Here is a 72089-nt window from a genome sequence, read left to right as displayed (position 1 = left end):
CTTATTCACATAATGGGTCTACAGTCAGACTGCCTGCAGTTTAGTTCTTGCACTGTTACTTATTGACTGTAATCTTGGTCTCAGTTTTCTCATCCATGAAACAGAAATAGTGATAGGTATTCCCTTATAGGGGTTTTGTGAGCATTATATGAGATAACACATGCAAAATGCTTAGAATAGTATCTGGAACATGGTAAGCACCCATTAAACGTTAACTGTTATTACTCATCGATTGTACCCTGATCTTTAACTATACTTATTCAATATTGAATGGAATTCAGCTGAGTCAATTGTGGGACACAAGAGGTAGGCTGTGTGGGCCCTGTATTGGTGGAGTGGGGGAATTTCTTAGCAACCCTAAATTCATGCCATAGTTGCTATCACTTATTGCCATCAACCAGCCAGCCTCTTTCTAAGTCCCTGCTAAGTCCCTTGTAGATGTTAAGATCAAGGATCTCCAGTTCTGCTCCAGAGATTTCTGAGGGTTTGGTCCAGCGTACAGGGTTTGCTTTTCCAGCCTCTATCTTTCCCACCAATAAAATCTGACCCGGCTGCAGAGAGCAGTTTACCAGTCTTCCAAAGGGTCTTCAAGGTGGTACTAAAAATATGGACCAGAGAAGCCAGTCTACTTGACTTCAATTTTATGTAATAGGCTCCAAGACTGCCTACCAGAGTGGAAAACAGGCTCAGTAAGACACTCTCCTTTCATCTCAAGGGCAGTCAGGATGCCCATAGGCACCAGCCAGCAGGATACGCTCAGCTGGGACCCCATCATCAATAGATGCTGGCCAGAGAGGTGGAGATATCTGTGCTGCTCAACTGAACCATAAAGGCATATTTTTGGTAGTGAAAATTAACCTAGAAATTATAAAGTCTGGGCCCCAACAAGCATCATAAATATCACTACCATTAAGTTGTCCAAGCCCATTAAACAGATGCACGCTCAAACCACACATTCCCTATTGAAAACAATTCAGAGCGCAAAAAATAATTCTATTAAAGGTGAAAAATGTGATCAAAGGCATGAACCGTAGTCCAGTGAAACAAATAGGTGCTTTGGATGCAACAGATCTGGATCCTTCACATTCAAGCTGTGTAATTGCAGGTAAATTTTAACCTCTATTTTCTGATGGATAAAAGGGATTATAATACCCAGCTCACATGGCTGCGGTGACAATTAAATGGGATAGTACATTTAAAGCAGGCTACCTGGTCCGTGGAACATGGTAGGGACACAATCCATTAAGCGTCCTTCCCTCTCGCTCCAGAAGCAGACGTGTCCTGCCCAAGGCTAGGCGTGAGCCACGCGGTAATCCTTCCACAGGCAGGCGAATAAGGTGATTTGAACATTTCCGAAATGTTGAGTTAGATTGTGCTGGGTGTTGTACAATTCACAGAAGTAGAAAGGCTCTCTGCTCTTGGTGCTTTTCACACTTGGCACTCAGGCGCCCACGTCAGTGTAGAGCGCGGTTTCTCACAATCTCCTGAAAGAAGTCTGGATTTATCCTGGGTTTAACCTTGATTTTGTCATGATTGCCATTTCCAACAAGGCCAGTTTCCTTGCTGAAAGAAGTCCTTCTGGGTTAAATCCCAACAGCTTCATTTGTTTAAATTCTCTTATTGGTCTTGCTAATGCAGGGTGTGGTTTTTCCTTATTACGGAATATTGATAATAAGTAAGCAACCACGGGAAACCTGCCCTAAGAAGGCGGCCCGTCGATAACCTTGACTGCCCAGGGCACCGTCCGTGTTACTGCTGGGTGGAGAAGGTGTTGCTGAGCTGAGAGGCGCCCTCCGGGACAGGGGTGGGGAGCGGCGAGGGGAGGTCGGGACCCCAGGGTTGGGCAGGGGAAGGGAATGGGCGCGAAGGGAGGAGGCGCGGGAACCTCGGGCAGCCCCAGCGGCTGGGTCGAGCCCGTCAGGTTCCAGCAGCTCCCCTCACCCCTCTCCACGCCTCCCGGGTTTTCCCCTTGGCTCGGGGTTTCCTGTTTCAGTTCTCGGCGATCTCCAGCAGCAGGTGCTGGTTTGCCAACCTCGGCTCCAGAGGCGGCGAAGGAGGAGAAGGAAAAGAGGGAAGGGGAGGAGGCAGCGGCGCGGCGGCGGCTGCAGCGGCTGCGGCGGGCGGGCGAGGAGCGAGGCGGCAGGCGGCAGAGCCGGGTTCGCTCTCGCCCGCGAAGCAGCGGCGCGCCCGGCCGGGCGGGCGGGCGGCCGGCATGGGGGAGCCTCCCGCTCGCCCCGCGCCCTAGCGGCGGCCGCGGTGGCCCAGGGCTGAGGCGAGAGGCGGCCGCCTGCCGGAGGGCCCCGGGGCTGCCCCGGCGTCCAGGGCATGTTGTGATGGCTGCTGAGAAGAGAATGCAAGTAGGTTGAGCAACAGATCCGTGTGCGCGCGCGTGTGGGGTGTGAGTTGTGCAAGCCGGGGGAGGGGGCTCCGGGCCGCGGCCCGCGGGGAGGGCGCGCGGGCGGGCGCGGCTCGATGCGGGGAGGGCCGAAGTGGCCGCTGTCGCCGCGGGCCCCGCCGCCCGCTCGCCCCTTCCTCGCGGGGTTGGCCATGCCGGGTAGCGGCCCCCAGGTTTGTCCTCGGGAAGTGGGTGGGGGGCGCCGACGGCGGCGACAGTGGTCTTGAGGGAGCGGGGCGTGAGGGGGGGGGGGGCCGCGGGGCCGCGCCGAGCGCCAGGCTGAGGGGCCGCGGCCGGGGCGGCCGCGCCGGGGGATCTCCAGGCCCAGGCGGGTCGGGCTCCGGAGGTCGAGTCGCCGAGCTCCCGCCACTCAGGTGGGGCCGAGCGGAGAGCCCAGCGCATCCTCCCCGCGGAGATATCGGGCGAGGTGAGGCCGGTCTCCCCGGCCCCGCGGCCTAGGGCACCGGTCCACTCCCGCCCGCCCGGGGGCACGGCCGCTGAACATGGAGGCGGGCTCGGGCGCCCGCGATGGAAACCGACCCACAGCTCTGCTCCTGCGACGCAGACCCTCGCGCGCTCGTGGGTAAGGCAGCATCGGACATCTCGGACCCAGCCCCAGCCATTCGCTTTTATTATCCATCCACCACCCCCCAGGGCGGTCTTAACGAAAGCCCCTCACCCCTTCCTCGTCCCTCCTTCACCCCTCACCCTCAGGCTCCATCCAGCCCAATTCCCTATTACACGCTGGGTTCATTTTAGCTCAGCTAGTTCACATTTTTAACTCCCTACAAAGAGCAGTTACAAATACAACTTGGAGAAATAAATCCCGCTTTTCTTTACTAAACTGTCTCATTTTCACCCCTTAAAGTCCTTCAAAACAGCCTCAGCATCCAAGTACTGATCACTCTAACTGGGTTTCTTGCCATCTAGTTATCAATCCCGGTTTGTGCTCTGTGTTTTGTGATAAAGAGATGCAATACGAATCCAAATCTAAGGAAAGTTTTCCTATTGGTTGCAAGACTGTGCTGGAGTATCCCAGGCCCATGAGGCACTTATTGATTCAGATTTTTTTTTTTAAATCATCTTAGAATAGCTCCAGAAATACTTGTACATTTGGAAAGTATTGTATATTTGGAAATTTGGGAAAGTTCTGTTCTTCACCTATTTCCTCATTGAGTTTTTCATTTTTTGATGCATATTATAAACAGAAAGCAGGGAATATGCCATAAACACATTTTTTTTTTTTTTTTACTTTCCAAGAACCACAAGAAGTCACCAATACAATTTGTTATATATTTTTGTCTTAATATATTTAGGATTTAGAGGGTATGACCTCTGTTCATTTAATCACATACATACATAATTAATTTTAGTAGCAATTTCTTAATTTTAGTGTTCTCTGGTATTTGCATATATGATAGTTGCACCAAACATTTGTAAAATTAATCTTACCGTGACAAGCCCAGGAATATGCCTATTTTAGATTTGCCCTTTGTTCACCTGTTTTCTTCCAACTTAGCATGCTTATTTTGTTACTTATATCTGTCTACTTGAAGGTACCATTAAAATATCAGAATAGTCTATTGATATGTAACCATAACTCAAAACATTCAAATATTTTTATTTGAAAGGATGGGTTTTGCTTTCAAAGTAAAAAATTACAATTCAACTTCTAGCATCTGGTCATCATAAAAGCACTGAAACATAACCAAAGTAAAATGAACTTTTAAATAAAACAACAACAAAGTGACCAGTATTATTTAACCTCTGTTTAATAAGGAAGTCTAATGGAACTATTTTAGTATAATGGGAAATATTAAAGGATAGGAAACACACACTTGGAATGTTTCTGTGCTGATGGGAGTTTTTATTAGTCACTTCCTTTTACTAAATTCTTGTTTTAATTACCAGACTAATAAAAATATCCTTTTATATTACAGGCTTCTCTGGAGCTATGTTTTCATGGGTTACATCTGCAAAATTGGACCCCAAGTGGTTAATAGAAATTGTGGCTTTAAACATTTTTCTTATTCTACAAGTGGGTTACCTTGCCTTCATTCTAGCAGACCGCCATGGTTTCTACATTAATTTTATTTACTCTAACAAATATAAAAGTGTTGTTGTCATTTTATACCTTTTTAGTGTTTTTCATTGCTTTTTTACGTAAACTCTGAAGAATCCTTTCATTCTGATTTGTTACCATTTTTAAACAACAAAGTATTAGGGAATTTTTTATCTTTTTAATGTTGGAATGTAGAATTATAAACTAATCTGCAGTTGTTGCTCATTTGAAACTTGTATGCTTCTATTCCCTCAGCAAATAATGATTAGTATCAATCTAGGTGCTTTGTAAGGCCCCTGATCTCTAAAAGTATAGATTAAGAACAGATAGAACTTAATGCCAAGTGGAATGTACTAAGTGCAGTGATCAAAGTAAGAACTTAAGGTACTTGGGGAAGGCCTCCAAGGTACGATTTAAGTCAGTAGACCTGGTTGGGAGTCATTTCCAAATGAGTACAATGAATCAAGGAACTGTGGCAGAAAAGCAGGGAGTGGGTGGTCCAGTCTCTGGAGCATGCAGCAGATGATAGTAGTGGGTGATTAAGGTGGCAAGTACAATTTTGGAGTATAGTTTTTATTAGAAAAAGAAATATTAAATAAATAAGATGGTCTTAAGTGCTAATATGCCTCATGGGCCTGCAACATAAAAATTCTCATGCCTTTACAAAGTTAAAAAGTTAAGATTCACCAAAACATATTATAATCGTTACCACTGTTTCACAAGTAACACTTCAGGAAAATGGTGAGCAGTTGAAAAAAAAAACAACTTCATAGGATTATTATGCATATTAAATGGCTGGCACTTAGTAATTTTTGGCATCTGGTAACATAAAGATAACTTTCAGATCTGTGATGTAGAGAGATCAATTGTCTACCATTGCTTTGGTTTTTATTGATGACATAATATAGCTATTATGTGTGGACACTGATGTGCCAGACACCGTGCAAAGCCCATTACAAGCATTATCTCATTTAACCCTTGAACACCTTTATGCATTGCTTCTATTATCCTCATTCTATAGATGTGGAAACTGACACACAGAGAGTTAAGTAACTCTGTGTGCCCAGAGTCACACAGCTAATAAGTTGCAGAAGGGAGTTGGGCCCAGGCAGCCTGACTTTACAACCCACGCGCTTAACCACTGAGCAGTTCTGCCTCCCTGTGATTCTATTTTTAGTTTGTTCTCTAAAAAGTATGTTATCATGTGTGGTGGTATGTTGACACAACATTTTTTTTCAGTCACTAGCTCAATGGCTTTGACATATGTCATTTGAATATTGAGATGCTAGATAATTAGCATCATGGGTATGTAAGATGATAAGTATATTGGCCTTTTCTCTACAGAGTACCCCACTAATAGAACAACACAGAAGTCTAGCCTGCCAGATAAATTGAAGGCAAGGACCTTGTCTTTTCACCAGATTGCTTAGGTCTAGTAAGGAGACAAAGGAAAAGACAGTTTCAGTCCAGCATGATAAATGATGTAACAGCAGTGTAGTTCATAAAAAGGAGCACTTTTCAGTGAAAACCTCAAAGTTTTTTATTGATTTTACAACTCTTTTATCTGACTATAGAAATGTAATGTATTTATTATGGGAAAACTTAGAAAATGTAAGGAAGTATAAAGAATTTTTAAAACACCTATGTTCCTATAACCCAGATATAACTAATTTAACATTATGGCAGATTTCTCTGTTTAATTTTTCTTTGCATCATCAGAAGATTGTTTGACTTTCTTTTAAAAATAGAGATTAGTAGCCCCTACAGTATAGTATGCATGGTTTTATATAACACTGACTGTCATTCTTATGCCCAGTGAACTTGTCTAAAGCAAAGACCATCAGGAAATGTGTGAACATTCAAAGTATTCTGCTTTTAAGATAACTATCAAATCCCTAGGGGTGGATATGGAATAAGTAGAAAACTCACAAGGTGTTCCTGCTTGCCTGAAACATTTCACCCTGTCCTCCCTCACCTTTTACCTGGCTCACACCTCTTTATTCAGGCCTCTGGTTAGATAACATTTTGTTTACTCCATTATGGTTTGAGAACAAGTGCTCTACGTGCATTAATGCCTTTAATGCTGAGTACATGCTTGTGAAGAAGTATTTCAGTACCTCTTTTTTTGAATGAGGAAACTAAACCATAATGTGGTTAAATAACTTGCTTGAGGTCCCACAATTAATAACGGCAGAGTGAGGGTTCCAATTTAGCCAGGCCAAGACCCTGTTAAAACAAATACAGTCCTGAGCCTAATAACAAAGTTTTGGTCATAAGTGGTCCCTTAATATTATAATGGAGCTGAAAAATTCCTATTGCCTAGTGACCTCATAGCTGTTAAAATGTTATAGAGCAATGTGTTACATGTTCTTGGGGATGCTAGTGTAAACAAACCGACTGTGCTGCTAGTCGTATAAAGATGTTTATATATTACTATACTAGACTTTTTATTGTTATTTTAGAGTATATTCCTTCTACTTATTAAAAAAATAAAGTTAACTAAAATAGCTTAAGCCAGGTCCTTCAGGAGGTATTCCAGAAGAAGGCATTATTGTTACCATAGGAGATGACAGCTCCATGCCTGTTATTGCCCCTGAAGACCTTCCAGTGGGACAAGATGTGGAGGTGGAAGACAGTGATATGGATGATCCTGACCTTGTATAGGCCTAGACTAATGTGTGTTTGTGTCTTCATTTTTAACCAAGAAAGCTTGAAAAGTAAAGAAAAACATTTAAAAATAGAAAAAAGCTTACAGAATAAGGATGTGAAGAAAGAAAATATTTGTGTATAGCTATACAATGTGTTTATACTTTAAGTGTTATTCAAAAGCGTCAAGAAGTTTTTAAAAAGTAAAAAGTTCATAAGGTAAAAAGGTTACAGTAAGCTAAGGTTAATTTATTGAAGAAAGAAAAAATTTTTTTTATAAATTCATTGGAGCCTAAGTGTATGGTGTTTATTAAGTCTACAGTAGTGTACAGTGATGTCCTAGGCCTTCACATTCATTCACCACTAACTCACTGATTAACGCAGAGCAGCTAGCAGTCCTACACGCTCCATTCATGGTAAGTGCCCTATACAGGTGTACCATTTTTTACCTTTATACCACATTTTTACTGTACCTTTTGTATGTTTAGATAAGTTTCGATCATAACACAAATGCAAATACTTAAACACAAATGCTTACCATTGTTTTATAATTGCCCGCAGTATTCAGTACAGTAACATGCTGTACAGTTGGTAGCCTAAGAGCAATATGCTATACCATATAGCCTAGGTATGTAGTAGGCTATACCGTCTAGGTTTGTGTAAGTATACTCTATGATGTTTGAACAAAGACTAAATTGCCTAAGGGCACGTTTCTCAGAACATATCTCTGTTGTTAAGTGATGCTTGACTGTATTAAGGTCTCTGTAACCTATTACATGTTAATAGATTCATCAGTTGTGGGGTTTAAACAATATAATGAAATCATCTTTTGGGGGAGTTTCCTTCTAAAATCCAGAGCAAGACCTTAACTCTCTGCAATTCTGTGAAGGCTGAGAGAGGTGATAAGGCTACAGGAGAAAGGTTTGAAATTAGCAGAAGCTGGCTAATGAGGTTTAAGGAAAGAAGCCATCTTCATAACATAAAAGTGCAAAGTGAAACAGCAAGCTATCCAGAAGATCTAGCTAAGATAATTGATGAATGTGGCTACGCTAAACAACAGAGTTTCAGTGTAGACATAACAGCCTTAATATTGGACGAAGATGTCATAGCCAGAGCACAGAGAACAGTGCCTGGCTTTAGTGCTTCAAAGGACAGGCTGACTCTCTTAAGGGCTAATGCAGCTGGTGACTTTAAGTTAAAGCTCATGTACCATTCCCAAAATCCTAAGGCCCTTAAGAATTATGTTAAATCTACTCTGCCTATGTTCTATAAATGGAACAACAAAGCCTGGATGATAGCACATGTGTTTACAGCATGTTTTACTGAATATTTTAAGCCCATTATTAAAACCCACTGCTCAGAAAAAAAGATTCCTTTCAAAATATTACTACTCAATGACCATGCACCACTAAGAGCTCTGATGGAGATGTACAAGATTAATGTGATTTTTCTTGCCTGCTAACACAGGTAAGACGTTCTGCAGCCCATGGTTCAAGAAGTAATTTTGACTTTCAGGTCTTCTTATAATATTTAAGAAATACAATGGATCTCAGCAAAGTGTATTGAAAACCTTCTGGAAAGCATTCACCATTCTGGATGTCATTAAGAACATTTTTGTTCATGGGAGAAGATAAAAATATCAACATTACAGGCGTTTGGAAGAAGTTGATTCTAGTCTTCATGGATGATTTGGAGGACTTCAAGACATCAGTTGAAGAAAGTCACTGTAGATGTATCAGACATAACCAGAGAACTAGAATTAGAAGTGGAGCCTGAAGATGTAACTGAATTGCTACAATCTCATGATAAAACTTGAAGGGATGAGGAGTTGCTTTTTATGGATGAGCAAAGAGAGTGGTTTCTTGAGATGAAATCTACTGCTGCTAAAGATGCTGTGCTCTTTGAAATATCAACGAAGGATTTAGAATATTCCATAAACTTAGTTGTTAAAGCAACAGCAGGGTTTGAGAGGATTGACTCCAATTTTGAAAGTTTTGTGGGCAAAAATGCTATCAAACAGCATCCCGTGTTACAGAGACACCATTCATGAAGGAAGAGTCAATCAATGTGGCAAACTTCATTGTCTTATTTTAAGAAATTGCCACAGGCACCCCAACATTCAGCAACCACCACCCTGATGAGTCTTTAAAGAATATAATTAACCTCTTTTACCTCTCTTAGCAGAGGATATTATAAAAGTGAATTTTCCAAAAAGTCTTTCAAGAGAAAAACATTTTAACCATTTTAAATGGAAGAATTTATGTATGTGTATATTTTTCTTCCTTCAAATATGTAGCCTATGATTTCACTTATTTTGAATGTTAATAGCACCTAATATTTATTGGGCAAGCTCTGTGCCGCGTACAGTATTAAGAACTTTACTTACATTTAATTTAGTTTTACAACTCTGTAAAGTATATATTGTTTTGCCTGTCTTCCAGGTGATGTAACTGATGCCTAGAGATGTTATGTAACTTGGCCCAGGTTACTGAGATTTCTAATTTATCCTAAACTCAGTAACAATACTTGTTATGCAGTTTGTTTGTTTTAGATGGGGTGGGCAGCAGGAATCAATTATTTATTTTGATTCATAACAGTGATTTAGAGTCTTATCTCCTTTGTGTTAACTGTTCCTTACTGACATTGTCACTCCCTCCTTCTAATTTACTGGAGATACCTGCCATGGACTGGATGACAGCATGCTAACATTATATCTGAAAATAAAAGTTTTTAGACAGTGATTAAAAGCCCATAGGATGCTCAGATAGTCTAGATTGAATAACTGAAACGTTGCACAGTGTGGCAAGAGCAGGTTGGGCCTCTGCAATCAGGTAGCCCCGGGTTTGAATCCCAGCTCTACCATTTCCTTGCTGTGACCCTAGGCAAGACTCTCAATTTCTCATCCATCAAACAACTGTCTAGTTTGCAGAGCTGTTTTTACTGTTTCAAGATAATGAATGTAAAAGTGCTTGACACATAGAACAAATTCAGTATTAGAAAATTATTAGCAGTATGCATTGATGATTTGATTTGACTGAGGTTTTATCTATTTGTCTCCTTATTCTCTGGCTCTTGGTTGTGTTCTGAGTAATTAGAATTGCTGGATATAAAATTTCAACAAAATCTAGTGTAATTGCTTTTAATATGTCAAGGTTATATCTTAGGGGGGTTTTTTAAGGGTTTTCAAATCTATTACTTCATGTCTTTTAGGGTGAAGCTAAAATTAGTTTTTGTTCTTTGTTCTTAGTCATCTGTACTCATTTCTTATTCAAAATTATGTGGGCTTAATTTTATCCCTATTCTGTGATTTAATCTATTTCAAACCTTGGCTTTTACTTTGTAATTTATTTTTATTGTATACTTACAGAGGACAGTTTTCCCAAATAATTGAGACTGCCTCCTCATTGTTGACTCACACTTTTAAAAACAATCTTTATGTCATCATTTTCTTTGATGACCCCATTGAGTTGGTGATCTTACATATTACTTCTAGAATTTTGCTGTAATTTTAAATGACTAGTATAGATCTAAAAGGCTTAAAATGTTCAATAAATGATCTATTTTCTGTTTTTGCTAAGATAGAAGAGTACCTTAAGTAAATTAAAAATAATGGGCATAAAATATGTGAAAATAAAATTAGCAATGTCATGCATACAAAATAGTTTTAAATAAAAATAGTCTGTTACTTTAACTACTTCAATTTATCTTTAAAATTAAATTTTGACTTTAATATTTTAACATTTTATCACACATTTGTAAAATACAGAAAAAGTATAAAATGATAGTGAAAATCATCTATAATTCTCACCTAGAGATAATTTAAAATATTTGTATCCTTGTTTTCATTTTAAAAATCTTTTAATAAATATAAATACATCCTTTTAAAAAAGTAGATGCATGTGTAGTTTTGTTTCTTGCTTTTTATTCCATGTAGCATAAGAGTTTTCCTATGTCATTAAATACCCTAAGAGATTATTTTTGTTAGCTGAATGGCATTCAACATATTCAAGTACTACAGTTTAATTAAGTTTATATTATTGAGTATTTAGATTATGACCAGTTTTTTAAATTGTAATAACAGTGTGATACAGTCTGCATACATAGGTTCATGTGTACATTAATCAATATATTTTTAACAAATTTATAGATGTGATCATGCAACTTGAGCTCTAGAAAATTGCACCAATTTATATTTTGATCATCAATGCCTGAGTGTCCATTTCTCTGCACCCCTTCCTGTTTCCCCACAGAACCTATTTTGTTAATTTTATGGACAAGAATGAGCATAATAATGCTAAGATGCTCATTTCATAGAGTCTGGGTTTGTGTTCCTGTGGTGACACTTATGGGTTATATTTGTGATCTTGGACGAGTTTCTTATTGATTTCCCTAAGCCTCAGTTTCTTTGTCTATAAAATGTTGATAATAATATCTATTATCATGGTAATATGTATTATCATACTTATTGTTGGGGAGATTATCTGGCAACGTATATTGAAGCACTTAAGTCCTCGAGAAATGTTAGCTATCATTATTTATTATGAATGTGATTTCTCATTATATACTATATGCCTGGTAGTGGTTGATATAAAAGAAATTCTTTTGTATATAATCATCTGTCTACTGAATCTTTTGTGTACTATCAGATAAATTGTAGTACCTAGTTCCAACAATTTTTCAGTTGAGTCTCTTGATTTTCAAAATCTATTATAATGACCTTATTATATCAGGGACTTTTCAATATTTCAGTTATACCCTTTTTTCTTGTCTTATTGCATTGGCTGAAATCAAAGAACACTGTTGATTAATAGAAGGGATTTGGGCTAATTATGATTTTAATGGGACTTCCTCTTTGGTATTTTACTTTTTAATTTTCCAATGGGTGTTGGTTTCTAACACAGGTATTCCTTGCTTGTACGTACATGTTCTGAAAATATCTTAACAGTTAAATGTGAGAAACTTAAAAATAGATTTACATGTTACATGGGATTCCCTTAAATTATTAAATCCCTAAGTATCTTTTAAGAAACATCTTCAACATATATTTTTAGTATTTAAGACATGATCACTTCTCTTTTAATTGAACATACAGTCAATCAGCTTAAATTCAGTAAGGTTGAAAGTTTACTAATTTTAACTCAGTTAATGATTCTATCCTTATCTCAGTGGGATAAATTTTGAGACCTATTCTTCTCACTGTTGTCCACTTGTTATGTCATATCTATAAAATGTGAGTAAAAGTAAATGACATAATTTATACCCCTTGAAAGAAAACTCTTCATTCAAATGAAGTCTCTTAGGATCAGGGTTCTTATGCAACTCCTTACCTAGCCCTTAGTATCTTTGCAGAGCACTGTTTGAAAACTCCTGCCCCCTCCAAAAAAGATTCAAATAATTTACAAACCCCAAAAATGGCAGTGCTGCTGAAACTGAAATTTTCAGAGACTGGCAGGCAAACCATATTGTGATACTATGAGGTTTTAATTAAATAGTTTTGTACTGAAGTCTGAATTTAGCATGTTAAAAAATTACTAAATATAGTAACATATTCTACATGAAAATATGATATTAACAAATCTAGGAAAATATCTCTCTATCCTCAGTTTACTAATATTTTGCTCCCAGGCTCTTCTTTTACCTACACTCTTCAAAGGAGTCTATCTAATATTATTTTAAAGCACCATCCATGTATGTATGACTACCATATTTATATCTCCTATTCTGACTTTTCTCTTGTATGCTGCTTGCTGTCTTGTGGACAGCTCCACATGGATAGCTATTGGTATCTGAAACTAAAATTATCTAAAACAGAATTTTTATCGTTCTAAATCTGTTCCTTTCTTTTGCTTTATTTCCATAGATTTAGGGGATACAAGTGCTTTTTGTTACATGAATGAATTGTATAATTCTGAAATCGGGGCTTTTGGTGTACTTGTCACCAGAACAGTGTACATTGTACCAGAAAGGTAGATTTTTATTCCTCACCGCACTCTACCCTCCCCCTTTCTTAGTTTTCAATGTCCATTACACTACTTTATGACCACACACACCCCTCCTTTAGCTCCTACATATATAAGTGAGAACATGTGGTATTTGTTTTTCCATTTCTGAGATATTTCACTTAGGATAATGGTCTCCAGTTCCAGCCAAGTTGCTGCAAAAGACATTATTTCATTCCTTTTCATTCCTTTATAGCTGAGTAGTACTCCATGGTGTGTGTGTATATCTACACATACATATACACACACCATGTTCATTGTCCACTTCTCAGTTGATGGGCATTTGGGTTGATTCCATATCTTTGCAATTGTGAACTCTGCTGCAATAAACATTCAGGTGCAGGTGTCTTTTTTGTAAAATAACTTTTTTCCTTAGGGTAGATACCCAGTAGAGGGATTATTGGGTGGAACGGTAGGTCTACTTTTATTTCTTTAAGAAATCTCTGTACTATTTTCTATAGAGGTTGTACTAGTTTACATTCCCACCAATGATGTATAAACATTTCCTTTTCACTGCATTCACGCCAGCATCTATTGTTTTTTGACTTTTTAGTAATGGCCGTTCTGACAGGGTAAAATGGTATCTCATTGTGTTTTTCATTTGCATTTCCCTGATAATTAGTGATGTTGAGCATATTTCCATAGGTTTGTTGGCCATTTATCTGTCTTCTCCTGGAAAAAAAAAAATCCAGTATATCTTTTGCCTACTGATTTTTTGATGGGATTATTTGTTTTTTCCTTGCTGATTTGAGTTCTTTGTAGATTCTGGATATTAGCCCTTTGTTGGATGTATAGTTTGTGAATATTTTCTCCCATTCTGTTGTCTGTTTATTGATTATTTCCTTTGCTGTATAGAAACTTTTTAATTTAGTTAAGTCCCACTTATTTATTTTTGTTGTTGCTGTATTTGCTTTTGTGGTGTTAGTCATAAATTCTTTGCCTAAGCCAATGTCCAGAGAGTTTTTCTTATGTTTTCTTCTAAAATGTTTATAGTTTCAGGTCTTACATTTAAGTCTTTCATTCATTTTGAGTTAAATTTTGTGTGTGGTGAGATGGGATCCATTTTTATTCTTCTGCATGTGGCTATCCAATTTTCCCAGCACCATTTATTGGATAAGGCTTTGTTTCCCCAGTGTATGTTTTTGTTTGCTTTGTCTAAAAATCAATGGGTTGTCGTTACATGGCTTTATTTCTGGGTTCTCTATTCTATTACATTGGTCTATATGTCAGCCTTTGTACTAGTACCATGCTGTTTTGGTCTAGAGCCTTGTAGTATAATTTGAAGTCAGGTAATGTGCCTCCAAATTTGTTCTTTTGCTTAGGATTGCTTTGGCTATTCCAGCTCTCTTTTGGTTCCATATGAAGTTTAGGATTGTTTTTTCTAGGTCTGTGAAAAATGACATTGGTGTTTGAATGAAAATTGCATTGAATCTTTAAATCCCTTTGGGCAGAATGGACATTTTTATATAATGTTGATTCTTTCAATCCATGAGCATGGGATGTTTTTTCATTTGTTTGTATCATCTATTATTTCTTTCATCTGTGTTTTGTAGTTCTCCTTGTAAAGATATTTTACTTGCTTGGTTAAGTATATTCCTAGGTATTTTATTTTTTTGTAGCTATTGTAAATGGCATTGAGTTCTTGATTTGACTCTCAGCTTGCCTGTTATTAGTGTATAGAAATGCCACTGATTTCTGGGCATTAATTTTATAATCTGACACTTTACTGAATTTATTATCAATTCCAGGAGTATTTTGGTGGATGGAGTCTTTACAGTTTTCTAGATATAAGATCATAGTGTTGGCAAACAGGGATAGTTTGGCCTCCTCTTTCCCAATTTGGATGTCCTTTATTTCTTTCTCTTTCCTGATTGCTCTGGCTAGGACTTCCAGTACTGTACTGAATAGAAGTGGTGAAAATGGGCATCCTTGTTTTCTTCTCCTTCTTAGGGGTAATGCTTTCAACTTTCCTTATTCACTATGATGTTGGCTGTGGGTTTTCATATATGGCTTTTATTATTTTTAGGTATGTTTCTTCTATGCCTAGTTTGTTAAGGGTTTTTATCATGAAAGGGTGCTAGATTTTATCCAATGCTTTTTCTGCACCTATTGAGATGATCATATGGTTTTTATTTTTAATTCTGTTTATGTGGTAGGTCACAATTATTGATTTGGTGAATTGAACCAACCTTGCATCTGTGGGATGAAACCCACGTGATCATGATGAAATAGCTTTTTAATATGCTGTTGGATTCAGTTTCCTAGTATTTTGTTGAGGAATTTTGCATCTATGTTCATAAGGGATATTCATCTTTTTTTTCTTTTCTTTTTTCTTCTTGTTTTTTGTGGCATCCTTTCCTGGCTTTGGTATAAGGGTGATACTGGCTTTGTAGAATGAGTTAGGGGAGATTCTTTCCTTCTTGATGTTATGGAACAGTGTCAGTAGGATAGGTGCCAGTTGTTCTTTGTAGGTCTGGTGGAATTTGGCTGTGAATCTGTCTGGTGTGGGGCTTTTTTGTTGTTGTTGTTGTTGGGAGATTTTTTTATTACTTTTCCATCTTGCTACTCATTATTGGTCTGTTCAGGATTTCTGTTTCTTCCTGATTCAAGCTTGGGAGATTGTGTGTTTCCAAAAATTTATCCATTTCCTCTAGATTTGCTAGTTTGTATGCTTAGAGATTTTCATAGTAGTCTCAGATGATAGTTTGTATTTCTGTGGTATCAGTTGTAATGTCTCATTTTTTATTTCTGATTGAGCTTATTTGAATCCTTTCTCTTCTATTTGTGGTTAATCTAGCTAGTGATCTATGAAATGTGTTTATCTTTTCAAAGAACCGACTTTTTGTCTCATTGATCTTTTGTATTTTTGTTTGTTTTGTTTTCCATTTAATTTAGCTCTACTCTGAACTTTGTTATTTCTTTTCTTCTGCTAGTTTTGGGTTTGGTTTGTTCTTTTTCTATTTCTGTAGTTATGACATTATGTTGTTAATTTATGATCTTTCTGTCTTTTTGACAGACATTAAGGCTTGAATTTCCTTCTCAAGCACTGCTTTTACTGTATCCCAGAGAGTTAGGAAGTTTGTGTCACTTTTATCATTCAATTTGAAAACCTTTTTAATTTCCATCTTGATTTTGTTATTAACCCAAGAATCATTCAACAGCAGGTTGTTTAATTTCCATATATTTGTGTAGTTTTGATAGTTCCTCTTGGAATTGATTTCTAGTTGTATCCCACTGTGGTCTCAGAAGACACATAATATGATTTTGATTTTTCTAAATTTGCCAAGACTTGTTTTGTGGTCTAACATGCTGATCTCTTTTGGAAAATGTTCCATGTGCTGATGAGAAGAATGTATATTCTGAAATTTTGGGGTAGAATGTTCTGTAAATGTCTGTTAGTTCTATTTATTCTAGAGTCCTGCTTAAGTATAGTATGTCTTTGTTGATTTTCTGCTTTGATGCATCTGTCCTTTTCTGTCAGTGGAGGGTTGAAGTTCCCAGCTATTATGATGTTGCTGTTTATTTCTTTCCTTGGAGTTAGTAGAATTTGTTTTGTGAATCTGGGAACTCCTGTATTAGGTGCATATATATTTAGGATTGGTTTATCATCTTGTTGAATTGATCCCTTTATCATAATGAAATGACAATCTGTCTTTTTTTACCAACCATTGTTGATTTAAAGTCTATTTTGTCTGTCATGACAATAGCTACTCCTGCTCGCTTTTGGTTTCCATTTGCATGGAATATTTTTTTTCGCCCCTTTACCTTGAGTATAAGAATTTTTGTGAGTAAATGGGTTTCCTGGAGACAGCATATATTTGGGTTGTGTTATTTTAATCTATTCAGCAGATCTGTCTTTTAAGTGCGGCATTAAAACCATTTATGTTCAATGTTAGTATTGATATGTGAAATACTGTTCTGTCATCATGTTTATTGTTACATAGTTGCTTTATTTTCTTCCTTGTGTCACTGTTTTGTAAGAGCTGTGAGTTTTAGTTTTGGGTTTTTTTATACTGGTGGGTATCAATTGTTCTGTTCTGTGTATAGATCACCTTTAAGAATTTCCCATAGAGCAGTAGTGCTAATTTCCTTAGTGTTTGCATGCATGGGAAAGATTTTATTTCTCCTGTATTTATGAAACTTAGTTTTGCAGGATACCAGATTCTTGGCTGGCAGTTATTCAGTTTAAGAAGACTACAAATTGGACAACAATCCCTTCTGGGTTTTAAGCTTTCTGCTGAGAAGACTGCTGTTAGTCTGATGGGTTTTCGTTTTTAAGTTACTTGATGCTTTCATCTTGCAGCTTATCGGATTTTCTCCTTCACTTTCACGTTGGCCCAACTGATGACTATGTTCCTTGGTGATGTCCTGTTTGCCTTCAATCTTTCAGTTGTTCACTGACCTTCTTGTATCTGGATGTCTAAATCTTTATCAGTACCAGGGAAGTTTTTCTCCCATATCCTCTCAAATAGGTTTTCCATGGTTTTTGCTTTTTCTTCTCCCTCAGGGACACTTATGGTTCTTATATATGTTTGTTTTACATAATCCTGTATCTCTTGGAAAGATTGTTCATTCTTCTTGATTCTTTTTTCTTCATTTTTAACTGGGTGAATTGGAAAGCCTTGTCTTCAAGCTCTGAAGTTCTTTCTTCTGCTTTGTCTTTGTTATTAAAACTTTCCACTGTATTTTGACACTCCCTAAATGACTTTCATTTTCAGAAGGTCTGTTATTTTTTTTCTTACATTATTTATCTCTTTAGCAAATTTTTCATTCATGTCTTGAATTACTTTTTTGGTTTCTTTGTTTGGTTTTCAACTTTCTTATCAATCCCATTGATCTTACTTGCAGTCTATACTCTGAATTCCATGTCTGACATTTCAACAACTTCCTTTTGGTTGAAGCTCTTTGCTGGAGAGCTAGTATGATCCTTTGGGAGTATCTAAATAGCCTGTTTTTTTCATTTTGCCAAAGTTCTTTTGCTGGTTCCTTCTCATCTGGAACCTCTTCTCTCAGCTGAAAACATTTAGCTTTGTGATACACCTGTTTGCCTCTGCTGGGAACTCTTTTGCTCATTGAAGAGAGGGTAAGGTCCCTGGATGGTGTGCTTGAGTCTTACTCAGGAAGATTGACCAGGCAGGAGAGGGGCAGATGCACTGTGTGCCTTTAACACTATTATTCTCTTGTGTCGCCCCATTCTCCACTAGTTGTCATAGGCGAGCAGGGCATGGTAGGCAATCTGCACACCATGGTTTGGGGGTTTTCCCTGCCCAGGTCCATCAGTGGTGGTCCTACCCAGGTAGTGGTAGTGGGAGCTGGGTCTGTGGGTATCTCTTCTTCCTGGGTTCCCTGGCAGTGGTGGGGCCATGTAGCACCTGCTCATGGGGTACACCAAAGTGCCTGTCTCTCCACTCCCTCTCCAGCCCGACAGGGGAAGTAGGGAGGCAGCAGGAATGGATTTGACCCATAGGTAGACATAGTGCTCTGGTGCTGGGACCTCAGAACCGTACCAGCCGTAGCACCCAGGGTTTGGGAACAGAGGGATCCCAGTGTACCTTCTCTCCAGAGCAATGCCCCTGCACTGTCTCCACTCAGCTCCCTGTGTCAATCTGGAGGCTTGCTGTGGTGGAGGGGTCCTTCTGCAGCTCTGGTTGCAATGTCCATGGGGGAAATGTGGAGCCCCAGGACTCTCTCCTCTGTCTCTTCCCTACCTGTGGGCACCTTCCCCAGGTACCTCCAATCTTGCCGAGTGGGTTGTCCCACTTCCTTCTCCACTTCAGGTGCCTGTTGTCACCTCTCTGTTGATTCCCAATGCTCTCTCCTAAATGATCAATCCAGAGGTCAATATCTACTCACCTCTTTTAGTCCTCTCTATGAGAACAGCACCTGCAGGCTGCTGCTAATCCACCATCTTGGCCCCTCTCTGTTCCTTTCTAAGTCTAGTGAATGTTACTACCTCCTTCTCAACTGCTCAAACCTAAAATCTACAAGTTCTTGATACTTCATGTCATCTTCCATACTGAGTCTTACACAAGAGCCTTTAACCAATACATGCAATGAGTTGAATTAACATAGTTGTTTTAATATTAAAAAATGTTATCATAGAATGAAACCTACCTGGTTAATGTATATTAGTATAATTTGAATATACTGTATAATTTACTTTTCACACATTTACAATTTTTGTGTATAAGGAAGATTAATCTGTACATATATTTGGTTAGTTTTGGTGTCATCTTTGTTACATTTTGTCAACAGTTATGCTAGCCTCAGAAACCAGTTAGGATGCCTTATATTTTCTTCGGTGACCTGGAATAATCTAAATAATAGGAGTTGCTTGATCCTGTGAGGTTTTGCTAGAACATGTCTGTAGAACCCATGGGTATAGGAACCTTTGTTAGGAATGGAATAGAGTATATAAATCTCTAACAAAGATTTTATTTTTTCCATGGTTATTCATACTTACAGCCTCTTCCTAAGTTAGCTTTTATTATGGGTTCTTAATTGTTGGCATACAAACTTAGGCAGGCTGGGCACAGTGGCTCACACCTACAACCCCAGCACTTTGGGAGGCCCAGGAGGAAGGATTGCCTGAGACCAGAAATTGGAAACTAGCCTGGGCAATATAGCAAGACCCTATATCTACAAGAAATTAAAAAAAAAATTAGCCAAATGTGGTGGCATGCACCTGTGTCCTAGCTACTCGGGAGGCAGAGGCAGGAGGATTGCTTGGACCCAGGAGTTTAGGCTGCAGTGAGCTATGATCTCTCCACTGCACTCCAGCTTGGGCAACAGAACAAGACCTTGTCTATTAAAAAAAATATTATGCAGAAGTGTTACACTTAAAAATTGCTTCCATCTCATTGAATATTACATTTGTAATATTATATGTTTGTGTAGTTCCCTAACATCCTGGTCATACATTTTGGAGGTCATTCACTCAGTTATTCACTCAGTCATTCACCATTTATTTCTGCCTCTCCATTTGATTAAAGGGTTTTACTTTTTATTTTTGCTTCCTATTTATTTTTACTTTTAATTTTATTTCTTTTTCTACCTTTATTTCATTTGTTTGCTCATTTCAACCTTTCCAATTTAAATGTTCCTTTGTTTCTTGTTTTCTATTACATGTATATATGTAATAAATTTTTCTTTTGAGTGTCAGTTGGCTATATCTCACAGGCTATCATTTTATTGTCATTTTGTTCTAAATAGTCTGTGATTTTTTTTTTATTTATTTTAACTACAGGGTTATTTGAAAAGAGTTTGATTTGCAGATACTGGGATTTTTAGGGGTTTTGTTAGTTTGCTTGTTTTTGGCTATCCACCTTCTGCTAACTTCTCATTTTTATGTACATGGTCAGAGTTTATTTCTACTTTGTAGGTTTGAGTTTTTCCTTAATACCTTAAAAAAGTTGTTCCAGCACAAATGTCTGTATATCAGCTTTGAAGTCAAGAAGCCCGTAGTGAATTATTAATATAATGTTAAGGCTGGGCGTGGTGGCTCACTCCTGTAATCCTAGCACTCTGGGAGGCAGAGGCGGGTGGATCATTTGAGCTCAGGAGTTCGAGACCAACCTGAGCAAGAGCGAGACCCCGTCTCTACTAAAAAAATAGAAAGAAATTATCTGGACAACTAAAAATATATAGAAAAAATTAGCTGAGCATGGTGGCACATACCTGTAGTCTCAGCTACTCGGGAGGCTGAGGCAGAAGGATGGCTTGTGCCCAGGAGTTTGAGGTTGCTATGAGCTAGGCTGACGCCACGGCACTCTAGCCAGGGCAACAAAGTGAGACTCTGTCTCAAAAAAAAAATAATTTTTATATATATATATATATATGCATATATATATATATATATATATATATATATATAATGTGAGTACTTGAGATAATGATCATTTTTATTGTTGTTTTTTTCAATACCTATGTGCCCTGGAGTTTCACACCATCATTATTTAAGGCCTGTGGATAAGAGGAATAAATCTTATGTTTGTCAGGGCTTTTTGTCTTCTTTGTGTAAGGATAGGATGGTGTAACTTTCAAAATAAGCGGATTTCCTAGTTTGTTTTAAAAGTATTTGAGTTCCTTAAATGGAATTTCCCTACTGGTAGATTTCCATACCTCTCGGCCGTGGTATGTGCCCTTCTATGAATTTTCTAGGATTTCTTGGAGGTTAGAAGTTCAGCCAGCACCTGTGGCTTCTCCATGGTCGCCACTGTGCTCTCTTTACCAGTTTAAAAGTATTTCAGAGAGCATCTTCTGAATACTTCCTACCCTCAGCCCCAAGATTTTAAAGCTTTGGAAATAAAAATTTACTTCTGTTTTCTGTTCTGCTTATGGGTGGGATGAATAAACTGGCCATAGCAATAGTGGGATTATAGAAATTATTACATATTCTTGAGACTAGAGAGAGGTGACAACCCTAGTGATTCCTGCAAGTAAGAAAATTAGCAGACTACTAATGCATCAAATCACTGCCTTTTCATTCCCATTAATGCTGTACTTTTCAGTGTTCTTTAAGGTCTTCTGATTGCATTAGTGAGAAAGCCTCTGACTAGTTCTAATATGTTTAAAACCTCCCTTTTGAATAAGAACATCAGCAGGGAACAAGAAGCAGCTGTTTGAAGTAAAATTCTGATTCCACAAATTAGAATGATTTTCTGTACTAAGAGAGAGATTAGATTCAGAGTATAGGTAGTCTATGTTTAATGATTTTTTTTTAAAATCAGGTATTGGCTCATAAGAACCTTCACAAAAATCAATTTTGTGAATTTGGTTGAGGTAGGAAATTTTACTGCTGGCCTGGATGGTTGGCACGTATGTACCAGGTTGGCAACTGCAGCTTGGCTTTGAGATCATTCCATGCTGTGTTAGCACCTGAGTGAAGATGTGGCAGGTGTAGAAAGCACTTTGGAACTCCAGAGTGACAGCCAGATGCCAGAATGCTAATTTGGCTAATCAGCCAAGACTGGGTGCTGAGTCTTGGGCCTGAGTATTCCTCAAAATAATAGGTAGATCATAAATGTTTATTTCCTACTTTGATAGCAAATAAATGTTTAACTTTTATGTGCATTTTGATATATTGGGTACTTATTTGATGATACACACCCAATGTAACCAGGACAGTTCAACATGGATTTACAGGTGATCAAAATCCTGAGATAAATTTTATTTATAAACCTATAGTGTATAAAATTCTCATTCTCCTCAATGTGTGATGGCCTCTTAACTTTTTGTGTTCTCTCTTAAAAAGATAATCAGAATTTAGAAGGTAAAATAAAATGGTAAGTTACTTATTTTAACAATACTAGTTCTAAAAATTGACTCATTTGTTTAATTTGCTTCCCCAGCAGCTTTTTATTTACCAAACACAAGGGGTTAAAAATTTCTTCCAAGAGTGAGAAATGGAGTAAGCTGATTCCATGCCTCCCACACTCCCTTCTTTCAGAACATGTGTGTCCACACACACACACACACACACACACACAGCATGCGTGTACATACAAATGCACACAGAGGAGGAAAGGTGTAGGTCCAGAGATCAGGAGTATACTGAGATTCTTATGTTTAATAATATTTCCTCAATCTTTCTGTCTAAGTAGCCATTTGGTTTAACAAGCTATCCTTATAGTAACTCTTCCTCAAGAATCCTTCACACATAGATATTTAATTACTTTAATCAGATAAGTATCTTAACACCTTCACTGATCTTTCTTTTGGAATTGTGACTTTTAGAGGGAGAGAGAATAGAAAGATAGACTACAATGGGACTGTTCAGACTGCCAAATGGCAGCATTAAGTGCTGGGGGGATTAAAGAAGGGCTAGGAAAGGAGGCAGAAGAGCAACAAAAATTAACCTCCTGCTCCTGGAGACCAGCAATTCCCTGCCAGAGGCCCTTAACTGCCTTCCATTTCCCAGTCAGTCCTGGCCCACTGGCCTCGGGGAGTCTGGGAAGGACGGCAGAGTCAAGGGCAGTAGGCTGGTTAGATTTAGCAGAGAATTACAGGATCAAGGAGAGCCAGTGGTTGCCTGACTGACCCAAATCTGTTATTTCCCCCCTCTTCACTGCTATTCCTCCTTTTTTTCTCTTGTTATTATTCTTTCGGTTATTCTCATTCATTTTTTCATTCATTAATACACAGGTGTGCGTGCACGTACCTTTCATCTCTCCTGTCCCACTGAATCTGTTCTCTTGGTTTAAAGTTTGTATCTCGAAAAGAGAAAAAGAAGAAGGAAAAGAAAGACTTTCTTTTGAAACTGCTCCTATTCCTCCCTACCGCCCCCTAAAAATATCTTTCTATATCTTATTCTTTTCCTGCCAAACATATGCTAATCATCTCTTCTCTAGCACATGCTTATCTCTTAACCAGGAGTTTTTAAACTGCATTCTGTGCTTCCCCAAAGAGTCGACAGATAGAATTTGGAGATTCTGAGATGTTAGATGGGAAAAAAAATTACATCTTTATTACTCACATTAGCTATTTGAAATTTAGCATTTCCTTCAATTATGGATGTAAACAACAAACCCAATATTAATAGCAATATTCAGCCATGGAAATGACAGATGTTTCCCTATCATGTTATGCTTGAAGCAAATACCCTGAAATATCATTTGTATTTCTAACTACCTCACAATCATGATAATTATTAGATTTGCTGCTACATCTTGTTATTTTAATGTGTTCATAAAAAGGCATATTTTATTATATCACAATTTTTAATATTTTGAGGACTACAATATAATTGGTTTCCTTTGCAGTACAATCCTTTTTGTTTCATGCATTTAAAAGCATTACTTTGAAAAGAGGTCTGTAGAATTCGTTAGACTGAGAAAGGGGTCCGTGGCACAAAAACATGAATAATTGCCTGTTCATTCCACCTCTCTTCATTCCACAGAAATAGCTCCCTCAGTGCCATTAGCAGTCTTTACCCAAGTCCTCTTCTCAGTCATTCTGTGATGTATTTTTATCATTTGATGCCCTCATTTTTTTTCATTATTCCTTCTTCTCTTTCCTTTTTTGTCTTTAGTATCAAATCCTGATCCATTGGCTCTGTCTTAGAATATATCTTATATTTGTTTCTCCATTTTTTTCTGCATAACTTTAGATATTGGTCACCTTTTGCTTGAACTATTATAAAACCTTCTTAACTTGTCAACTCTGAGTTTCTTGCCTCCCCCAAACTAATACAGCTAAGATTATCATCCAAAAATATAGCTAGAAACACGTCATTCGAGTTCTCAGAAACCTTCAGTGGTTCCCATTGCCTTCCTAAAATGTGGGTAGAAGTGCGCTATTCCCTTTTTCAAAAACCTTCAGTATTTCCCCATTACCAAAGTTGAAACTCCTTATGTATGCAAGACTTTCCATGAAATAGCCACATCCTGACTTTCTAGCTTCTACAGTAGTGTTAATAACACAGTGCTGTTTTATTATCTCTCACACCCCTAGGCCTTTGATTTTGTTGTTCCCTAGGCAACAATCCTTTTTTCCCTGCCTTGTCCTACTCCCCTCCTTCCATGTTCCATGGATACATAGACCATAGTGTTTGTAGAAACATGTCATTGCTGGCATTCTCTACTCACCTTATATGTCTCCTCTCAGACCTTCCTGAATCTGAGGCAGTGTCTTTGTCTCTTGTACTCTATGACACATCTCTTTTAATAGCATTGATTTTGGCATGCCCTGTATTATACAGATGTTCATTTATCTGGCTTCCTTAATAAATTTTATACTCCTTAAGAGTAGCAACTGTATTCATGTTTGTAACCTCCCTCTTTCACTTAGCATTATTGCTTTCTCATAGTAAGCATTCAAATAAATGTTTCTTTTTTGTTTTGTTTTGTTTTTTGAGACAGAGTCTTGCTCTGTTCCCCTGCTACAGTGCAGTAGCATCATCATAGCTCACTGCAACCTCAAATTCCTGGGTTCAAGTGATCCTCCTGCCTTAGCTTCCTGAGTAGCTGGGACTACAGGTGCGTGCTATACACCCAGCTAATTTTTTCTACTTTTCGTAGAAACGGGATGTCCCTCTTGCTCTGACCTCAAGCAATCCTACTGCCTCGGCCTACCAGACTGTTAGGATTACAGGCATGAGCTACCGCGCCCAGCCAAATAAGTGTATCTTGAGTGAATAAATGAATTCCTTGAATACTGGCTTAACCTTTCATTGAGTTTGACTAGATCATCATAAACCATGCTGCTATTTTCCTGCCCTTCATCAATGTATTACTTTAAATATATATTATTTGTACAGAATTTTGAAATAAAAGTTGATCAGCTAGCTAATGTCTGTAAAACGCCATAAGAACTAAGATACTCTATATTTAAGTTATACTGCTATCAATAAAATAAATTCCTTATTCATGGGGATCTTTTTTTACATAAATGATTTCATTAAATAATAATTACCTTGGAAGGAAAATTATTATGGCTTTAACTTTTCAATAGTTAATTTATAGATCTTGGGAAAAGCTAACTCTGAAAACTGTAGCAATTTATTACTTTAGGAAAATTCTGTGGCTAGAAATTCAAATGTTAATGAAATTATATTATGGGAGAGGTAAGAAGGGATGGGTGCTCTTAGTTTGTCTACAGCCATTTATAATAATTTTTCACTATCCACCATTTACATTGTTGAACTAAAATAAATGTTTTCTCATTTTCTAGAAAAAAATCCTTGTCTCCTTTCAGGTGCCTGTTATATTTTCTTCTAATTATACTTCCATTGTCTCCCTCTTCCCTTCACTGTTGCCCAGTGTGTTTCTTCTAAATCACTGGTTTCCAACCATCTTTACCTTCATGTTGCTTACCAATTTCTAACATTATTTTCCAATTATCCTCACTAGCCAAAGTATTCCATGGCACTTTTAATCTTCAGTAGTTTTTCTCATTTCCTTTTCCCTTTGAGAAACATTGTTTTAAATTATTTTATTTATTATACAAAATTCATATGGTAGGATGTCATGAACAAAGGAATGGAGTAGGGCATTTGAACTTCCAAGTCATTTGATATCCTGATTCTATAAACATGTGGTAAGAGCTAGTGGGACACAATTATAGCCTTTGCCTGCATAATTTTTCCCTCTATATTAATAAGGAGGGAACTCATAGAATTATGTTAATGAGAATATAAAATAATGAAAATCAGGTTTTCTCTTTTTTTATACTGTAATTTCATTTAGCTTAAACTTTGTAAAAGATACATCTTAGCATGTACTATGCGACAGACATGGTTGCAAGTTATTAAGTATATTAATTCATTTTATCCTTATAACAACCCTGTGCTATTGGCAGTGTTATTATCCCCATTTTATAGTTGAGGAAACAAACACAGATAGGTTAAGTAACTTGTCCAGATTACTTGGTTAGTTTGGGGGAGAGGGTGTGGTATGAGATTAGTTCCTGTATCCATAAATTATAAAATCACCCTCCTGCTCATCCTCTTTGCACTTTATACTGGAGTAAACTTACCCTGTAATTTATAGTAAATATTCGGGGACAAGTTTCGGAATACCAGTAAATCAGATCTCTAGAAATAGCAGTGCCTATATAGGAAAAAGTGGTCCAGTCCAGTCTAGCTCCCTTTGGCATTGGCCAGTTGGTTTGCCATTAAGAAAAAGTCTTGGATGGAATACTATATCCCTTTTAAGTCAGCAAAATTGTGTGCCCAAATGTGGCAAAAGGTTGAAGAAGATGACAAGCTAGTCTTATTATTATTGATACAAAAATTCTTAGTGAAATATCAGCATATATAATCCTCCCAAAAATGTAATCATGTTTCTGTATTGGGCAATCTATTCATATAATTCACAATATTAGTAAGTTAAAAAAATTGCGATCTCCCAATAGATCATTTTATTGCAATCCACATTTCTTATTTTTTCCCCTAAATCTTTCATGTAGGAGAAAATGTATTTCTGTAAATGATTTTTAAAGGCTATATGTAGTGTGTGAATGTGTGTGTGTGTGTGTGTGTGTATATATATATATATATATAGGATTACATATAGCTAGCACTTATTCAGTGCTTACTATGTGCCTGACACTAAGAGTTTTATATTTATGAGCTCATTAAATTTCAAAACAACCATATTCTTTGTTTTTCTCTCTTTTTTTTAAACAGCTGAGGAAATTAATGCATGGGGAGGTTAATTTGTCCAAGGTAATATATATATGTTGTATAAAAACATTGGGGTCATTCCTATTGATATAAAGAACAACAGAAAATAACCATTGTTCTTTAATATTACAATATAATTGGACAAAAGCATTGCTCAAGAGAGAGAAAAATTGATAAGGAAGAGGCAATCTGATTATTTTACATTATTATATGTACCTGGAAAACCCAAGAGCCTCAGTGAAACACTAATAGAAACATTAAGAGTTCACTGAGATACCTAGTTCACTAAAGTTTTATGTACAAGAATAAGTATTTTTTTAGACACCAACAATAACCAATTAGAAAATTATAATGGGGGAAGAAAAACCTCCACAGCTTCCAGAACAACAAACAAAATATTATAAGACAAGCTTAATAAGAAATGTATAATTAGGCCGGGCGCGGTGGCTCACGCCTGTAATCCTAGCACTCTGGGAGGCCGAGGCGGGTGGATCGCTCAAGGTCAGGAGTTCGAGACCAGCCTGAGCGAGACCCCGTCTCTACTAAAAATAGAAAGACATTATATGGTCAACTAAAAATCTATATAGAAAAAATTAGCCGGGCATGGTGGCACATGCCTGTAGTCCCAGCTACTCGGGAGGCTGAGGCAGTAGGATCGCTTAAGCCGAGGAGTCTGAGGTTGCTGTGAGCTAAGCTGACGCCACGGCACTCACTCTAGCCTGGGCAACAAAGTGAGACTCTGTCTCAACAAAAAAAAAAAAAAAAAAAAAAAGGAAATGTATAATTACCCCATAAAGAAATGTAGGGAACTCTACTGAAAGATAAAGATAATTTGAATAAATTATTGTTGATTGAACAATATAGTGTAGTAAATCAGCAGTGCTTTTTAAGCAATTATTATTGCAGCACAATCTCCATCAAACTCTCAACAGCTTTTTGGTTCAAACTTGTCAAAACAATTCTGAAGTATATCTGGAAGCATGTACATGCAAAAATAGCCAGGATAAAAATATAAAAACGAGGTGAAAAAATGTAATGATAGAAGACTTGCACATGCAGAGTGCCCAATAGATTATAAATCTACAGTTGTTACCATGTAGTATAGGCACAGAAATAGAAAAAGATCAGTGGAACACAGTTGAAAGTGTAGAAATAAGCTCAAGTTTACAAGACATTAGTGTAAAATAGGATTATCAGTCTTCTTTTCAAACTGTTGCTTTCCCATCTCAGAATAATAGCCAATTCCTTGCTGTGACCTAAAACCTTGCTACTTAAAGTGGGGTCCATGAGCCAACAGCAACAGCATCACCTATGAACTTGTTAGAATGTGGGATCTCAGACTCCACCCTAGACATCCTGAATTTAGAACCTTCAAGGCTTTCATATGATTCAAATATAGCTTAGGTTTGAGAAGCATTGCCCTTCAGTGCTCTACATGATCTGGCTTCCCTTGACCTTAGCTTTCTGGCCTCACCTTCTGACTCCTCCCCTTGCTCACTTGCTGCCGGTCAGACTGGCCACCTTGCTGTTCCATGAGTACACCAGGTACACTCTCATCTCAAGCCTTTGTTACCTGTTTGTCTTAAATTCCTTAGACTGGACAATTTGTAAATAATAGAAATTCATTGCTCACAGTTCTGGAGGCAGGGAAGTCCAAGATCAAGGTGCCAGCAACCTCATTGTCTGGTGAAGGGCCGTTCCTCACTGATGGTGCCTTGTTGCTGCATCCTCACATAGTAGAAGTGGGATAAGGGAGCTCACTTCAGCCTCTTTTATAAGGGTACTGATCCCATTCATGAGGGTGGAGTTCTTATGACTTAATCACTTCCCAAAGGCCCTGCCTCCTAATACTGTCACATTGGATGTTAGCTTCCAATATATGAATTTTGCAGGGACAACATTCAGACCATAGCCCTGTTACACAATTCCTTTCACTTTGTTTAGGTATCTTCAAAAATATCACCTTATCAGAGAAGCCTTCCCTGATTCAAAGTTACTTACCATCACCTAACATGTATTTATTGTTTACATTCTCTCCCCTGCCCTGCCACACGCCTTGGTGAGAGAAGGGGACTTGCTTTGTTTTTGCTGTATTCACAGTACCTGGCACCTAGAAGGTGCCAATTTGCTGAATGAAACTGGTATTAAAAATTAAAGAGAAGGTCTGTAAGAGCTCTGAAGAGAGGGAGAAATTTCAGTTCATTCTTGGTCTTCATTGTAGCTATGTTCTATAAAGTTGCCATGACAATGAGTTAGTGAATACTGACCCATTGATCCTAGAGGAAATGCATACAGGGTTAGGTTTCTGCAAGCCTCTGGACACAACATTTTCATCAACCCACCGATACATAACCTTATTTTATGTGTGTTTCTATTTAAAGACACCTTCATTAACATTGAACTGATGGCCAACAGCACTATAACTCATACCTGAACAAAGCATATCTAACACTCATATTTTGTCCATAAGGCATCTTGCTTTCTCGCTCTTAGGAACACTATCCAGCATTTCAGCTATGCCCAGGGGCATTTTAAACAACAAATTCACCAGTGAAAAAGCACAAAAATGGGGAAAACGTAGGACTAAATAGACCACAAAAAAAAAAAAAGGACACTTTTTTTACAGAAAGCTGAAACACCAAGGCAGAGCTTCACCTTGTTTAATGTCTGCTGAACATGTGCTTTGGGCAACTCAAATTTTTCACTGCTCTACCCATGTCCATGGAATGAACTCAGAAGTGCTACCAATATTAATTTGGGGGTTACAAATAAAATTTAATGAGTAGGCAAATCCGCAAATTCAGAATCCACAAATGAGGATCAAATGTACATCATTCTTTCAGTAAGTGTTTATTGAATTTCTACTAAGTGCCATGCTGCCAAGATTATGTACCACTTAAACATTTATCACGCCTTAGCCATATGCCAGGCCCTGTGCAAAACTCAAATAATTCAAAGGTGAATTTAATGGTGTTCCAGGAATCGTTTCATAGCAGTGTTGGTTATTTAGCTGAATCTTCAATAGTAATGGGTAGGATTTTAACACATGAAACTGTGGAGAAAAGTATTTTGGAAGAAACTCTTAAGTCAGTGTTCTCAGACTTGGCTATATCTGAGAATCACTCAGGGAGCTTTTAAAAAGCCTATGTCCAGGCTTCATCCGGACCAATAAAATTAAAATCTCTAGGGGTGGGACCCCAGCATCAATATATTTTAAATCTCTTGTGATGATTTTAATGTACAACCAAAATTGAGAGAACTGCTGCTTTAAATATCTGCATTTGGCTAGAGTATAGGTTATATGAGGCAAGTAAGCAGATAAATCTGGAAAAAAGATTTTGGTCCAGGTACTGAAATGCTATCATTTATTTAGCACATTTTTATTCAGCACCTACTGTGTGCCAGGCACTCTTCTACATGGTGGAGCTACTTCTGAAAACAGAACACAAGAATCCCTGCCCTGTTAGAGTTAACAATTGAATTGCATTGGCAGCTGTTCAGGATGATTCATATTCTAGATTTAACTTATTATAGTATATGATGATTTGTATTTAGAAAGAATCTTGTCCTAAAGGCTCAGAATTCTTAATGTCTAAAATATTACATCACCTTTTGAGATGAATAGAATGCTAAAGAAAAATTTTGTTATAAACTTTTGTGCTGATTTCACTCAATGTTTTCTAAAACAGCCATTCTTTTTATTTATTTATTTTTTTTTAGCCTCTCAGTATTTTTCAGTTTCTTGTATACCAGAACACTTACCTAAAATCAGTAGTATGCAGTTACTTAAAATTAGTAGTATGAGGCCATTGGAAGTATTAACATAAACTTTTTATTTTCTCATCTTATAAGAATTAATATAGAAGGGACTATTTTCTGTATAGATTCTTAATAAGAATTTATATTTAGATCAAACTTAAAATTAACAAAGTACTTTTATTGGGTCTTAATGGTTTGTAATTCCTTTGGATTATTTGCTGGCATGTTTATTTTTTCCTGAGTTCCCTTACAAGCATTTGATATACTGTTTACTCTCTCTTTTAGAGTGTAAGAACAGACAGACCTAATGATGGAGCCCTCTTTTAATTCTGATGCAATTATTCTTTGTAACCTATCTGTCAATTTCACTTTTTCAAAATGCATTGGGTCAAGCAGTTTTGAATTAGTTGCCTAAGTAAATTATTTAACATTTAAGGAAGAACAAGACATGCACGTGTCCTCATTTGGTACAGCAGCCTAAAGCTGTGATGTGTGCAAGTGAGCAGCACATGCCACAGGAGGAACGTCAGAGAGAGTGGCTCAGCAGGAGAGAGGGGATGAGTTCTAACCAGGCTCTGATGATGGTGTTGTAAATATTATCATTACTATGAGTGATACCGTGTCATTTAACTACTATCAGTTATTCTATAATTCCAAGAATGTCTTATATACATTTTATTTTATATAAAAATTTCACATTTTTGGTCACCTTTTCCTCATCATTTTTGTTATACTTACTCTGAGTGTGTTTTGTTAACATGGATGATATCATGTGCTTTCTGCTTCTTTTAAAATCATATACAGGCCGGGCGTGGTGGCTCACGCCTGTAATCCTAGCACTCTGGGAGGCCGAGGCGGGTGGATCGCTCGAGGTCAGGAGTTCGAGACCAGCCTGAGCAAGAGCGAGACCCCGTCTCTACTAAAAATAGAAAGACATTATATGGACAACTAAAAATCTATATAGAAAAAATTAGCCGGGCATAGTGGCGCATGCCTGTAGTCCCAGCTACTCGGGAGGCTGAGGCAGTAGGATCGCTTAAGCCCAGGAGTCTGAGGTTGCTGTGAGCTAAGCTGACGCCACGGCACTCACTCTAGCCTGGGCAACAAAGTGAGACTCTGTCTCAACAACAACAAAAAAAAAATATATAAAATCATATACAGTGGTCCTCCGTTATCCTTGGGGGTTACATTCTAAGACCCCCAATGAGTGCCTGGAACCATGGATAGTACTAAACCCTGTGTATACAAGTGATCCCTAACTTAGAATGGTTTGACTTATGATTTTTTGACATTATGGGGGTGTGAAAGTGTTAAGAATTCAGTAGGAACTGTACTTCGAGTACCCATACAACTATTCTGTTTTTCACTTTGAGCACAGTATTCAGTTTTGCGTGAGAGAGTCAACACTTTATTATAAAGCAGGCTTTGTATTAGATGATTTTACTCATATGTGGGCTAATGTAAGTGGTATTATGAGGTGTATTAAATGCATTTTATGACATTTTTATCTAAAGATGAGTTTATCAGGACATAACTCCATCATAAGTTTAGGAGTATCTGTACTATGCTTTCTCATCTGATAACTGAGTTGGCTACTGAGTGATTAACAAACAGGTAGGTAGTGTCTGCAGCACAGATATGCTGGACAAAGGGATGAGTCAATTCCCTGGCATGACAGAGTGGGCCACTGCAAGATTTCATCATATTACACAGAATGGCTTTTCCATTTGATATTTTCAGACCAAATTTACCACGAGTAACTGAAACTGCAGAAAGTGAAACTGTGGCTAAGGAATACTGCACGTCTTTTTTTTCTCATGAGTTTTCTCTCCCCCCTGCTTTAGTAACCTATTGCATTGGCATTTTGGTTGTCATTTGTATGCTCTGAACTTTTCCAGAATTTCTCATTCCTGGAGTATTTACAGGTTTCGTAGGAATTGAAGATCATCTTTTTAAAGACTTATTTGCTTAATAAATTAAAAAAAAAAAACACGACACTAAATGGGAGACCAATCACTAGAAAATAGTTGAATAAAGTCTCAGGATATGGGTTATATTGTCATTTAAAATGAATGTAGAAGAGTTTCTTTGTTTTTAGACCATTGGAACTGTTGTCTTTGTGGATTTATTTTGTATTTGTCTCTGAACCCTAAATGGAATGAGAATTATCTACTCTTAATGACTTGATACTGAAAGGTTTTTATAAACTTTAAGAATTTTGACTTTGAGGAACATTATCTTCCTTCTTTGTTACTGAAATCTTTTTCTTCTTCTTTTTTTAACTTTATCCCTTCATATATATTATAAAAGTGATCTGAGTAGAGTTAATTTATGTAGTCTCTATTATCTCTTATTTTTCTTAATAGTTCTTTGTAGCAAAATTGTATTTATTGTTGAGTATTGTTAGGGTTTGAAGGGTCTCTTTCCTGCCTCATTTCTGAACCAACTGAGAAATAGACAAAGGAGCCAGGCAGATGGAGATCAAAATAGCAACTCTTTTTATCCATAGAACTATTGGAGAGAACATTACTTAAGAGAACAACGTAAAGGGCTTAGTAACACTGAACTCCAGAATTAGAGAGATTTAGCCATCCAGTCTCAGGCCATGCCAGAGAGCAAAGCAACCAAGTGCTCTCTGCTTGTGGGCAGATCTGGAAGAGAAACATGCAGTGGGAGGGGCTGGACTTTGCTTATACAAGTCTTCTTCATACACTTGTCTGTCAGATAAGTCTCCCTCAGCAGGGGAGGCAGAGGCTGCAGTGGTACTCCAGTGGATGTAGCTCTAGTTAGGAAGTTAATCCAGAGGAGACTGCAGGAAAAGACCTGTCGTCACTGGGAGGCTAGAGTTTCCTTGAATGTACCAGGACTACAGGAATCTTGCCTCTAGCTGTGGGCTCTTTGATAAATTCATCCTGTCACACAGAGAAATAAAGAATAGCAGGGCAGCATTTTTGTTCATATGAATGCCTGCATTCAAATTTGCAGGGGCTTGTTTTTTTACTGGTCATCTTTCTCACTGGAAGATCTTCTAGAGTAAGCACACTGCTGCATGGAGTATAGGTTGTACCATGTGAATTATGGAAGAGTGAATGGTTCTACTCTCAAGAAGCTTACATCCTGGTTCATAATAAGTACTCAATTATGCAGTACAGACTATTCATGTTATATAAATTCAAAGGAGTTGGAAATCAGTAAAAACTTTAGTATTCCAACAAGGTATTAATAGTATGGAAAAAGGAAGCTTTGAGCTGGGCTTAGAATGACAGATGTGAGCTGGGCTTAGAATGACAGATGTGAGCTGGGTAGGTGAGGCAGTGCAAGACAACACTTAAAGTGAAAAGACAAGTATTTCAGCATCTGTGATTTCACTTTTGCTGCCCCTTCACCTGAAGTGAAATGGGAAATCAGATAACAGGGCCAGAGGAGCCCCAGGTTGTACACAAAGCCCTGAAAACAAAGCAGAGGACCAGAGATTTAGGATTTGCAGCTGAGTTGTTGTTGTTGTTGTTGTTGTTGTTGTTTACATATGAGTGATGTCATTGAAAATGACTTTGGCAGGAAGGTACCTAGGGGATATTCAAGGAAGGACATAAATTAAAAAACAAAAGTAATCTAAGCCTGAGGGACTGAGTGCTTAGCCTAGGGAATGCTCATGGCCACGAGAATGAGAAAATTGAGAAGAGAAAAATAATCAGGAATTGATTAACTGGATCTTGAGGATAGTTTCAATGAGTGAAGCAATTGAGAAATAGAAAAAGAAGACTGTGAAGTTTCAAGAATGCCCTTTTGGAACAATGATAGGGTCGTTTAAGGGACACTGGGAATGAGATACAATATAGTTCATAGATGTGAAAACTGAAGCCAAGCAATGCATATATTCTCCAAGAGTGATATAAATTTATTTCCTTTTTATACATGTGAAAAGTGAATCAGAAACATAGGTTTTCCTTTTGATTTAATGTTATAACTCTTAATTTTGTTTTGCTCACCTTTTAAGTTTATTTCTTCACTATTTCCAGATTCTTTCTTTTGAAAAGTTGTTTTGATGAACTTTATGGGAACCATATAGAAACTCCCTCTAATGTATTTAATGCCCTTCTGGAGCCAGGTGTCTGATGTTCTGTCCACCTAGCATTTTCTCCCCCTCTATTTTTTACTATCACCCTCCTTAAGGAATCCCCCGAACATCTCCTTATGGTTCTGGTAGAGCTGCCAATCATGGCCCCACATACATCCGGCCACAGTAATTGGGCAAAGGGGTGAGTACATGACCTAAACTGCTGATCAGATTTTCTGTTTCAGGAATTTGAACCTTGAATTGAGACCACAAGGTCAGAGAACACATAGTGCTGAGTCATCAGATGGAGGTAGTCTAAAAGCTCTGCCACTGAAACCGTGGGTCAGTCTTAGTCTCTGACCTTCCAAAGGCTTGAGTGTTAACTTCTTCCTTCCTTTGATCCTGTGAGCTCCTCCATTGTTCTTCCAGTAAATTTCCCAAGCCCTTTTTTAGAAGTCCATTTTTATTGCTAATACAGAAAGGATTAGATTGATATGCATCCATTATGCCATATTCTTTTTCTCTTTATTTTTTAATTTTTTTTTTTTTTTGAAGAGATGTGGTTTTGCTTTGTCACCCAGGCTAGAGTGCAGTGGCACAATCATAGCTCACTGCACCCTTGAACACCTGGGCTAATGAGATCCTCCTACCTCAGCCTCCCCAGTAGCTGGGACTACAGGCATGCACCACCATGCCCAGCTAATTTTTAAATTTTTTGTAAAGACAAGATCTCACTATGTTGCCCAAGCTGATCTCAAACTGGCCTCAAGCAATCCTCCCACTTTGACCTCCAAAACTGCTGGGACTACAGGCGTGAGCCACTGCACCTGGCCTCTTTTTCTCTTTTAACTTTTATTTACCTATTGGTAACTGCTTAGTGTTCTTTTAGGAATAAATGTGATTTCCACTAAAAAAATGATTTCTTATACAATTTATTTCTTTTTTTTTTTTTTTTTTTTTTTTCTATTTTTTTTTGAGACAGAGTCTCGCTTTGTTGCCCGGGCTAGAGTGAGTGCCGTGGCGTCAGTCTAGCTCACAGCAACCTCAAACTCCTGGGCTTAAGTGATCCTACTGCCTCAGCCTCCCGAGTAGCTGGGACTACAGGCATGCGCCACCATGCCCGGCTAATTTTTTGTATATATATATTTTAGTTGTCCATATAATTTCTTTCTATTTTTAGTAGAGACGGGGTCTCGCTCTTGCTCAGGCTGGTCTCGAACTCCTGACCTCGAGCGATCCACCCGCCTCGGCCTCCCAGAGTGCTAGGATTACAGGCATGAGCCACCGCGCCCGGCCACAATTTATTTCTTTGTATGGATAGGAAGAGTAGTTTGCTGTCTTACTATTAAAATACCAATAGTTTATGGCCACAGGTGATAATTTTATCCTCCTTCCCGTCAGCCCGATTTCCACTACTATGTTTAATGTTAACAGTGAGAAATGGCAGACATGGCCCTGTCATTGGAGAAAGTGTGAGCAGAAAATGTGTTTGAGCTTTTTTCATTTGCCCTGCACGTTCCAATAGTGTCACTTTCATTGATTTTTTTGTTGTCTTCCTTATTATGAATTATTAGCATATTTTTTTCTACCTAATATTAATACTTCAGTTTATAAGCTTTATTTTATATAAAATCATATTTGGTGATTTATTTTAAATATATGATCCTAATTATGGTTGAGATTTCTTTTACGGTTAATGTTAAATGTAAAGTTATGTTTTTCTAGAATGTACTTTGGGTGGATTATATTCAGTACTGGTTCCAAATATGAGCTAATGTTGGGACTTTCAGGGTCTACCTCTTCCCTGAAAAATGGCATGGTTTTCATTGGCAGAGAGGAATTAGAAGAATGTCTAACTCTTTCTACAGGACATTCTGGAATTTGGCATGTTAGAGATGATGTTTATCAGGTTTTTGATGCCTTACGACTTCCTTTTAACTGGTACTGTGGAGATCTACAGCAATTTATTTGTCTTTAATTCACAGAGGCAATATTCGTAGCATTGTTTTGTGGTTTAAAGTTAGTCTTTGACACTTTTTAAATAACACTAAGAAGAGTAATTTTATATATGAAAGGTCTTATGGCTTCCTAACCATAATAACTCTCAGATATCATAAAGCAGATATTAGAGCTAATGCCTGATTGCTTTTGCTCCATTCTTTCATACTGTGTGTATGAATTAGCTTTTTTTGTTGGATGGTTCTTTTTTTTTTTTTTTTAACTCTCAAAAATAATACCAGCCTTTGGTTAAAATTTTAACCTTTCAACATTTTGGGGACAATTGGGAAAATCTGATAATAGTCTTACTTCCATCTTGTTATTGTTAGGGATCAGAAGAGATTATATATTAAAGGGGAGCAAGTCCATAGTAAAGGAAAGGTATCAGGAAGTGGGCTTAGATCACCACTGGCAAAGGGAAATCGATTCTAAACTCCCCAACATCAAAGCCCACTTTTTTCACATTCATGTCTTACAAAAGGTACAAGTCTCTTTCAAATGGTTGAAGTTCCAAATGTTAGACCCACCCTTGGCATTGACAGATTTTAGTATAGTACTTCTAAAACTACACTGTCTTTTCTGTCTGTCTTAAGTGTGCACTATGCTTAGTCATTTATTGCAGTGACCTGCACTGAGCCCAGTACAGCTGTTTGTATTTGCCCTGCAGTGGGGAGTGGACTGGGGCCATGTGACTAAGAAAGCCAGACGGGGGCATCTTTTAACTTACAGATGTTTTAATGTGCTTAACATTATCCAATACTAGCAACCGAGGTACTCTAAATACCACAGCAGGATTTGATTAGCTTTTTCAGATCACTGCCTTTGTTTGCTATTTGCAAAAAAGCTTAATCCAGTGCTAGAGATCAGGCTTCCTGCTGAGCTCTTGGGTAGTTTTCTCTCATTCTTTGTGTTCATAGTGGCAGGCATTAGTGAGAAGATTCCTCCTCCTCCTGAATTAAAGCTATAAAGTAGTAACTATAGTAGCAAAGGATAAAGAGAAGGAAGAAAACCCAAGGGAAAAGGGAAGACTGTTTACTCATACTAAGTAGTTTCCTTTTTCTATAAAAAAGAAAAATATTTTAATATGAATTCATAAATACTGACCTCACTGTCTCTTCAATCAGTGCACAGCTAGTAAGTTTATTAGGTTTTAGGTGTAACTACTTTGCGTGGATGTATGTTATGTTTTTCATTTTTATCACATTTAATCAAACTCAGTTTTACTAGAATTACATTTACTAGCCATAGCAGTGGCCTTGATTTATTTCTTATTCTTTTTAGGATTGATATCTTTTTTACTTACGAGATTTCAAAAAGAACTACCACTACCACCACCAGAAATAAAAAAAATAAAAAAAAAGATAAATTCTATCTTTCTTCATTTCTGCGACATCCATTTGCTCACCCAAGATGAGAAATTTGAATTCTATGTCATTCACATTGTGATTTACGATAAACTATAATGGTAGAGATGCTTTTTCTTGATTTTTAATGGGTTTATGAAATTAGAGCGTAGCCTTAACTATTTCAGTAACATTACTGTAACCCTTGGCAGAAAAAGAACAGTTACTTTAGAAATTAGTTTGACATTCAGAACCTAGTAATTATATTTAGCTCAAAAACATTTTCACAGATTTTTAAGTTTTATAACATTTTTGGAATAGCATACTTCAATAAAATATTAAGCTCTTTTGAGGGAAAACGTCTATAAACAAATGGTGATCTATAATGTCATACTTTATATTTTAGTTTTCTTTCTGGAAACAATTTTTAGGTGTTTAATAGGCATAAGGAATGTTTTTAGTGCAATAACTAAAAAAATCTTAACTATATAGAATGGATCTTTCCCTTATTTTGTAAATAGAGGAGAACTCATTTGCATTTGAGTGGGCACAATGAGGACAGGGCCAGGAGTCCCAAACCAGTGTTACTTTTTTCTAAGTATTCACAAATGATCCTAATTGTGTGTAGCCTCTGTATTTGTGTATGAAAAAGAGATAGATTTAGATTGTGTGGGGTGCTTTAAGTTTTATAAATTTAGAGTTCACGATCATGTAACAAAAAAGTCTAGGCTCTGCATAAATCAGCCTATATCAGAAAATTGTATGTTAAGAGCAGCTCTTTGCCTTCCCTTTTTTAATTTGCACTGGAATGAAAAGGGAATGTGTGTGGGTGTGTGTATGTGTGTGTTCTACATCACATAAGTAAATAGGACAGCTATAGATTTCCTTTTTCTTTAGTATGGAAATATTCTTACAATACTGTATGGTGTTTACATTTTGATTGCATTGTTATCATAATCAGAGGCCACTCAAGGCATAACTTAGCTCACAAAAGCAAGTAGTCCATAGTATTATATTATAAATCATGTAATCTGAAACTCTGAAATAAATCAAGGTTAACAGGCTTCCTCTCCAAGGGCGCTTTTTTTGTGTACTTTATATTCTTCAAAAATATCACAGTATTTCCTTATAATGTTAACTTGTTCCTGAACTGAAATTTGTATTACATCATGTAAATTTCATGAAGTACAAACACTTTTAACAGGTATAATATGTTATATGTTAAAACATAATAAAGGACTTTGCTTCTGTTTAGTTACATGGTTAAGTAGTATCTCATACTAAAAGAATTTTACACTGCTATTTGACGTATGTAAAATAGGCTATTCTGATGATTTTAGGTTGAAGTTAAATTGTGTTGTCTAATTGTACAGTTTAGATGACTCATTTGGCATAAAGTTGGACCAAACTTTTACTAAATTTCACTTTTAGTTAACTTTTTAAAATCAATTCTGTTTATAAGCCCTTAAGCCTTTTTCTTTTGCAATCTTATTTTCATCATCTCTTTTTTTTAGTTTAATATCTTGCAACAAATTAACACTTAAAAATACAGATTTTCCACTATTTCGGGGGGGAAATAGTTTTACTATAACCTTGTGTCTCATTTCACCAGTAACTCATTTATTAAAGAAAGGAATTGCTGCAATAGTTAATTGCTACTTTGACACACCCCATTTTCTTTATTTAATAGAAACAAAAAGCTAATAGATTAGAATATAGCCTCAACTTTTTGGAAACATGCAACTTCTACTGCTTTAAAATATAATTGGTTTCTTTGTTTCATGCATTAAAAACAAGGAGGAAAAGCTGAAGTCTGCCCAAGCCAGGTGTTTCTTGTTGGCAGCCTGCTCCCTAATGACTCTGCTCTCATGGAGCAGCTGCCTACTAGTCAGCTTTGTATGGCCTATTGTTGCTGCACACCCCTCGTTAATACACATGCTGCCCGGGGCAGACCCAGAGAATGACATCAACTTGCTTATCTTAGAAACCTACGAACCTGACGCAGGGTGCTGAGGTTGTCTTGCATCTGCCTGGCCAACTAATTGTGAGCTTTCTGGCCTATGATTGGCTGTTACTCCACTCGGTAATAGGTTAAGCAAAGACATTGCTATTCCATCTGTTCAACCATTCATTGTTCTTCTTGCCTGCCTGGAAGTCTGCAGCTAAAATTGTGTTAAGGAGTTTACTGTGAAGCTGCTACAGAAACCAATGTCTTTGTATTTTCCTGCTAACGTGAGTATCTGTGCTACTTAATGCCTTGGAAGTTAAACTTTGATAAATATTCAGAGTATGAATTTGAACTCTATAAAAGATAGAAAGCACCTCAAATGAAAGCCTACAAATTATTACATAGTGCCAACCTACCAGAAAATTCAATTCTTTCTGTAAAATATTTCTGTGAAGCAGATTTTTACATTTTTGTATTCTGGAGTTATATAAATAATTACTTATAGCTTCAAGAACATTTGTAAGGCATTAAGCATGGCATGTAATCATTTGGAGCTTAAGGACAAGTTATAAAAAATTTCTGATATTTTAATAAACAGTGATTTAGATTTTATCTTCTTGTCAAATTCTCAGGTTTCTTAAGATGTCACTGTCATATCTAGGTGCTGTTAAAATGATGGTAAAATTTAATATAGGTTTTTCCATTGTCTTAATAGTCTAGCTAGAGGAGATGGATTGATATAGGTAGATGTTTCAGCTAAAGGTAGATGGTGATTAAGCATTCACTTGCTTTGTCAGCAATTTGAATATTCATGTACAGTTTCTAATTTCTTTTCTCCTTCCTGTTTTTTCCTTTGCATTAGTTTCAGTTATTAGACTAAAGATGTCATTGCAAGAACTATTGCTTTCAAGAGTTCTGTAATGGGGAAGGGAAGAGACAAAGACTTACATCTATCAGTTGGGAGGGAAAGAAAGAGCATAAAGGGTTAAAAAGAGGTTTTCATTTCTACCACATGCCCTATTGTGTGAACATATGCATAAGTCTATTGAAAGTTTTCAGAAGATGGGCAGGCCACCAGTTGCTGGTCTCCTGCAGTTCCAGTAGACATCTGTTGCCCCAGAGCATTAACCAATCTGTTCAAAGGGACATCCTTCCTTTGTTAGCTAGAGGGATGCAGACAACAGCACTCACTCAAATACAATGGTAATTAAATACACAGAGACTACAGCAGTAGGTATTTATTACATATTCATTATTTTATTTTCATTGTTCTCATAGTATTACCATTTGGATAACAACCAGAACCCACTTTTATGGCATTGTAACTTTACATTACAAACAAATAAATAGTTTTAACAAGTTTATGGTCTAATATTCCTGATTAATAGGAGGCTCTCTAGAATATAAAAAAAAATTTTTACATCATTTGATATGAAGAATTATCCAAGTTATCTAATGAGAACTTTCAAAAATCTCTTCACTAAATGGAAGAATTTTAGCGTATGTGATAAATTTCTAGTGAATAGCTATTACATCATAAACCTGCACTCAGCTAATAGAAAGTTTCTTTTGGCAATTAAAAGAATTAGTTACACTTCATCATCATCTACAAAATTAACATGAAGATTTAGTTCTTTTTTCAACAAATAATACTAATTTTTTAGCTTGCTCTTAGCAAGAAAAATTGACTGCAGTATAGTATCTGGAGGGAATCTATAGATCAGTAACTGTAGAAAGCTGTTTTTAGATCATTATATTTTTGCCCAATACCTTTTGTGTTCAAGAGTATGGTATGTAAAGGCCACTTACAATGGATCCCTGATATGAAGTTTAAAAGTTAAGCTGTATTTCTTGGAATTTTTTGATAACTATGGGAATATAAACTGACCTACTTTGTGAAACTTTGACTATGCTGCTGCTTTGTAAAATGAGGAAAATTACCCTTGTTTAATATTTAGTTGATTTAAATTTAAGATTGTTGATTTAAATTTAATTTGAGTAAATGCAAAACTTAAAAGCCTAATAAATGGTTTAAAAATGAGGAGAAAAGTATTTTCTACCTTACATGTAACAGTACATTTTGTCATGTGATTGGTGTTGTTTCTGTCTTCTTGAAAATTATGTTGATCGTTTTGAAGGTGCTGAACAAAAATAAAGATCATATACCATTCTTTTTCTGAAGTTTCTCATAATAATTTGTTTCTCATAATTCCTTGTGAGTTTTACGTATTTTATTACATGAACTAATACTGCAGTCTATGAAAATATTTTATGTTTTTAAATCTTTAGCATTTAACTTTTTATTGATGATTTCAAGATTTTTGCCAAATTCTGGGTTGTTTTTAAGTGCTATATAAAGTCAGGGCAATCTTTTACTAATTACAAGTGGGTAAGGAAGCATTCTAGAAATTAAAGTTTTAAAAACTGAATCTTTATGATTTACATCAGTACAAATCAGTTTATTTCAAATTTGTATTATGTGATAGAGAATATATATGTGGCTTATAGACCTAGAAATTGAACTCACTTGTCCTTATTTGTACTGTTTCTTATTTAATCTCTTGATTTACAGGAACTAAAAATCATTTAACTGCTTGGTTAGTACAAGATGACATTGGATAACTTTCTCTGCACTAACCAATGAAATCTAGGAGATGAAGAGATGCCTGTCAGTATGCAAAAGTTCAACCAGAATACTTTAAAACAAAAATTATTTTGCCTAACAAGACTGAATGTTAATTTTTTAAAAGTAGGTCAAGCTTACATTTCCCCTTAGCATTAAAAATCAACCTAATTATTGTAAACTTTTTATTTAAATATTATGTACAAATTACATAAATTATCACAAGTTAAAGGTGTGTGGCATTCACTAAATACATTGGTATATAAATGAGTTTTGTGTAGTTTAATATAAAAAACAAACAACTGATAATCCCAGTTTTTTCTCCCTCTTATCATTATAGCCATATCAAATTATATAGTAGAACAGACCTAGGTAGTATCATCAACACTTTTTTAAAATGTTAGATTGAAGATATAGAAATATTTAAATGGTTTTTTGGCGTGATTAATTTTCAGTTTAAAAACTTTACAGTGTCTGGTTTTATTTCTTTGAAAAATGTAAAAATTAAGAATAATTTCACTTATCCTTTAAGCAAAACAATTTCATTCTAATGTTCCCCTCTGTATTTTTCAAAGTATTCATCCTGATATAGTTAAAAAGAAAAGAAAAAAAAAAAACCCACTACTGCTCAATATTAAAATAATATTTCCTAGTTCAGTTCAGAGATTTGGTCAGCAAGTCATTATCTTGAAGAATTATCTCACAACAGCACTTATGCAAAACCCAAACTTTTCAGGGGAGATCAAAAATGTTGCCCATTAAACGTACTTCCTGCAGTCAGAGCAGATTGTGGGGTTTACAGAACAATGATGTCGGAGCTTCCAGATTGGTTTGGCAGCTGCATTGTTCTCGGAGGGTAAACCAGACGCACTTAAGTCCCAGTCTCTTTTATAGGCTTTTGTTCATACCAAATTATTCTTTCACTGTGCTAGCATTCATGATGGCATGTTAAAGGAGTGCAGCTTAGCAACCAGCTTCTGGTTGCCAGGCAGCCCAGCTTCCAATAGGTTTTCCTTGTTTAAGATACTTTTGGTGGGAGCTCTACGAAGGCCACAGTGTGGATTTTTCTTTTAACTGTATCCCTTTATTAGGATGCTGTTGTGATTTGTTGCTTGCATTATGGTGTTAGTATATTACAGTAGTTAATAAATCACAGGGTGTACAGATTCACTTTCAAAATCCCTTCCTTCAGTTCTAAGTAATTGGTCTCATGCATATCATGTTAATAGGTAAAAAACTGAAATGTATACAGCTTCATAATGAAGCAGATGAGCATAGACTCTCCTAAGGGATATTTCTTTTTTATCAATTGTACAATCAGGAGCTAGGAGAGTTTGATGTTTCTTTAAAACTAATGAATGCTGTATTATTAATAGAACAATGATATTAAAGTTGTCTGTGTTCTCAGGGAATAACCTCTTGAAGAAACTCCTATAGAAGTGTGTAGGAGTTCTACACAGAAGGAATTTTAAGTGTATTATCAAGCTAGAGATTTCATGTTCTCTTCTCTAGTATTTACCATAGTTAAAAAAATTTATTTCATTATGTTGAAATACTTGACTCTAGTAAGTTTACCAGGTATGCTTTCAAATTTATGACTTCTCAGAAAATCACTTAGCATTTTCTTTTAACATTTGTATAATGGCTCTTTTCTAGTGTAAATATGATGTTGAAGAGCTTTAGAATAAAATGTTTTCCCACTTTTTTTCCTAAGGCTATTTAAATAAGTGTTTTATGACAGTCTCAAATTCAGCTACCACTGGCTTGCTAATGTTATACCTCGGTAGAACACTGGATTTGCCTTAATAAGTAAACCACTGATGTAGATATAGTCCTTACAATGAAGCACAAGAGAAAATATCCTTATTTTTCTATCCTATCCCTAGTAGAGAAATAACAATTATTTCCAATAGACTTTAAGGAAGAATAGTAAAACAGTAAAAGCATTTTAAAGCAGTAGAAGTATTCCTATGGAAGAAAATAGGAGAAAAGATGATTTGCATTTTTAACCAAATGCAAATTAATGGCTAATTAATCTTATGTAAGACAGAAATATTTTCTGACATAAAATTCAGGAAACTGAGATAACATTATTTATTTAATGTACTTAATTATTTGCTCCTAATTTTATGTATTTAATTTCTCTGCTTTCCATAAATGCACATACAATAAAACAACTTTTATATTTTTCCTTGATTGAAATAGACTACAGCGTCCCTGGTGCTTAATAAGGGTAGCATAATGTTAAAAATTATATCGTGTTACTGTGTTTCATAGTCATGAAATCATGATTATTATGGCAAAACTTTATTGATCTCTAAGTGGAATTTAATTCACTTTGTAATTATTTAATCCCTTGCTAGCCATTTTAGAATATGTGTTCTTTCTTTGCAGTACCCACATTCTTTTTGAAACCTCTTTAGATTGTTGTTAAACATCCAAATTAATGACAGTTTTTCAAGTATGATAATGTTTTCCTTTTCTTTCTACGTGGCTTTCTCTTTAAAATAATTTTTACAGATTTTTATGAATTCTGTTATAGAAAATATAAATAACCTGTCGTGGAATATCTAAAACATGCTGTTTGATAATATTGTGTGTCACTCTAGAATTATAAATCTTTCTAAAAGTAGAGAAATCTCTTCCATCAAGGTTGAGAAGAAGCATGATTTAGTGGGGAAAGCATGGGTTTTGGAGTTAGAGGAAACTAGGTTAAAAAATCCAGTTTTGCTACTTATTTACTTTGTTGCCTTGGAGCACTAATATGAGCTTTCTAATTCATAACTTCTTCATCTGCAATATGGGGGCATGATACTATCTTGGCAAGGGCATTGTGAGGGAGGAGAAGATGTAGATAAAATACAAAGTAGGTATTCAATAGTTTAGTAATCCTTTTTTGACTTCTCTATTGAGACATATCAAACCATAAATATGAAATTGTAAATATTTTACATTCTTCTCTAGGAATACGGGGTACTTTGCATTCAGGAATACAGAAAAAACAGCAAAGTGGAGTCAAGTACACTTAACAGCTTCATGGGCTTGAAGGATCACCTGGGGCACGATCTCGGCCACCTGTATGTGGAGAACGCTGACCCACAGTTAAGTGCAGCTGTACCTTGGTCGACAGTAGATAAACCAACAATGGATACAGTTAATGCTGGGAAGGATGAAAAGGAGGTGTCTGAAGAGAATGCAAGCTCTGGTGACTCTGAAGAAAGCACAAATTCTGATCATGAGTCAGAACAATTGAGTAGCATTTCAGTAGAGCCATGCTTATTAACCAAGACTCACAGACAACTATGTAGGTCTCCCTGTTTAGAGCCTCACATACTGAAGCGCAATGAAATTTTGCAAGACTTTAAACCCGAGGAGTCCCAGACTACATCCAAGGAAGGGAAGAAACCCCCTGATGTGGTACGAGAATACCAAACAAAACTGGAGTTTGCACTTAAGTTAGGTTATTCTGAAGAACAGGTTCAGCTTGTGCTAAACAAACTTGGTACAGATGCTTTAATCAATGATATTTTGGGAGAACTTGTCAAACTTGGAAATAAAAGTGAGGCTGATCAAACAGTTAGTACCATTAACAGTATAATGCGGGAAACATCTTCCCTGGAATCTCAGCGGTCTGAATCTCCAATGCAAGAGATTGTAACAGATGATGGTGAAAATCTGAGACCAATAGTTATTGATGGCAGCAATGTGGCAATGAGGTAAGTGGAAAAATCTTTGCTGAAAATTATTACCAACTGATCTTTAAAAGTTATTTCTAATGCTGTGGCTGTTTTCCTTTCACAGTCATTCATGTCAACATTATTGTGTATCCCAGTATTAGCTTTAGAAAGCGTCAGTTTTCTCTTTCTCTCCTTTCAGGGCACACAGCCATCTTCACCTCATTTGTACCTGTGTAGAGACCCCTGTTTCTCAGATACGTCTCTTTTTTTCTGATCTGGCTAAATTACTGTGGTTGTAAAAATCAGCGTATGTTCCAGGTTTAGTGTTAATCACTAGTTTGAAATGAAGAACTTGAGTATGATAATATTCAACAATTTTGGAATCTAGTCAAATAGTCCATTTCTATATGGAGTTGAAATAACCATAGATAGGAAAAAATTCTAATTCTTCTAGACATAAACTATTTGTTTTATTAATCTGAGAACAAATCAGAGCTATCATTTGAAGTGTTTTGCTCCATTCAAATGCAATTCAAAAATAATTCTTTAGGGGATAGGGGAAAAAAGAAACAAAAGCCAAACCTCTAATAAAATTTTGTTGTTTGATGAAAATTTTGGTGGCTCAAAATTTAAAGTACACCCAAATTCAATCAGTATATAATTAACTTCCCACAATGTTCAGAGCAGTGTGAGGATTAAAAGGTATATGTGTAAAGATATCAGTTCTTTTTCTGGAGAGCTTAGATTTTCATATACTGTTTCTCAGAAAGTAATCTGAAGATGCCTAGCACAGAATCATCTGGGGACCTTGTTAAAAGTGCAGAGTCTGTAGCAGTACTGTTCAGTGGAAATACAATGCAAACCATGTACGTCATATGAAATTTTCTAGTACCTACATTAAAAAGTAAAAAGGAACAGGTAAAATTAATGTGAATAATGTATTTTATTTAAGCTAATATATCCAAAATGTCATTCTAACATGTAATAAAAAAAATAGCTATTAAGGAGATTTTGCTTTATTCTTTTGATAATTAAGTCTTTGAAATCTGTTGTGCATTTTACCTTTAAAGTACATCTCAAGTCAGAATGGCTGTATTTCAAGTGCTAAGCAGCCATGTGTGGCTATTGGCTACCATTTTGGACAATGTAGTTCTAGAGCTCCACACAGACCTACCAAGTCAAGTTCAAAGTGTAGCCCAGGCATCCTTTTGTAAGAAGTATTCGTTTTAATACTGATGTGAACTGAAATTTGAGAACTATTGTTTTTAGTAGGTGATAGCAAGTTCTACCACATACAAGTATGGGGACCAACATGTAATCATCCAAATAGCCTTTTCAGGTGGAGGTGGTATTATCTTTCATTTATAACCAAATGACACATTATTTAAATTACTTCCAAGGCAAAACATAATTTTAGCCCAAATATGGCTGACTTCAAAATCTATACTCTTCATCATATAATAAAAGGGGAAAAATTAACTTGAAAAGATTCAAGCCGGATTTTACAAGGCCTTGAATGCTAAGCTAGTGAATTTTAGTGTGGCTCTGTAATACAAGGGTAATTGAGGGGGTTTAAATAGAGAAGTGTCAAGAGTAAAGTTGTGCCTTATGCTGATAATTTTGCAATGAGGTAGAGATCAATTTGGAGCAAGCAACTGTATCATAGATGTATGCCTATGGGTTTGAGAAGACCTATAAAAAGATTATCTATCTATTGTTTGATTTTTCCCAAAATTATTTTTTTCTTGTAATAATCCATAACTACTTTATGATTGCCTAGTGATAATATGTAAGGCCAAAAGCCATGAAATGGCCAAAGGAGAGAGTAGTGAGGGAAAGTCATAGGTCCTTGAGGAATACCTACAATCAAGGCTATATGTCAGAATTACCAGAGGAGTTCTTAAAAAATATATCTTCCAGCATTCTACTCTTGTGGAGTATAGAATTAGTCTCTATCCACATGTACCCATTAGTTTAAATTCACTTACTTACTTAAATGAATCCAGTGCTTTTTAAATTTCCGTGTGGTTTTAGGTTCAGATGACTTGTCATGTCGTTAAGAAAGTACAGTCTTGTGAACCACTGGAAGTGGGAGTATGACAAGTTGGTGTCAGAGCCCTTTGGTTCCTAAAAGTGTTTGATTTCTTCATTATGCTTCTGTGACTTAGTCAGCTGACTTCATTACAATTAACTAAATCTCTATATCCTATTTTAGCTTCTGCCAAAATTTATAAAAAATGAGAATGGTGAAAGAAAAACCCAGAACCTCATCATTACCTCTATATCATGCTGTAGCACAGGTTCTGCTGCTTAGTGTTGGAATGGAAGCTGGCACTCCAGACTTCTGTTTTTCATACGAACAGACTATTAAAACTTCCTCCCCCCAACCCCCATCATTGCACTTCTTCCCTCTTGGTCAGAAAATGCAGGTTTCTGGAGTTAGATTAAATCTCCTGACTGGTGGGTAGGCTTTATTGGTGCATATTTGTGCAAAGCACTAGGATAAATATTTTGTTCACTAATAATCTCAGGTGAACCACTTTTGGCCAGAGGGATTCTTCTGGTGTTTAGCTATCTCCAACATAGTGGCAATGCAAGCATGGATCCCACTAGCCAAAGTGGTTCACCTGAGATTATTAGCAAACAAAACATTTATCCTAATGCTCTGCACAAACATGCACCAATAAGGCCTACTCATCAGTCAGGAGATTTAATTAAACATTCAAATTATGTACAGTAGACCTGTGTGATCCAATATGGTAACCACTAGCCATGTGGGGCTATTGAACTCTTGGAATATGTCTAGTCCAAATCGAGATATGGTATAAATGTAAAAAAATACTAGATTTCCAAGACTTAGTACAAAAATATGTTAACTATTTCAATAACTTTTTGTGTTGATTACATGTTAAAATAATTTGGTATATTGAGTTAAATGAAATACATACAAAAATTAATGTCAACTGCTTTTTAATTTTTTTAATGTGCTATGCTAGATAACTTAAAACTATATATGTGGTTCACATTATATTTCTATTAGCCTCTCAGTGGAATGTTTCATAAGCCTCAGTTTACTAGAAGCAATATTGATTAAAGGATAGCTTAAATTCCCTCTAGATGAGTGCTGCAGGTATTACTTACAGGTTAGTTGGCAGTTAGTGCCCCATTTCTCTTATTGTTTTTAAAGAAAATCCTTACAAGACCACGTGAAGAATCAAGGAATCAGAGTTTGTTGTTTAATTATATTAGTGTGGAGTCTGTCAAAGGCAAACAAACATTACTTATATTGTGTTACATCTCTTTATAACTCTGAGTACATAATTCCAATTGTCATCAATATTATATATTCTAATAGATCAGTGGGCAATAAACTTTCTTGTTATCTCAGGTGTGTTAACCTGAGAAACAACCTTAGTAATCCAGTTGCATATAAATAAAGTTAATCGCAGCTCTTTACCTAACTATTGTTACCATTTATAAGAAATGGGTAAAAAAGAAGAAAAGTAATTTGAGTCCATGTTTTCTGCTTCCATTAATAAGACATTTTTACATCTGCTAAATATATCTTCATCATCTTCAGACTAATGACCCACTTGGATCTAGATTATTTAGATGTGCTTGCTAGTATTAATTTCACCTCAATTTGTAAACCTTGTAAGGTAAAGGAAATCTTTCTCCTTTCCTTTTTCCTTATCCCTTTCCAGTTCTCAAAGCTACTCTCATGATTATACTGCTATTATGTTCATAACCAACTGGAGGGTAGTGATTATTTCATATTAGACTTCTATAGTAATTTTGGTGATGAATATTTTTGTTGTCCTAAATTGGTGCTTTTTCAGACTTTTATTTTCCTTTCAAGCAGTACAATCCTGCAAATCTTGCATGGAAGCCCAATATTTAAAACAAGCAAAAGCAGAGTTCTGTTTGAATTGGGGAGTATATGCACAGCTATTTCCCACTTAAAAATTCTCTTCCCTACTCCTCAGAATGTGCTCTGTGCCATGCCATGGAGTTTCTGTTTGGAATACAACTTGATAAATACTGATTTAATGATGTATAACAAGGGAGCATGAGTTTAGTTTTCTGTTGGTATGTTTAGTGTTTGTTTAGCATCCTAAAACTGAGGTTTAGCTTCAGAATGATTTTGGTGATACTGGAAAAGAGATCACAGACAATAAAGTTGAGTAGTTATAAGAATAACAAAATAGGCATGCATAAAAAAACAGTTATGAGCCTTCAATACAAAAGAAAAATCTCTATATGCCCATGATCAGCAACATGAAATTAATTATAGGTTCTCCAGTGCAATATGTAATTTAATTGGGCTAACCATGATAGAAAGTATAATGTCCTCTTATTTCCATATTTTCATATTGAAGATGATTACCAGCTACAGTTCTCCCTGACGAAGGAACATAGAATAGATATAAGAGAATTTCTTTTTGACAATCAATAAACATCAAAAATTGCATTAGTGAAGAAGGTCTTAAAGCCATTTTTTGAAAGAGTTCTTTAAAATTAAAATCTATTTTCATATGTCCAAGATGGTTTATGTTTAGTCAGGCCTAAAAATTGAGGAAAAATAAAATTTAGTCCATTAACTATTTCAAGAACACCTGGACTTTATAGCAATAATTTAGTATTCAATAAATATTTGTTAATATTATTATATTACTCTTCTGTGATTAACATCCAGTATATCCCAACTTTCTCTAATATAATTAAGCTAACTATTAGTATATCTAAACTTAAAGGACTTTTGTACTAAAGAGTCAAATATGGTTTTCTAGTTTAAAAAGATACTTTTGTATTTTTCATTCTAGGCACTTGACTGACATTCTTTTAACTTATGTCCTTATTGTGATAGGTGGCTTAGTGTAACGCCCCATTAAAGTCATAAAAGTCTTACCATCATATTTTAATCCTCCAGTGTAGGGTATCATATACAGGTACATCTTAGAATATAGCAAACTTACAGGTCAAGTTATTTATTTAAATACAAGATGATATATAGAGGATTATAAAAAGCAGTTGGTTGGCTTTTTGAGTCTCCTGATAACATTAATCTTCTTTCGGTTTCTTTTTAAAACTAAAACCTGTTAGTGATCTCTACATACCAAACATATTGCTCTAAAAGTCAGTTTACTGTTTATGATGAGACTAAAGCTATTAAATAAAGATTTACTTTACTGGTTCCATTTACATTCACAGGCAAGCTTTTTTTCTATTTCCTAAACATGAGAACTAAGGAGACATACAAAAGTAAAGGAACTAATATTTATTGAATCTTCTACATGTCAGGCGCTTTGCTAGGTTTTTTATATATATTACCTTGTTCAGTTCTCACAATCCTATAAGGTAGGTTTTCCCCATTTTAAATATGAGAAATTCAGGTTCACAATAAAAACTTGCCCAAGGTCATACAGAAAAGTGGCGAAGACTGAAACTCATGTCTAATTCCAGAGGCTGTGTTATTTTCACTATATCAGCCTACTCTTGAAAAGCCATCTCTATTTGGAGTTCTAAACTGTGCCATTCTAAGTACAATTTTTATAATTAGATTTTAATCCTTTTTGAAAGACTTTTTAAGGGTAGTTTTTCTTTGATCATATGAGCAATACACTTACTATACAAATTTTAGAAAATGAAGAAAAATCACCTCTAATTTCCAAGGTGCTTTATAAGCATTAATTATATAATATGCAAACTGTAGTAAAATCAAATTTTAGAAATAAAAAGATAGTTGAAAAGAGACACCTTTGGTTTTTTTCCTTCAATGCCATATATAGTATTAAAAAGAGGCAGTCTCCTTTAATAGATGCCTTCATTCCCTTTGTAGATTTCTCCATGTTTTTCAATTGCTCCTCATGTCTATCACTAGAAGATAACAGTTATATTTCTAAAATAGCCCTTCCTGTTCTGTTGTTAGCCTAGTTAATGGTATTGCTATATACACCTGAAGAAAATGTAATATGTGAAATTATGTTTTTTAGATATGGCAGATGGAGTGGTTGGCCCATCATCCCCTTCTTCTAGGTCCCCAATTAGGGCAAATCACATTAAAATATCTGGTCCTCTGACTTTTTCTCTGTGTTACAAAATATACCTTAATAGTCTATTTACCATCACAAATGGCTAGTTTAATGGCATTAATTAAGCAAGTATACTTTAATTCTCCAGTGGCAATTATATATGGTGTTATAGGATATAGTATGCATCACATTATTTTGACTTCTTATGGAAATGCCCTCCGTTGAGTACAGAAAAGTAGAACTTATGTGCTTTTCAGATATATTGCTATAATAAATATGAGTAAATTAAAGATACTCTTGATAGACCTGTGTGACAGAGTGAACTTACAGAATAATGAAAAGTTATGGTAGTGAAAGTCTTATGAAGAATATGTTTGTGTATCAAGATAATTTGTGTTCCTTTTAGCTCTCCTGGGTTTCCAATTTTCTAGTTCATAGGGAGTTGCATTTGTGTGAAACTGTGAGTAGGCATCCCTGGATGGAAATAATGGGACTTCAGTTAACCCAGTCCAAACCTTAGTAGTCCTTTTCACAGCTTGGTCTGCAAATTAATTTCATCTTATTGTCTGCTATAAGCTCTGAAAAAATTATAGAAATTTGTTGGGGAAATTTCAATGACTTTAATAAATCAGCAGTTCGTTTGCCATGTGATATTTTATTTGCCATTGATTAGAAAGCCTCTATTCTTCGAAAGTTGGCCCATAGCATGGAAGACCCCCCAATATATACTTACTATCGGTATAAATGAGCACGTATTTACCACGTCGGGTGATTTGTCCCCCAGAAGCTTCAAAAATACTCTACTTAGAGTACAGAATATGGTAACCCTTAGTTTACACAGCAGGTACCTTCCCAACAAATTGACAGCATTAAGAAACAAGAGAGGTGTGTTCCTCTGACAGAGGAATCTATTTGCTCAGGACTCTCAGAGGAGAAAGAAAAAGTAGAAGATTGTCAAGAGAAACCCACAATTTATTTTTCTAGGTCAGAATAAAACAAGAAAGAAATTGCAGAATTCCTAGCTTTAATCTCTACATAACAGGACTGGAAAAGATTAAAGCAAGAAGCCCTGCAAACATATGAGGTTCTCCCATTCCCAGTACTGAGGCTTTTCCATTATGACAATTTTGCTCATTAGTTTGCACCATTTGCCAGTTATTTCCTCTCTGATTTCCTGAGGGGAAGAATGTCTGGAGCTGCCAGTCAAGCTTTATAGGTGGGTTGGTTGCATCCCTTGCATCTTCCTCAGTCTCTCCTGCATCCCCTTTTCAATGTCCTGACTTCTTGCAGTAGTGGCCCATTGGCTTTTCTCTAGGGGTCTTCTCTTATCTGCTGGTTGTCCCAGGAAGGGATTTGCTCCCTTTGTAAATAATTCTAACTGGGCAGATAATAAGTTTCTTTGTCTTCTGTATCTTTCTCCATTTTTTTTTTTTTTTTCCAAACCTGGGTTGCTGTTGCCAATACCTGAGAAACCTGTCTGTCCTTACCATGCAAATACATTTTCTCTAACTCATGCTTGAATTCCCAATAATAAGGCTGCCATAAAAGTGAAAAGGACTAAGGGTCTATTCTGATCTGCCCCTAAATCTGTCCTGGTTAATTTAGAAAACGCCTCAGTGAACCACTGGTAAAAATCAACAGGGCACGCATCCAGCAGCAGCATTGCAGCTTCCCCCAGGTTACCCGCTGTGGAAAGGTTGCCCCTGCCATCAGCAGTGCACACAATGGGTGCCCAAGGCTCCAGGAGAAGCCTGAGTTGTGTGAGGAGGTGGTCAGCTTCCTGGCATTCCCTTATGAGGGGGGCTACTTGTAATTTGCCCCTGTCATACCTGTTCTAGTCAAGCAGAATCAGCCAGAGGCAGCATTTCATGCAGAAGCCTGCATATGTCCTCGCACACAGGACGGTAGACTGAAAACTTGCTGCAGAGCACCTTGGCAAATTTTTCCAGATCTTTTCAGAGCACTGGAAAATAACTCTTAAGGTGAGTAAAATCAGCTGGGGAAAAAGGGAATATGCACTTTCAGCATCTCGGATGTGCCCGGCAGTTCTGGATCACTTATTATAAAAGGCATTTGAGTCACTGGAGCACCAAAGGGGTAGAGCTGATTTTCTTTACACTGAAACGAAAAATAAGTTGGTTAGTGTGGCACTGTAGTTTTAGTCTCATTTTGCTGTTTATTATCCTGACTCCTTTTGTTTCCCCTCTCATCCAAGTTACCAGGGCAGCCACTTGCCAACCTACTGCCTTAATTCTAGGACAGTCTCTTTATCCAAATTCGCAGATTCTTTGTTCCTTCCTCTTCATCATTCCTGCTTCCTTAACTGTGTTTTGGCTGTTCAGTTCAGGGAAGTTTGGGAGATGGAATCCACAGTAGAATATTCTAATAAGGTTAGCAATTGTCCCCTTTCCAAGGGGAAGTTATCCCCAGATCCTGCAGCCATTAGGAACCATCCATCCATCCAAAAGATCATTGCCCCACTCTTCTAGGTCCCAGATTGAGGCAAAGAAGGGTAATGGGAAGTAGAAAAAGCAGGAGCAACAACAGAGAAGGGTCAAGAACCTGGAGAAAGAGAAAGAAGCTTTCAGTTACTTAATCTTTTCCTCCAGTTTCTTAATTCACCTGTTGTGGTCATCCAGCTCCTGCATTCTTTTATTTTCTGAGATACAAGGATACCAAGAATCCTTTTATTTTGAGTGGAGTTTTTCAAGAATCTCTGTAAATATACCTATCTATCTACTTTAAATGAACCTTCCTTTGACCATTGCAAAGCAAGATTTTTATAAGTATACCTATTCCAAATGTAATGGAGTGAAATAGACTTTTATTTTTAAGAAAGAGACCTACTGACAACATTTCTGGGCTTCTCATATTTTTCTATCAGTGAAGTCAGGAGCAAATCAAATGGGACCTTCAAGCCCATGTTACCCATTTTGCTCAACAGTAACTCAAAATTTGTAGTGAGGGTTGGAATTTTCCCTGGGAACTCAATCCCACTGAGCCAAAGTAGTTGGAGGGAGACTTTTTAGTAAACATTCAGGGACTGTTACCTAATCAAAGATGACCACAAATCCTCCAACAAATTCACTGAGCAAAAGGACTCATTCAGGGTATACCAATCATCCTTATTGCCAAATTGTTGCGATGACAAAGAAATTGAGACCCAAAGGAACATGCTAATCCATAAATATGGAATTAGCCTTTTACTACTGAGCAAAAAAAAAAAAAAACCCTGAATACACGCAGATAATGAGTGGCTACAAAGCTATGGTGAATGTATTCTCTGTTTATATATAAGAAATTAAAGATACAGTCCTTTTTCAGTAAATAGTCAACTATTCATTTGCATTAGTAGCTATGTTGCCCTTATCTGGTGTCCTGTTTTTCACAATTTCTTATCAGGCTAACTCTGATTTTATAATTCTTTGTCAGTGCCTCCTGCAGTTACCCCCGTACATTCTGTCTAGCACATAAGATTAGTCACATCCTTCAATGTGCCTGAGTAAGGTTAGATTAAGTTTACTCTCCTAAAACCTCTCGTAGTCTGTCCAAGTCCCACCACAGTTTGGAGCCACCTGGTACTTGCCTGCTCAGGTTTAAATATTACTAGGGATGATTCTGAGTCTTGGTGGCTTGCAGGAACAACCAAGACAACAGCAGCCATTCTAGGGATTTCCTAGTTGGTGTTCATTTTTTGGCCTGATTATGGATAGATTGGCTGGGAAAGTCCTGGTGATTCAGGGACTCCCCCTGCACATGCCTTTCCTTCTCCATGCAGAAGGGAAGAACATTAGCCTGCCCCCATTTGTGATCTAAAGCTGAGGAGAGGATGAAAGCCTATTGTTAATTGCATTAAATAATTTCAAGTTCCTATGGGGTTTTACTGTACCTGGATGCAGAATTACTATGTTTTAGAGAAAGCACGCCTTCAACTTTATAAAGTATTGCCAAATTGCTCTCCCAAATAGTTATACCAATTTACACTCCCACCTATAATGTATGAGTTCCTACTTTCACATATTCTTGGCAACATCTGGTGTTTGCAGACTTTATTTTTACCAATCTGATGAGTGTGAAGTAGTGTCTCATTTTGGCTTTAATTTGCATTTCTCTACCATTGAGCATCTTTTCATATGTTCATTGGTCATTTGAGTTTCCTCTTCTGTGAATTGATTGTTCATATCTTTTGCCTTAAAAAAAAAAACTGGCTACACTTTTTGATATATAAGAGTACTTTCCTAACTTCTTTTTTTTTTTTTATTTCATCTTATTATGGGGGATACAGAATTTCAGGTTACATACGTTGCCCATGTACCGCCTGTCCCCCTTTCCTAACTTCTTGATTGGTTTTATATGTTGCAAATATCTTCTCCTAGTCTATGACATTATTTTTGTCATGAAGTCTTTTTGCATAAAGAACTTTAATGTGCTCAAATATATCAGTCTGTGCCTTGATAGCATGTAGTTCCGTGTCTTAAATATTTCCCTATCCTGATGTAAAATGTCTCCTATAATTTCTTCTAAAAGTTTTAAAATTTTTCTTTTCATATTTAAATCTTTGATCTGTCTACAATTTATTTTTTGTATATAGTGTGAGATAAAAATGCAATTTTACTTTTTTCCTATAAATAACCAATTGCCCTAGCACCATTTGTTGAATATAGTCCATCTTTTCCTCGTTGAGTTGTAATGTCACTTTATTCTTGCCTTTTATTTTTCCATATTAATTTTAGGATCAGCTTCCCAAGTTCCATGAAAAAGCTTTTGAGGAATTTGATTGGAATTGCAGTGCACTTACAGATTAATTGCAGTGCACTTACAGATTAGGGAACTGTTGCCATCTTTATAAATTGAGTCTTACTATCCATTAAAAATGGTATATTTTTCCTTTTGCTTAGGTCTTCTCTTTAATACATGTTTTCAATTTTAATTTTCTCTATAAAGCTCTTGCATATCTTTTTTAAAAGATTTAGTTTTTGTTGCTGTTACAAATTGGATCTTTTTAAATTAAAATTATAAATTGATTTTGCTTGTGTAGCAACACTAAATTTTGAACAAGAACCTCATATCAGCAATGTAATAATAGATTTTGGTCAAAAAATATTGTGTGTATGGTTCAGATTCCTAATATCTGTTGAAATCTGTTCTATGGCCTAGTCCATACCAATTTTACAAAGTTCCATGTGGTTTTGAAAATATTTTTCCCTTTAATTTTGTGCAGGATTTGTATATGTCCATTAGATCAAGCTTGTTATTGATTGTTTAAATCATTTATTTTATTAAATGTTTTCTACTTCTTCTGTCAATTAGTATGGTTGTAGATTTGTTTATTTCTCCTAGTAATCCTGTGATCTTTTGCATAACTAATACGGAGACTGAGTTTAAAATCACTATAGCTTTCTATGAATTGTTCCCTTTTTACTATTATGTAATAACTTTTTTATCCCTAATAATGACTTTGCCTTAAAATATATTCTTTTTCCTGGTATTAATAGAGATGTGCCAGTTTTCTTTTGTTTTCTGGGTTGCCAGGTATAGCAATTAAGGATGCGTTCAGCTGCAAATAACAGAAAACTTGACTACAATTGCTTAAACAAATGGAGGATTCTTTTTTTCTCAGATAACAAGATTGGAGATAGATGTGGGTCCATCTGCTTAGGAACTCAGGCTCTTTATATGTTTCTATTTACCATTCACAGTGTGCCACTTTTCAGCCTTGTCCTTGTTTTCTCCCTATGAGGCTTTGTGGAGGGAGAGGATAATGAGAACAACCCTTATTATCAGAATTGCATGGTCCAATATCCTGTTTTAGCATCTACAGAATCATTGTCCCATGATTGTAAGTGGTTTGCTGTTTATACACATTTTATGAAAGTGAAGGTTCTTTAATTAGGAGATGGAATCTTATCTTTCTAGAGTGAGTGATGTGACAGTTACCTTTACCAAATGAAATCACCAGGAAGGAAATGCTTATGCAGGCCTGTCTTTAGAGACAGAAGCAATTAAGTGCTCAACTTTCAGTAAACCAAATATTATTAGTTTACTAGCAAAGCATAATACAATAGATTTCAAAGTATTAATGCGAAGTAAAAATATAGTACAGTTTTAGCAAGTTGAGTTTTTGTATTTAGGAATACATGGTATATATGTTCTCTCCAGAGATACCGTTTTCTACAGTTTTTCTGAAAACTGATTAAATTTCAGTATTTTCCTTTTACTGGGGCATTGCCCAGGCTATTAAATAGCCCTTCTTACCTAGAAAATGACCTCAAATTCTCCCTTTCCTTATCCCACTTTGTGAAACTTCTAGTGCATCTGATTTCACCTCTAATCTTGCCCTGGACCATTAAGACAGGTCTGTGGAACCATAAATAGGCTCTGTGTTTGTATTTGGGGCCTTCAACATGTACAAAGCAAACTGATTTATTTCTGTTTTGTACTAAAAATTATTAGCATTATATGGTTCTAGTGCTTCCCAGGGGACCCTAGAACAGCATATTGATATGCCTAATGTTTGATTTATGCTAAAGTTAACAAAGCATTTACCTACATTATTTCATTCAGCCCTCCTTAGTACCAAGAAGAAAAAATATCTATCTCCATTATAGATAACAAATGGAGCCTTCAGAGCTCAAACTATAAAAGAACATAAGTATTCAAAGCAGAATAACTTTTGAATAAGGTTTTTTAATTTTATTTTAAAGTATTATGGGGATACAAATGTTTTTTTGTTACAAGGATCACTTTTTTTTTTTTTTTTTTTTTTTGAGACAGAGTCTCGCTTTGTTACCCGGGCTACAGTGAGTGCCGTGGCGTCAGCCTAGCTCACAGCAACCTCAAACTCCTGGGCTTAAGCAATCCTACTGCCTCAGCCTCCCGAGTAGCTGGGACTACAGGCATATGCCACCATGCCCGGCTAATTTTTTGTATATATATATTTTAGTTGGCCAGATAATTTCTTTCTATTTTTAGTAGAGACGGTCTCGCTCTTGCTCAGGCTGGTCTCGAGCTCCTGACCTCGAGCGATCCACCCACCTCGGCCTCCCAGAGTGCTAGGCTTACAGGCGTGAGCCACCGCGCCCGGCCAAGGATCACTTTTTTAATGCTTGAGTCAGGGTTATAAGTGTGCTCATCACCCAGATAGAGTTCGTTGTACCCATTAGGTAGGTTTTTGCCCATCTTCTCCTTCTCCCTACCCACCCCCCGCCGATTGATTTCCATTGAGTTATACTTCCCCCTATGCACATGTGTGCTCATCGGTTAGTTCCAATTTAATAGTAGATGTGATGTTTGTTTTTCTATTCTGTAGATACTTCACTTAGGATAATGGTCTCAAGTTCCATCCATATTGTTGCAAAAGGCATTAAGTCATCCTTCTTCGTAGCTGAGTAGTATTCCACCGTGTATACATGTACTGCATTTTGTTAATCCACTCATGAGTTGATGGGCATTCGAGTTGATTCTACATCTTTGCAATTATGAATTGTGCTGCAATAAACATTCATGTGCAGGTGTCTTTTTGATAAAATGACTTTGTTTCCTTTGGGAAAATACACAGTAGTGGGATTGCTGGATCAAATGGTAGGTCTACTTTTATTTGTTTGAGGAATCTCCATACTGTTTTCCCATAGAGGTTGTACTAATTTGCAATCCCACCATCAGTGTGTAAGCATTCCTTTCTCTCTGCATCCATGCCAGCATCTGTTGTTTTTGGACTTTTTAATAAAAGCCATTCTAACTGGGGGTATTTGAATTATTAGGTTAAAGTGTACAAGCAGAGCCTAGGGCTAGATAAATACTTATTGAATGACTACACTCTTAGTTGGGCATTTTCTTTTAAGCACTAAGACCGCTAATCCAATTTTGAATGCCCTTTTGTCATCATTAATCCTTGTCCAACACAATATTGTAGAACAGAAACTAGGTGTCTTTTCACTGCAGGATATGGAAAGTGTTTCTTGTATGAGATTAAGCATTGTGAGCATGTTTTTCCTTTCAGTGAGAGTGTAGTATGTTGCTTTACATTGGCCACCTAATAAATTTAGTGCATTACTTAGTCATTTGATTGAAATACATGGATAAGAACTCTTGAGAAGGAAGTTTTTAGAAACTCAGAAGTATTCCATCCCACTATTTTTACAGATTTTTTTCTCTGTGACTTCTTTACATTTGACTAAAATTACTCTTGCTATGGTTAAAGCCCTTTCTTTTTCCCCCTGCAACCTGATCAAAAAGAGCTTGTATCTTTCTGATTAGTTAACCTTTACAACTTTACATTTGAAAACTCACTTTTCTTTTTCCCTACAAAATAATCATCTCAATTTTCTTATTTTTTTCCACACAGATCTTGATTTTCAACTAAGTTATCATAATGTTTCTCCGAGCTCTATAGCTCCATCTTAAATTAGACATCGCTTATTACTCTAGTAATTATGTGATCATTTCTGTTTATAAACTTGAGTTAATTAAATTGAATTTAGTTTTTTTGTGTGTTTTAAGTATCCTAAAATAATCTTTCAGCCATGGAAACAAAGAAGTATTTTCCTGCCGAGGAATAAAATTAGCAGTGGATTGGTTTTTGGAAAGAGGCCACAAAGACGTTACAGTCTTTGTTCCTGCTTGGAGAAAAGAACAATCCCGGCCTGATGCTCTCATCACAGGTAAGTTCATTGCTGTTTGTTCTTAACTTTCTTGTAACACCTGTGCAGATATCTGCACTGTCAAGTATTCAGAATCTGTTTCTGTTTACTCAATCTGTTTGACTACCACATTCTTTTGAGTGGAATGTGAAAGTTGTTTTTGACTTTGAAAACTATATTATTATGTTAACTAAACATTAATCCTTGCTATATAAACCAGTTTTTTTTTTTTATCACTTTTGTGGAAACTTTGACTTGAAATTTTGTAAAATTCTGACCTTTAGAGACATGAGAGAGTCAAGAGACCTAAATTCAAATTCTGGCTTTGCCATTCACTAGCCATGAAGACTATGAGCAACGCAATGAACCTCTTTGAACTCTAGTTTTCTCATGCTATATGAAATTAGACTAGGTGGAACTAATACCTCTTGTATTAACCTGGATAGAACTGGAGACCATTCTTCTAAGTGAAATGTCACAAGAGTGGAAAAACAAACACCACATGTACTCACCATTAAATTGGAACTAATCGATCAACACTCATGTGTACATATGGAAATAACACTCATCAGAAATCAAGCGGGTGTGGGGGAGAGGGATGGGTAAATTCACACCTAACGGGTACAATGCACACTGGGGGATGGGCACACTTATAACTTTGACTCAAATGGTACAAAAGCAATTTATGTAATCAAAATGTTTGTACCCCTGTAATATTCTAAATAAAATAAAATAAAAAAGATTGGGTGGCAGTCAGACGCTAATGACAGTTCAGAAAAGATTTATAAGCCCCCGCGGTATGCTATTAGTCAAGTAGAAGGAAATGGCCTGATCCCAATAAAATATTTATAAGTTATTAATATTGTAAATTATATATTTGTATATATAATTATATAATAATTTATAAATATAATTATAGATATAAATTATTAAATCATTGTTAATTTAGCACAAGAATGAATAGGCAAGTAATGGTGAGTCCTAAGCCATGGACTCAGAACCTAGCCTATATAAACTGTAAAGCAGACAGGTATATATAATTCAACCAGTAGTACCAAAATATTGGGTAACGCTTTTGAAAAAGTATACTTGTTTAGATCCTTATCTTATACCATATAATGATAAATTCCAGATAGTTGGAGAATTATTGTCAAAACTCAAACCGCTAAAGACTACAAATAGTCTTTGAATGGGGGAAGACCTTTCTAAATTTAAAAATTTTAGAAAAAATTACAAAGGAAAAGACAGATATGATTACATCAAAATTTAAGCTTCTGCATTTTGGGAAACTTCGTTAAAAATGAAAATCTACCAGTTGCCTAAGAAAAATATGCAACAAATAAAGAATCTATGTCCTTAACATAAAGATCTCAGATGATAAAACAAACACAAAGCTTTCTCCAGTATATAAATGGTAAAAGGATAGGAATAGACAACTTCCAAAATATAAGTGTCAAATAAGTAGGGAAAAAGTGCAGCCTCATTCGTAATTAAATGCAAATCTAAACAACTGTTATTTTTCACCCATCAGGTTAGTAGATTACAAAATTGACAATACTCAATGCCCTGAGGGGGTTACTCATACACTGCTGTCAAAATTGTTACAACCTGTCAAGAAAACAGTTGGTCTTAAAATGTTAATACTCTTGGATCTACTGGTTCCTCTTCTAGGAATAGTCCCAAGAAAATGAGCAGAAATATAGGTGAATATTTTTGACCAGAGATGTTTAGTGCAATATTATTATTTAGAATAGAAAAAAAATGGAAACAAAGTGTACATTCATTAGAAGAATGGTTCAGTAAATCAGGATGTATTGATATGATAAATATGCCTTAAACTATTTAGGCAGAATTTTTAATTATCGGAGAAAATGCTCTTTTACATAAAAGACAGGTTTTATTATTGTGTGCGTATATACACACACGTAGACATGCATATATATTATGTATGTTTTATATATATATTATGTATATATGAGATATATATATCTCAACAACGGAAAGAACAAAATACACAGAAAATGACTAGAAGGGAATATGCCAAAATGTTAATAGTAATTGCCTCTGAGTTGTGGCTTTATGAGGTCTTTATTTCTCCCTTCTTCTTTGTACTTTTTCTGTTCTAATTTTCTGCAGGGAACTTACAATACTTTGATAATTGTAGGGGAGATAAAGTAAACGAAAAAAGATAAAATAGTATTTAAGTATGTAAAGGACTTGAAAGCTTCTTGTGCATGAAAGGAATATGAGAGCAAGAATAAAGGAAAGTGATAATACACACTGTGAAGTGTGGCTGAGTTTAGTTTATTTTGTCTCCGTATGCAGTTTATTTTGTAAAATGCTAGAACTAATGTCAGAGGCCTTTAGATGTTATTGTCCCAGGGTAATAATTCTCTTGACTAAAACCCTCAACCAGATGATACCTGGTAAATTGAATAGTCCAGTACCCTTTCACTGCACCAAAACAGAAACTTGATAAGAAATATTTTAAAGTTGTCAGTGCCATAGATTCAGACTAGTGCTTTTGCCAGTCTTCCATTTATTTAACAAATATTAATAAACACTAGCTATGTATCAAGTACTGTGCCAGGAACTAGAGATTCAGTTAATTTACTCGTTTTACTGCACCCATTATTTATTTAAGTTAGGATTATTTATATGTCACCCTAACTAGTGTCCTTTCAACCTCATTAGCAGTTAAAGAAATGCAAATTAAGCAAGATGATGATTACTGTTAGGCCACCACACTTAATCCACCTGTCACTTTGGAGAGGATCAAGGCATAGCATATATGAGCAAACACCCTCACAAATAATAAAGTACCATAGATTATTCATGAATAAACTGGAAGACTCCAGAGTGTTTATCTTTAAGCAGTTCATTTATTCATTCCATAGACATCCATTCAGCATCTACCGATGTGCCTCAGGGGCTGGGTGCTGATGGATATGAAGATAAATGACACAGGATGCCTGACCCCACAATGTTTATCAGGGATGCACACAAAATTACAATATGACAAAGCCTTTACTAGAGACTAGGGTTTTGATTTTATATTGGTTTTCTCTGATTTTTAAAAGAAATCAGTAATTACATCTATGAAACAAAATTAAAGAGCACAATAAGTGGCAAAATGGTAGGAATAGAAAACTTTTTGAGAGGTTTTTTTTTTTTTTTTTTTTTGAGACAGAATCTCGCTTTGTTGCCCAGGCTAGAGTGAGTGCCGTGGCGTCAGCCTAGCTCACAGCAACCTCAAACTCCTGGGCTCAAGGGATCCTCCTGCCTCAGCCTCCTGGGTAGCTGGGACTACAGGCATGCGCCACCATGCCTGTCTAATTTTTTTTCTATATATATGTTAGTTGGCCAGATAATTTCTTTATATTTTTAGTAGAGACAGGGTCTCGCTCTTGCTCAGGCTGGTCTTGAACTCCTGACCTCTAGCGATCCGCCCGCCTCGGCCTCCCGGAGTGCTAGGATTACAGGCGTGAGCCACCACACCCGGCCTGAGAGTTGTTTATTGAGAGCTTGCAAGCACTGCGCTAGGTGCTTTTTTACTGGCTAACCCAGTTATTTCTCATACCCTATCAACTACATTTGAGGACTCGAAGAAACAGGCTCAACAAGATTATGATTACCAGATGTGGAAAGTGGCGGAACCTGATATTTATCCATGATTTGCTGATTCTAACACCCACATTTCTTCCACTCGTGCTCTGTTGCTTTTCTAAACCAGTGTTCTGGTCCTAAGGGCCTGCTTTGTCAGGAGCATCATCAGTCCGTATGCTAGAAGTTGAGCTGAGCCACATCACTCTTCCATTCCCTCTTCCTGCACACCCAGCTCATACTTCTGCTCTGCCAGTTATAGCCCTTGCTCACCCAGCTTACGTGTTTGTCCAATGCAGTAAGACTGAGGCCGCTTTGAGGAAAGGTCATTCTTAATCTTGGTGGCCCCTGACACCTAGCACAATGCATACCACAGAGGAGGCATGTAGTAATTGTCTGTTGAAGAAATGGATTGAAAAAAAAATATTAGTAACTCTAGTTAGTAAGCACTCAGAAGTAGTGAGCTTTTTAAAAAAAAATCATGACATCTTTAGGTAACTGGAACTCTATGCCAGAATTTACAATGGTGGGAAAATAGGGGATAGAGGAGCAAAAGTAGGAGGAAGGAATGCTTTAAAGAGAATTTTTATCATTAATCAAAATACAAACTCTAGCACCTGTTTTTCAAACCACAAAGCAAATCAGAGTTACAAAGTGCTGTAAGAGTATGCCCACCAAAGACAAAGATGAGCATTCTACCTATCCTTTGTCTATCTATGGCTGTTTTCTCCACGTAATGACCTCTGATCTCTTGCTCAGTCCCACCCCACAGGCATGCTGGTGTTTGTTACCACGTGCTTCCTAGGTATAGTAGCCACATCCATAACACCACTCGGACCTCACTGCCTCCGTTTTCTTTGAACTTTCTGCATTTGAAGATTTTTCCCTTTGCTACCTTGACTACTTCTTTTCAAACTCTCCCCCCATCACATCCACTAGTTAGAAGAAAATAACTACAAAACTCACAAACAAACTTGGGAGGAAAAATTCTGCTGCTCACTCCTGAGCCCCACACAGCTGCTTTGTTAGAATGGCATTGTTGTAGGGGTGTGGAAGACACTGTGTTCATCGTGGTCATTCTGGTGGCTCCAGCTCTTAAGCAAAAGCTTCATTTAATGAAAATCAGAATTTGCTCAGTCATGTTTGTTTTATTCTGTTTATTTTTTTTAACTATTTTTAAACCCTTTATTATTGAAATTCCTGTAGAAAAATGTTATTAGGAGTTATAAATTATGCACATTTATAAACCATAAATCATAATCCCTGATTAAATGATTACATATATCCAGTTCACGTTATGTAAGGTCACATTGTATGAAAGTTGTCATGTGTGTTTGGTATGTATTTATTTCTGAAATTCTACCCTTATTCTTTCAGATCAAGAAATTTTACGTAAATTAGAGAAGGAGAAAATCCTGGTGTTCACGCCATCTCGACGCGTCCAGGGGAGGCGAGTGGTGTGCTATGACGACAGGTTCATCGTGAAGCTGGCTTTTGAGTCAGATGGTATAATTGTGTCCAATGATAACTACAGGGATTTGGCCAATGAAAAACCAGAATGGAAGAAGTTCATAGATGAGCGATTATTAATGTATTCATTTGTTAATGACAAGTAAGTAAAACCATTCACTTGCCAGTGATATTGCTTCCCTGAAGAGGTTAACTATCCCTGGCGGCTGCTACAGAATCCTTCTCTTTTTGCCACTGACCAGACCTAAGACAAATTTTTTCCAACAACTGATTTCCCCACTAATTTTCAATGAGAGTCAGAAAAACTGTCGAATGGTGCTACAGGAGGCCCTAGGTGTGTGGCAGACCCCTGCCCTTCCCTGTAAGTCACTGGCAGAGCACCTGAGGCAGAAGATGTCTTCAAGACTCTTTCCGAGGAACCTATATTAACTGAAAGAGAGAGAATTCCCATCTTCACCTTCAAAAAACTGCCTTTCAAAATCAATTTAGAACATTGGTAACTTACTAAATACAGTCATGTGTCGCTTAACGACGAGGATAAATTCTGAGAAATGCATCCTTAGGCAGTTTTGTTGTTGTGTGAACATCATAGAGTGCATTTACACAAACCTGCATGGTCCAGCCTACTGCACACCTAGTCCATACGGTATGGCCTATTGCTCCTCGGCTGCAAACCTGTGCAGCATGTTACTGTAATGACTGATGTAGGCAATTGTAATATACTAGTGAGTATTTGTGTATCTGAACATACCTAAACACTGACAAGGTACAGTAAAAATACACATAAAATATAAAAAATGGTACTCCTGTCTAGGGTACTTACCATGAATGGAGCTTGTAGGACTAGAAGTTGCTCTGGGTGTCAGCAAGTGAGTGGTGATTAAATGTGAAGGCCTAGGACATTACTGTACACTACTATAGAAATAGTGTGTAATTTTATGTGCTAGACTTTATAAGACTGGCAGTGCAGTAGGTTTGTTTACACCAGTATCACCATAAACACGAATAATGTGTTGTAGCATGACATTACTAGCAATTTTTCATCTCTGTTATAATCTTAATGACCAAAATGATGTTATGCAGCACATGACTGTACATGATTTTTTAAAGTTGTTATACCAGTGTAAGACTCTAGTCATGATCAGAGTCTGCAGGTTCATGAATGAACAAATGTCGTGAATAAGCATGTCTCATGAGAAGTAAAGTCATTTGTAAATATGTAGGAAAAGTTCACCTGTTGCCAATCAAAAATGCAAACTAAATCTAAAATGAATATATTTTCTTACTCATTTAATTCACAAAAACATTTTCGTGTTATGCTATTAAAGATGCATTTGAACTGATAAACAATTTGGCACAGGTTAGCAGAAGCCTCAAAAACGTGTACTTTGTCAACCCAATAATCTTATTTCTTGGAATATATAATGAGGAATAAAGAAAGATCAGATATGTTCATTTTTATATTATTTATAATTGTAAGAATTCAAAGGCAACTAAATGTACACTAGAGAAATCAATCTAAGTGTGCTACATCTCCTATTGGAATATTATTCAGCTGTTCAGAATTACTATGAAAGCTGTTAAATACAGAAAAATACTTTGATAAGATGTTAAAAAGACAAAGCATAAAATTATATTTTTGTTTGATTAAAGCCATGTAAAATGGTGTGTACATGTGGAAAATGACTTAAAGCCAACACAGACACGAAAAAATAATTGTTTTAAGATTGGGAGATTAAGTGACTTTGTCTTCTATTTATTAATGTTTAATGTTGCCATATTTTTATAATAATAAACACTGTATTTGCAAAGTGTTACTACTCGGCCATCTTGATACTCCTGTTAGAGTTCATACATTATTTCTATTATACATGTTTTATAGGTAAATACTTGGGTATATTTCAAGTTCAAACAGTAATATAACAAGGAGTAGAATTCTTCAATCATAACTTCTTTTCATTATGCATGCCATAAATTCTTTTTTCCTCCACTGAACAGTCAATCCTAAATGATAAGTTTACTTCCTTAAGACTTTTTCTATCTCAGCTGAGAAGTACTTATGTGCTGGAAGAGAATAGACTTTGGAATCGGACATAATTGAATCTTGACTACGACTTGTGATGTTAGATAAAAATTGCTGAATGCATCTGAACCTAAATTAGAAAAGTTTATTAATCTGTTAAATGGAGCTAATGCTTCATGGGATTATTGTTAGGACAGAAGGAAATACAGTGTGCGTAAAGTGTCTGGCACAGTAAGTATTCGGGAAGTCTTTGTCTTCCCATAGCATTCCGCCGCCTCTCCCTTCTCTTCCTCAGCTGCCCTCTCACTCCCAGTGCTCCCACTACTCACAAGACCCATGTTTATAAAGCTCTCCTAAAATGTCACTGCAATAGTTTTCTAAAATCCTTGCAAAAATCCCAAGACTGAGAGAAAGGAAGAATTAATTAGAACATGCTAGACTCAAACTTAACTTGAATTAAAACAAATACAACTTCGGCCTCAAACGCTTTAAGTTTGTTTTTATTAAGGAAAGTGAACTTCATGTACTGATATTTTTATTCTATAAATGTTGAATCAAAACACTTGGATTAAAATTTCAAAAGACTACCTTAGAGTAAATAAATCTTTGTACTCTGTTTTTAGAATTAAATGACTGACCTCCTGCTTAGGTGTCATTTTTTATTATCTCTATGACAGGTTCATGCCTCCTGACGACCCTCTTGGCAGACACGGCCCCAGTCTGGATAATTTTCTGAGGAAGAAACCTATTGTTCCTGAACACAAAAAGCAGCCTTGTCCATATGGTAACTTTCTTTGTGAATATTTAGTATATGCCTTTAGAACACAATATATTATTAAACTTTTGTTAATAAAAATAAACATTTATAATTTTGAGTGGCATGGTATGTGGTTCTTTGCTTGTAATTAAATTTAAGAAAATGTCTTAGCCATGAAAAAGAATTATTTTTACCTATTTTGGTTCAAAACGCATTTCCCTGAATTAAAACATAGTTCAAGAAACACAGTTAATTCTACATGAAGTTAGTTTTCAGGTGAATAAAAATTTGGAATTCTTCCATCTAGATACAGATCAGATGAGCATGGTTTTATCACATTACAACAGTACGTGTTGCTCTTCAAAACAAAATTTCCTACCTGATCATTAAGTCCTACTGGAAAGGAAGAGGCAGGTATGAGTTGAGAATATGGGGTATTAGCCAAAAACTCTGGCAGTGATTATTAATCATTTGGCCGACTTTCTTGTTGCACTTGACAGTAAGGAAGTAAGTAGACGGAGAAGTAACATTTCTCAAGAGTAAAGAACATATTAATGCTAGCATATCTCCTGTTTCTGCCTTTCTTTCTTTCACAAGTTAAAATAATAGTGCCAAACTGAATGTTTGGTTTTTTTTTTTTAGAATCTAATGATATATTCCTTTACCTAATTAATTTTACTTTTCATAGGAAAGAAGTGTACCTATGGACACAAGTGCAAATATTACCATCCCGAAAGGGGCAGTCAGCCTCAGCGGTCAGTGGCTGATGAACTTCGTGCCATGTCTAGAAATACAGCAGCCAAAACTGCAAATGAAGGAGGACTGGTGAAAAGCAACAGTGTTCCTTGTAGCACTAAGGCTGATAGCACTTCTGATGTGAAACGAGGTGCTCCAAAGAGGCAATCAGATCCAAGCATAAGGACTCAAGTCTACCAAGACCTAGAAGAAAAGCTTCCCACCAAAAACAAATTGGAAACCAGGTCTGTACCTTCCTTAGTTAGTATACCGGCTACTTCTACTGCAAAACCCCAAAGCACTACATCTTTAAGCAATGGCCTTCCATCTGGAGTTCATTTCCCACCTCAGGATCAAAGACCACAGGGACAATATCCTCCAATGATGATGGCAACCAAAAATCATGGAACGCCAATGCCTTATGAACAGTATCCAAAATGCGACTCGCCTGTTGACATTGGATATTATTCCATGCTGAATGCATATTCAAATCTGAGTATCTCAGGCCCACGAAGTCCTGAAAGGCGTTTCTCATTAGACACAGATTATAGAATAAGTTCTGTAGCTTCTGACTGCAGCAGTGAAGGGAGCATGAGCTGCGGGAGCAGCGACTCCTATGTGGGGTACAATGACCGGTCCTATGTCAGCTCTCCCGACCCGCAGCTAGAAGAGAATCTGAAGTGTCAACACATGCACCCTCACAGCCGCCTTAATTCCCAACCTTTCCTGCAGAATTTCCACGACCCCCTAACCAGAGTGCAAAGTTACAGTCACGAAGAACCAAAGTTCCATCACAAGCCTCCTCTTCCACACTTGGCTATGCATCTGCAGCACCCCGCTGTGGGCGCCCGGTCCAGCTGTCCCGGTGATTACCCCTCTCCGCCTAGCTCGGCACACTCTAAGGCACCACACCTAGGCAGGTCCCTAGTGGCCACCAGAATAGATAGCATTTCTGATTCTCGCCTCTACGACAGTTCTCCTTCAAGACAGAGGAAGCCTTATTCCCGCCAGGAAGGGATGGGAAGCTGGGACAGGCCAAGTTACGGGATGGATGCGTATGGGTATCGGCAGACTTACTCCTTGCCCGATAACTCCACACAGCCATGTTACGAGCAGTTCACCTTCCAGAGCCTACCTGAACAGCAAGAGCCGACTTGGCGGGTACCGTACTGTGGGATGCCACAGGATCCTCCAAGGTACCAAGATAACCGAGAAAAGATTTATATCAACCTGTGCAACATCTTCCCACCTGACCTTGTGAGAATTGTCATGAAAAGGAATCCTCACATGACGGACGCCCAGCAGCTCGCTGCAGCCATTTTAGTGGAGAAATCACAGCTGGGTTATTGAAAGATGATGCATCTTTGTGGTGTTTAGTAGTTTTTTGTTCAGCTCAAATGCTGAGGGAGGTTTGCTACAATAGCACATGTGATCTCCTTCTCAGCAAGGAGGTTATATAGTATCCATTTATGTGAAATACTGTATCATGGAATCTGTATGTATAGCCCCACATGGTGGAAGTATCACGGGATTGCTTTACATTTAAACTTTTTTTTAACATTTCCTTTTTAAAGCTATATCCTTGGCTGGAAATTTTTCCAGTTTGATTTAATAGATGTATCTGTGATCTTTGATAATAATCTTTGGTGCATCAGGGGTTTATATGCAGCACTTTTTATCCTTGTTTCATGTTTTATTAACTTGGTGTTTGTCTATCAATTGCAAGCAATTACAGTACCTTCAGAATGTGGAGCATTTGACTAGACCTAGCAAACTATTTTTTCAAGCCAAGCTTAATTAGACTCTTTTACAGCTTTTTAAGTTATTTTTATTTGGGGAAGGTGGGCTTCTTTGTGCTATAATCATTATTTATAGAAACAAAGATATGCTACAGCACTGACTTTATATTTTAAACAAAATGTAAGTTACCAGTTTATGTTGAAATGGGTAACAGTATATATTAGAATGATTTACAGTATGGCACTTTTCATTGTGTTATTTTTGTTTGGATTTTTTTTTCTGTTAAGAAATTAGTTAATTTAATATGGTTGATATAAAAGAAAGCAGATGCAATCAATGGAAAAATTGTTTCCATTTTTTTTTTTTTTATGTATAAGGCAAAAGCCGTAACTACTACAGTTTGGAGTTTTGTTATCCAGCTATGATGTGCTTCTAGACAGCAGAAATGGAACTGAATTCCT

General features: G+C 36.5%; 1 protein-coding gene across 1 annotated transcript; it reads left to right on the top strand.

Moving 5' to 3' along the window:
- Positions 1-40589: 40589 nt before the first annotated feature.
- Positions 40590-71354, top strand: ZC3H12C (zinc finger CCCH-type containing 12C). Its single transcript, XM_069468965.1, has 6 exons — positions 40590-40613; positions 45917-46668; positions 61182-61321; positions 66281-66515; positions 69074-69180; positions 69842-71354. The coding sequence occupies exons 1-6, from the start codon at positions 40590-40592 to the stop codon at positions 71236-71238; spliced, it is 2655 nt and encodes an 884-aa protein (XP_069325066.1). The 3' UTR covers positions 71239-71354.
- The last annotated feature ends 735 nt before the right edge of the window (positions 71355-72089 follow it).

The sequence above is a fragment of the Eulemur rufifrons genome, chromosome 6 (assembly GCF_041146395.1).
Source record: "Eulemur rufifrons isolate Redbay chromosome 6, OSU_ERuf_1, whole genome shotgun sequence".
NCBI classification, from domain to species: Eukaryota; Metazoa; Chordata; class Mammalia; order Primates; family Lemuridae; genus Eulemur; species Eulemur rufifrons.
Note: the sequence above shows the minus strand (reverse complement) of the source record. Positions and strands in the feature narration are given on the sequence as shown.

Coding starts and splice junctions, on each gene's coding strand:
- ZC3H12C (XM_069468965.1), top strand. CDS start 40,590: ATGTCTTTGTATTTTCCTGCTAAC. Junction 40,614..45,916: donor CTTTGTATTTTCCTGCTAAC/GTGAGTATCTGT, acceptor ATTCTTCTCTAG/GAATACGGGGTACTTTGCAT. Junction 66,516..69,073: donor TATTCATTTGTTAATGACAA/GTAAGTAAAACC, acceptor TCTCTATGACAG/GTTCATGCCTCCTGACGACC.